The sequence below is a fragment of the Ostrea edulis genome, chromosome 6 (genome assembly GCF_947568905.1).
Source record: "Ostrea edulis chromosome 6, xbOstEdul1.1, whole genome shotgun sequence".
Lineage (NCBI taxonomy): Eukaryota > Metazoa > Mollusca > Bivalvia > Ostreida > Ostreidae > Ostrea > Ostrea edulis.
This window is the reverse complement of record NC_079169.1, coordinates 10,321,934-10,394,022: the sequence shown is the minus strand read 5'-3', so window position 1 is coordinate 10,394,022 and position 72,089 is coordinate 10,321,934. Positions and strand designations below refer to the sequence as shown.

Sequence of the window (72,089 nt, the reverse complement as noted above, 5' to 3'; positions counted from 1 at the left end):
GGCTGAGTGCACCCCCCCCCCCCCCCTTAAATTCACCACCGTTATCCTAAACCATAGCAATAAGCATTATCCTAAACCATAGCAATAAGCATTATCCTAAACCATAGCAATAAGCATTATCCTAAACCATAGCAATAAGCATTATCCTAAACCATAGCAATAAGCATTATCCTAAACCATAGCAATAAGCATTATCCTATACCATAGCAATAAGCATTATCCTAAACCATAGCAATAAGCATTATCCTAAACCATAGCAATAAGCATTATCCTATACCATAGCAATAAGCATTATCCTAAACCATAGCAATAAGCATTATCCTAAACCATAGCAATAAGCATTATCCTATACCATAGCAATAAGCATTATCCTAAACCATAGCAATAAGCATTATCCTAAACCATAGCAATAAGCATTATCCTAAACCATAGCAATAAGCATTATCCTAAACCATAGCAATAAGCATTATCCTAAACCATAGCAATAAGCATTATCCTAAACCATAGCAATAAGCATTATCCTATATCATGGTTTACTTACTGGAGCTTGCAAATTTTGCAGAGCATTCTATTTCCTCAATTTGAAACCAATTATATTGAAATTTCGTTTTTTAATTATACTGTATAGTCAAAACCTTTCAGAAAATATCATTTATTTATCTTCTGCTTCTGCCTGATAATGGCCGCCATCAACAGCTTATTTGTCCTACTATGAATTGGGTGCACATGAAGATTGAAAGGTTAAAAACTGGCTAAAACAGAGAGTCCTAATTTTGGAGTTTAGTCACTGAGGCTTTGACGGCCCTTAGTCGACATTGTGGATGCAATCGCTACTGTGAAAGAGAATTCCATGATTTTAAATGGACAGAAGGAATGTTTCTGACAGCAAAACCTTTTCCAGCAAACTCATATCTGGGTTTTACAAGATGTCTCTCCTAACAGATCACAATCTTTCTTGTTTTCTCAACTGTCCCCTCTCCTCTAGATGTGATCTCCTTCTCAGATGTTGTAATATACACTCAATCAATTTCCCTGCCCGTTGGCAACATATCTTGCAGCTTGTCACTGGAAGTTTGGAACATCACCAGTCTCTCAATTTCATTCTGACAGTGTTCAAAATTGGTTTAAAACAAGATAACATAGACCTCATCGAATTGACATAAACCGCAACATTGAAAAAAAAAATCCAAAAAAAAAAACCCAAACCCATTTTCATTTACTTCTAATATACATCGAAAGCATATTTTCCTCCTTTCCTCATAACATTTATCAGACTTTTACTGACCATGTAAGGGATAACTTTATTGCTTTAAATCTAGAAAATATGCATAGACAATTTGGTCTATCTCAATTACAATTGGCATAGACCAGTGTCATTTGACAGACTCGGTTTATGGTTATAATTTCGAACACTGTTCTGATGGATCTCAGACTGCACTTGAGTATTCTACAAAGACCTTATATATGCTTTCTCCTTGAAAGATGCTGATGTTAAGGTTGCATTTCACAGTCAATGGCCTTGCTACAGATGTTATTTACATGTGATGCTCACTCCAACATGATTCTGAAGTAAAGGTGCATCCAAAGTATTCATCTCTATTCCCTGATGTTTAGGTGTGTCCCTGCTGTGTGTATTATATTGTTATCGGCTTGGTCATACTGCTCATTACACTAAGACTTATAATTTTATGACACCATATCACAAGATGGCGATTCTGATTCAAATACTTTGTTAAATTATTTGTTCCAATCGATTTGTTTGTCTATGATGATACTACCATGGTAGCTCAGTGAGTAAAGTATATTGGGTTAGTGACCAGCAGATGCTAAGTTCAAATCCTCCAGAATCTTTTCCTTCAAATTAACTAATACAAATTTTTGAAAATCATTTTTTGAAAATCCAAAATTGCATATTTTCTGTCTTTTCGACCATGTCGACATATGTACTTATTGCATATGATATATGCTTATTATCATATCTTTGATATTAAATAAATCATTTTGTGCTGATCTGAGAAAGTCTTTCAAGATATAGTGAGCCACTTTAACACATTGCATTTCTCTTGGTCAAAGGACATTTTCCAGGTGGTTTTCCAAGCAGCTAGGCTTTCAATTTTCAAAGTTTTTTTTTTGAAGGTTGTCAGAGTCTGATGAGATAGAAAAAAATGTTACTGTTTCATCTGTGAATAGACAGACAGTGGACTTAATTTCTGCAGACATTTTCATTGATGTAGGATAAGAACAATGATGGTCCTACTGCACATCCTTGGACTCTGACCCTATGTCAATGAAGGATGATCTCTTCCCATCCACTACAACTGACTGTGATTGATCTAGCCTTCTACTAATAAATTGATCTTTCCTGTGATAGTGTAGTGCTCTAAATTTCTATTACAAGGTTATGACTGACTTTGTCAAGGGCTAGAGGTACATTTATAACAGCACTGTGATTTTCCTCGGATAGCCTTAACTGAGCTGCGGACCTGGACCTGCTTGTGGAGTATCGTGGCTTTAACTCTGCAGCTTTGAGTGGAGAATGTTGTCACATTAAAAGGGTGCTGTCTGTTTGTTTGTGTTTCACATATTTGCCCAGACACATTTCATTCCACTCTGTTGACCTGTTTTCCTCTCTTGATGTGACAATGCTCTTCACATACTTCCATTAAGTTTGTCTTAGTTCTCTCTGTACCGTCTCAGGGATCGAAATTAACTTTTTTCACTACTAGCAAATTTTAGCAAGTAGATTATTTTCCAACTAGCAAAATTGAGCTTTTACTAGCATTTTTCAATCGATTGCTGTTTTACATGAATTAAGAAAACATGCATGTCTCTTTATTAAAATATAGGGAAAATCATTAAAAATCTCCTTTAAAGTGCAATAAGAAAAATAAGATTGTGAATTCTTTCATTTAAAATTTAATGAATTATCATACAACATACATGGTGCATGGTGAGGGTCATAGGGTACACTTGTGCGACGTACTCGCTGTCCAGAGATCTACCACCTATTTACAACATCATGTGGATTGAAATCTTGAAGACTGTTTGTGCCAATTCAAACTATATGTTCAAAACTTTTGGAAATTTCATCTAAAAAATTCTAGTAGAAAAGAAAACCCCGCGAACTCAGAAGTGTTTGACTATAGAATACAGAAGGACACCGCGTGAAACGGTGACACACTGTCATGTGTTGTTTCATGTAGACACGGACGAGATCAACATGCTTGCTATTTAAATCAGACGTCACTGAGACACCCGAAGTGTTCTTGAAGTAGGCCATCTTCGACATCACTGACTGAGATGACCTTGGCCTTAGTTATTTATTCGATCCACGTTTACTTTTTCAATACTTGTATATTGATTCTGTAAAGCGTTTCTATGCACAAGACAAAATTATTGTAAACTTCAAAGTACAGCCAATAAACCGAGGAAATCCGGGAAAAGATCGTTTTTTCTTCACTCGCAAAAAGTTGCGATTACTTGTGATTTTTTACTCGCAATTTCAATTTTTAACTCGCATTTAGCGAGTATTTCCCCTTAATTTCGTTGCCTGCGGCGTCTGTTTTAATTCTTTGAATTAAAAAATCAGCATCTGCAGATTTCATCTAGTAGACTAGTACAATCTATAGAGCCTATCCCAGCTTCATATCAGTCAGCAAATCTGACTAAGAGAGGGCTTGAAACTAACTTTTTATGTCAACAATCCAGTCGGACTGATAGGGTTTAATTTTAACCAGTCCACAGATAAATTTACCAGTCCACCAGGGTTTTCCAAAAATAATTAAACATAGTTTGTTTATGTTATTGAAATAAATGGGGTTTAACTCGATATGCCTCGCACAATATTGCAACGCTAATCAGGTTCATCTGATATCTCCAGAGGAATGCCAAAGGTTTGATAAGTTTTCCAAAATGACATTTTAGAATATTGACCAGTCCCATCGGACTAACTAAAAGAAATGTCAGTCAGTCCGCCGAGACTTTCAACCAGTCACGGACTGACTGGCATATAGATGTTAATTTTGAGCCCTGTAAGATATAGGGGTTATCTTTGCATTCCCCTTTATTTTTATTTCAGCTACTGCTTTACTATGCATAATAATCAGATTTTAGAGTAATTTGATGGATACAGTCATAAGCCATAATTATCACACACCTGCAAAATTTCCATCAAAAGACTCGCGCCATATTTACATCACAGAGCATAAACATGTACACCCGGTAATATGTACCTAGAGAGCAATTATCAGATTATTGCCTTAACGGTAGCACTGTCAACATATTCATACACTCAGCATCAATAAGCCCCTTTTTTCACATGTGAGGCGTTCGTGACCATTTTCTTTAAATATTTCGCGCTTTTGCAAGTCCATGCAAGTGTCATATTTGACTTATACTCCAAGTGTGAAGGATTTGTTCAGTATACGCATTCTGTTTATATGCAATTTTGCAGAAAATTAAAAGCATTCTAATCACACAATGCATTTTTTAAAAACTTATCAGAGTAAATTTTCAAAATCTTAAAGCTAGGCCTAATTTACCTTTCTTGACGTCGGACTGTCGGCCATATTGTTTACATATCTATGAGATATTAATTCGTACGTATAAAGACTGTATGCTTGTATTTGCATTTCAGATCAATTTTTTTATATAGTAGCACAGATATGTCTATCATAGTAGTAAGGGGACTTAGAACTTTGATTTTTTTAAAAATAGCTAAAAAATAAACATTATAGATAAGAGGAAAAATATCTAATATACGTACGAGGTAATTCCTACTTTCGTTTCCGTTTCGCCAGGACCCGTATTTTGTGTAAGTGTTGCCCAGCAGCGTATTTTGGGTTTATTTACACTCTATTTTTATTATCTATCATGAATCTTATTTTACAAATGAACAATACCTGACTTTAATGTATCTTAGGCACTAATGAAAAATGATTTTTAACTGACCCATCTGCATCAGGCCAAATAAAAATATGAATTATGTAGAAACTTGGACTTAAATCTGAGGTTTTACTCAAATTATGATTACTCAGATAAAAGAAAACTCAAACTTATGTATGAGATTTTGTTAAGAAATCCAAACCAGATTGTTCTGATAAATTGTTTGTTGCAGTTTACAATACAAACAAAATTGGTCTGAGTTTTGTTAATATACTACAAGCAAAATGTCTATTGTCTGTTTGTTGGGTGTAAACTATTCGCATTTTCATTTTCTCAAGAACCACTGGAGTAATATTTTAACAAATCTTCCTGCATTCATGTATATTTAAAATAATCCTCGAGTAGACAGGCTAGGAACACTAGAGAGGGATGATGACGTGAGAAGATCTCGCTATAGGGGAAGTGTTCCCAACCTGGTAAAGGATTATTTGTCCTTCATAACTACCCTTGTAAGACAGGATTCTGCCATGTGTGAAAGCTTATCTCACATAGTTTCAACCTCATCTATTATGACATCATAAATATTGACAAGTAAACATGGTAATAATGTCTCTATATGATCTTTATTAACATGTTTCAATTTATGACTGTGTATTAATTATACTGATTTAATTCATACCCATGGGATAATGGAAATTTCACCCTCAGGATTGATTCGAATGTTGTGGTTGGTCAAGACTTGTTCCTCTGAATATTCAACCCTGAGGATGAGATTTCTGTAATCCCATGGATGATGGATAATCATGAAGGATTCTGATATTTTTCAAAGACAGGTCTTAGAAAAAGTGAAATAGGTGTTTAGAAAATCCCATTACCTTCTCCCTCTCGGTGTTCAAATATTAAACAATTATACTTTAATAATAACATGAAAAGTGTTTATAAGAATGCTGCTTGCTAGAACATTCATTTTATTCACATCCACATGTGACACAATAGTATAACACACCTTTCTTAATCAGTGACATAATCCACGTAAACCTGCAATAAAGCATAGTGTGCACACCTTTGAACTACATGTATGTGACACTGTACTTATTGTCCTAGTGAGCAGTAGAATGTTTCAAACAGCACAGGCTGCCTAATTATACGATCTAACAGCACAGGCTGCCTAATTATACGACCTACCCACATGGCTGCCTAATTATACGACCTACCCACATGGCTGCCTAATTATACGACCTAACAGCAAAGGCTGTCTAATTATATGACCTAACAGCACAGACTGCCTAATTATACGACCTAACAGCACAGGCTGCCTAATTATACGACCTAACAGCACAGGCTGCCTAATAATAGACCTAACAGCACAGGCTGCCTAATTATATGACCTAACAGCACAGGCTTCCTAATTATACGACCTAACAGCTCAGGCTGCCTAATTATACGATCTAACAGCACAGGCTGCCTAATCATAGACCTAACGGCACAGGCTGCCTAATTTCAGTTTTTTGTTGAAGTGTTTTACACATCGTGGGTCTCTTTACTATCCTCAACAGTTTCCACAAAATCAAATTGTCGAATATATTTTCTGCGGCATTTTGCTCATGGCCACCTCCATCTTCTTCAATTAAACTCCCACTCTTCTCTGCATTTATTCCCATGCATGCATACGTTAAATACCAAGGATGTTGCGATACCAAGCTAAATTTTCATGTTATCGAAAGACGTCATTTCATTCACGGTCATGTGTGAAAGGTTAAATAACATGACCTCAAATGCAATGCTGTCAGATCCTTTTCCAGTGTAATGGTTAGAAAAGATCTGATTTTAATTAGATTGGAAATTTCTTTGAAAATCTAAAGATTTGAATCATAAGTGCATATTATAATTATTAAAATTGAAATACAATCCTGAAGTCTGCTTATTTACATGAAGACCCCAGGGGTCATTGTGGGGTTTTAATGGAAATTTTAAGTTTTATATTGAAAAGATAACTGCTTGAACCTGCAGGCCTCCTCTTAATTTACTTTGATTGGTGATTGCAGTTACAGAGTAGCAGTGGCCTCAGTTGTTTTGTGTTAATTAGGAAAGGATAGGTAGAACTCTAATCACATGATTGAAGTACACTAAGACAGAGACTCCTCTTCATGTCGGGTGCATTGTGATGAGGTTCACAGTGATTGGAATCGCAAACCAGAGTATAATAGAAAATCACTACAACACGATTTTTTTCTGTTTTCCTTGTATTTCAATCTCCGCTAATTCATTTTTGATTGTGATGAAACATTCATTCAAAATTTGATTTGTGTATTAAGTAGTTCTTTTGAATTTTAAAATATTTTAAAATGTCTTGAGCTTTGAAGGTACTGTTTTATTATATGAGTATTATGATGCCTATAGATAAAATGTGGTTCTAGCAGTAAGAGTACACAAAGTTCATTGTCACCTAGTTCAATATTGAGGTCAGCTTCTGTATTTCATATAGCCATTATCATTCTTAAAAGTACATAGAAATATTTTATCTAATTTTGAAAAATATTCATTTACACATTCTTTCATAAATCAAAAACTGATAAATGTGTCTACACATGTAACAATAGTGAAAATATTAAATAGGGTTTTACTTTTTAAATTTTTTATGTATCATTGACTTTATTTTTGTTTAAATCACAAAACCTGAAAAACGTTTAATGGGGGACCATGCTTTAATGTTAATTTCAGGGAATGTAACTCATCTAGGATCATGACTCCTCACCTCACATGATCAATTTGTATTGGGGGGTTTCCTGTACCAAGATTTGACTAAGGATGAGAACAATCCATTGACAAATATTTTTTTTTTATGCTGGTGTTCATCCCGACCTTAAGTAATGCATAACAGATATATGAATATATATATATTTCAATACTGTGGAATCATTAGAATTCGTGGTTGCTCAATTTTCGTGAATTTTGTGGGTACCCCTCACCCACGAATTTACATCAACGAATAAAGACAAAGCAAACATTCCAGATTTATCTTTCTTACAAATATATAAATTGACGAAATTACGTCCCCACGAACCCATAAAAATTCAGCGATCCATGAAAATTGGCCCATGAATTTAAATGATTTTACAGTAACTGAATATTTTATAAGATGACATACTACACACACACACACACACACACACACACACACACACACACACATATATATATATGTCTGATACAAAAATGGAAATTATTGATTGCAGAAAGGTGTGTAAAACTGCCAGGTATATGATATTAGTGTAGCAATGTGTTAATGATGATGATGTAAGCACCTATTTGTCTGTGTGTGGTATACAAAACAAGCTCTTTCTTGTCAATAACATTATATGACTGCGATGCAGTGTTAAACTTATTTGGATAAGGCTTTGGAAAGGTAATCACTTCATGTACAATTTTGAAAATATTCTTATTCCCATTAGTATACACACTAACATCTGTTCAGATTGTTATATCTTATTCTACATTTGTTTCTTCATAGGAGTGATAATGTCTAATGACATTGTAGCCACTTGGCAGGTGGCCTTACCTGACGGTGTTCATAACATTGAGTTTGAACATGGGACAACATCTGGCAAAAGAATCATAAGAGTTGATGGCAAAGTAAGAAATCTTCATCTGTATCATCTTGTATGTAATACTGTGTAGCGGGTTTCTTGGTGATAGATTTGGCTTGTTTTAGCGGTTAGGTACTAAGCTGACAAATTTCACTTGCCAATTATGCACCCCATTGCGACTTCATTATTTGCAAGAGAGATAACTCTTCATTGTCCGCTAAAATTCATCCCGCTAAAATTGTTAGTTTTCTTTTAATTGAGCCAGGAAATCGCCAAATTGTAGACCCTTGGAAATAACTCGCTATACGGTTTTATGAAACCTTTAGCTGGAAAACAGTATGCAATTAATATTCAAACTAAGAATGTCCGAGTTGAAATAAAAATATCACAATAATTCAAATCATTGGATATTTTATATGCTTTGTTTGTTATTTTGAACTCGATGATGCCGAGAAAAAACTTTTAAATATCCAGGGGTTCAAGATATTGAGGTTAAAATACTAAAGAAAATTGAAGTTGGGACTTTAATTGATCCATCTGACTTCGACATATCCATGGTATTCGAGATATCGATGTTCGAGATACCAAAGTTTGACTATATATAATTGTGGATCATGGCATATTTTCTGTTATGTTCAAATAATGGGTGAATAAAGTATTTTTGATATTTTAAAGACATATTTATTAAAATTAAAAAAACCCACCTGTTTAGTGGTAGTAGTGAATACTGTGTATTTGAATATCATGTATGATTCCAGGAAATCTTCCGGGTAGACTGGATGTTTAAGTTGGTTGGCAAAGAACATTTTCAGATAGGACACAGCAAGGCCAAATGTACAATCACAATAGATGCAGTCAGCGGCTTTGCATATGAGTACACTTTGGAAGTCAATGGGAAAAGTTTGAACAAGTTTCGGGAAAATCAGAGTAAAGTCCAGAAAGCATGGGTGCTCACCATCGCAGGGAATCCCATCCGAGTGTGTCTGGGTAAGTTCAAGGATGGAATGACACATGTCATTTTTTTTATTCTCAAAAAGTATTATCATCATAGCCTTGTCATGTCTGCCCACTCTCAGTATGGTGATCATGTGGACTACCCCTATCAATTGAATATAGTATACACAATCCAAGCATTTTGTGACAGTGCATGTGATCCAAGCATTTTGTGACAGTGCATGTGATCCAAGCATTTTGTGACAGTGCATGTGGTCCAAGCATTTTGTGACAGTGCATGTGATCCAAGCATTTTGTGACAGTGCATGTGATCCAAGCATTTTGTGACAGTGCATGTGATCCAAGTGTTTTGTGACAGTGCATGTGATCCAAGTGTTTTCGACAGAATACCGGGATCAGGGACATCAAGTGCTTATGAATATTATAACCAAAACTTTGTTTCAAGGGTTAAAAAATCCTTAGTTCACCTATTACTGTGCATCAGTACATGCCCTTCTGTAAAAATAAGAAAATAATCATGTGCATCTTTTACAGAAAAAGATACTTTGGATGTTTGGGTCAATGGAGACAAAAAGGATACCTTTGTGAGTACTTCTTCCTGTATTTAGGTTTTTATTTGTTTGTTTGGGCACTAATTTATCATCAATTAAGATTATATTAAATGCCTTGATTTATATGGAAGTCAGCAAATCATGGAATGATAGCAATCATTTAGAGAATAAAATTGTGAGCAGTGAAAAAGAATGATTGTAGCAGTGTTTGATGTGTATGTGAATTTTTGAGAGTAATAAGTGATGTTTCACATTTGGGAATTTCAGGGGGAGTTTGGTGAGGAAGGAACGGAGACTCATTTTGAAATTGGCGCTCACTCTGCTCACATAACGGCCATCAGTAGCGGAAGGAGAAGAGACGGAATCCTACATAAACTTTTCGTGGATGACACAGAAATCCCAGAATGCAATGAATGACCTCTCCCTCTGGATGTGATATAGCTGTGTATTTATACTTTCATTCCACACTCTTTTCGTCTCTTGAAGCAGATCTTGTTTTGAGTATACTTTGCCTTATGATTTAATTACAAAATGTTTGTCCGTCCATCTGTAGCTGTATTAGTTTGTGTTATTATAATTTCAATACAGTCTACAAGTAAATAAAATTTGTGTCTCAATAATTTTTTTGTGTGTAAATGAAATGTGTTTTAACTTCTTTAAAGTATATTACATGTTCTGTTTTGAATTTAAAAAAAAATGGAATTACATGTACATTTTAAAGCAATTTTTTTCTTAATTATTGAATTATTGAATGGATATATTATATATATTTAATTTTTTAATTGATTTGGTTGATGTGTGAAGAAATTACTCTGATAGTAAACAGGAAGATATGAAAATGTAATTTTTCATGCTTTATTGTTTTTTACTTTGATATTTGCTCAGTCAGTCAGAAGGTGTCATAATATGATAAATACACTGCAATTTTTAGCAATGTCTGAAAACTCACAAAATGTACTGCCTCAAAATCATGTAAACCATTACAAATGGCAAAGTGTTTCTGCCATGGAAGACAATGTTGGCTTTTTTATCAAGTCACAATATTTGACTCTAGATTCTAGCTGTTGCCATTTTCAATCATCTTTCTTGAAAAAAGGAGATGGGGGAAAAAAAACCCAAAACACAGTAATCAGTAGATTTCTGATTTATTTGAGGGGGGAAAAAAAATGAAAATGAACATGTTTCGATGATACAGATGATGCAATACAGTAGATTTTCCCTGTACACTACAATTTCCTCAAATCATATGCAGTTGTACATGTATTGGGTTGTTTTTGCTCGTTGGAAATGTTGGCATTTTGGTGGATGGAAATTTGCTAAAAAATGATAGTGCCAAAATTTCCATTCATATAAATGATACACTTTCAAAATGAAATCGTGGCAAGTAATAGAGCACCAAAATGTCAATGTACTTTTTCGGCAAAAAATCTCCCAAATTTTCCCGACGTCAAAATTATCTAATATATGGTATATTGTGACAAACCCAGTGTTGATGTTTTTTTACCCTATGTACCTACGTTGTGAAACTTACGTAAGCCAAATGAAGCACTCTGACAGGAATACTTAATACCTCATAATTCTGCTTGTTTGAGTTTTTAATATGGCTCTGTTATCATGCTTTGGTGTTTATTCTGTATTGACATAATCAGATTCACTTTGAACAGTATTGCTAATTCCAATATCCCTATTCCCTAGATATCACCAACAAAAATTGGGAAATGCAGATTTCAATATCCCTATTCCCTAGATATCACCAACAAAAATTGGGAAATGCAGATTTCAATATCCCTCATTTGCAAATTTTGAATTTCAGATAAATTCAAGTAAACGGGGAGGGGGAAAACACAAATGAGAATTGAGAACTACCATCGTACAATGATATAGTACTGGGATATTTTAAGATTTTGAAAAAAGGAATTTCATTTATAGTGTGTACTTTCAAAAAGTTGAAGAAGAAAAAGGTGTATGTTTGAAAAATTTGTGTAAAAAGCAATGAGATTTGCAAAAGAAACCCTGGGATGAATAGCTAGTGTTAATGGTTGCAGAAATGCCATCTATTTATTAAAAAGATATCCCACTTTGAATGCTATAAATTTCTCAGGAGAAAGCTGTACAACAGTAGTATCATTAGTGTAGTAGATCTAGATGTATAAATAATCCTGTATTCAACACTTTGTAAATCAATAATCATTCCCTTCATCTTCTTTAGCAGTATGTGCCATATTGTATGAAGGTCCTTCTTTATTATAAATTACGAGAGTGTATTTGCAATACTATGTTTAAGAAGATTGCTTTATTACTTCAAGTTCCCTCTTGGAATGCTTATCTCGTAACATATAAATTATGACAGGAAATGAACTTACACTTTCAAATGTTTTCTATATCCGTATTCTTTGAACTTAGAAATTTATTCTGTCTCTTTTATAAAAATTATTGTGTAATTAAATATTGTTAGAGAGATTACATTCAAAATCAGGCACTGCCAATAGCAAAGATAACACATGAAATGTCAGTTTTCTTGCTCTGGAGATTTGTACGATTACAATGTATTTCAGCAGTGGTAATGATGTGTTCCTGTCATAAATGTATTGGTTGTAATTTTGTAAACATTCCAACAAATTTTAGAACAATAACAAGAGTTATCTGCACTTTAAAACGATCATTAAAATCATCAAATTGGTCCTGTTTAACAATCAGTTATATATCATTTATATGTAGATAATTCCAAGTATTGCTGATCTTGAAAATTTCTTCCCCATTATTTATTGGGCAGTCTCACAAGAACAAATGGAAATGCTGAAAGTAAGAGTTCTCCCCCTTGCACAGTCCCTGACTCTTGTTTTTACTGTGAAATCGCGTAACAGATAAGGAAACTGAGCAGAAACTTGAATATACAACTGTTTAGATGTAGTTGATTGTTTTGAGTGTATTTTTTCTAAATAAAATGAATTCTTCAATTCCTTTCTCGTTTCCGGATTTGTTATCAGAATTATGAATTCACCTCTGCTCGTGTTGAGCTGTCAACTTTTGAAGTTGTTTGTATATCACTTAAATTTTGCAGTACTTTATTTCCGTGATCTTGCTCTGTTGTATATTTCTTTATGAGCATTTAATTTTTTTAGCTAGCATACTTGATTTTGATAAAATCCCAAATGAATCGAACCATGCTGGGTGTACCCTGCGATGTGCTAAGAATCGAGTAACCCAGCTATAGTAGTGATAAATATGTTGACTGCCTATTGTATAGACATATATTTATTTGGCATATAAAAAGGCCAACACTTTTACAAATCATGTTTAATTCATCAGCGTTTCTGAATGAAAAGCATTGTCTTTGAATAAGCTACTCTCAATACTACCGTCTCCAAGGACACCGTCATAATCACGTGTGTCATCGGTCATCGCCGGTTTACCCCAAGTGCAATGGATCATTAGAATCATGTATGCTATATCACTCAACATTGTATAGTTTATGCCTGCTGTAATCTTATTACTGACTTAAGGTGATTGAATTTTAGTGCATATAAATTTTTCTCGCGTAGAGAAATAATCGCAATTAGAAATTATCTAAATCAAGACATGGAACTCATCTAATTTTTGATAATGATCAATAACACAAATTTGAAGAAGAGTTGCTAAAATATTTAATCATGCGAAACATGTAAATGCAGTTTATACAATACATCAAAGAAAGGAGATTCACTTCCGAATCAAGACAGAATATTACAAAACAATGTCGCACACACTACAGTGAAACTTCCTAGTCCAACAACCATGCAATCCATTTCAATGGGCATTCTGTTTCATTCTCAATTTCATTGTTTTTATACTGTTTTATCAGACACAATGTATTACAATAAAACATTTGTCTCCCAATACTTGTCAGATTTCCCTCCACACTGTATAAATCTGTATATCAATATCATTAACTGCCAACCTTTTTAGTTCTACCATTTGGCCATTTGTTAGTGGACTACAAATGAAGTATGATTTAATAGTACATCAATGCTTGTCTTTGTTGTTATTTTGAGCAATATTTTTATGTCTCACCATGAAATGACACTATATACATGTAGTGTTGCCCCATTAAGATTCAGTTTCCATTCATTATCTTTCCTACAAGTACACATACATGTATTCTACTAAAATTTTGTATACATATATTCATCACGAGAATATCCAGGTCAAGTTTTCTTATTTGCTTTTGGTTGATTATATAAATGTACAATAATAATTTTTGACAAGAGTTGTGCCCCTTGGACTTTTCGCTTAGTATTTCAGTCATACATGGACATTTTGAATTGAAATTTAGGATACATGTCACAACAATACACCAAGTTCATATTTGGTTCAGGTCAAAAACAATTTATCTGGCAGAGTTATGCCCCTTGGACTTGGAAAATTTCAAACAATTTACAGTTTCTACTCATGATCTCAGTCATACAGACATTTTGAATTGAAATTTGGGATACGGATATATCATGAGAATACACAGGCAAAATAGTCATTTGAGTATGGTCGTACAACTCTTCACAGAGTTATGGCCCTTGTACAGGGGCATTCATATCACCCCAACACATCTAGTTTGAACTCTTTCTCTCCCCCACTCTCTCTTTCCCTGTACAGCCTACAGATTTTGTACCACGACATCAGCACACTGATAGAAGGAAGGTGGTGCTCCAGGGTTATTGGTGTTATATGTTACCTTCAAGTAAAACAAAACCGTGATCAAATGCAGGGCAAGGTAAAAAACATTCACGCTTTTATAATGTATACATGCACTAGTCTTGATTATATTCAATTCTTAAAAAAAATACTTACTTGAATTGCATAGTTTCCTTTCACAAGTCTAACATAAAAATAAGAAAGAAATAGAATTAATTAAACATAGCATGTTTAAAATAAATGGGAGTTTAAAACCAGATAAAATGAATCTGACAAAAATGTGAAGGTGTGACAGTCTGCACTTACGGAATTTTCACCACCGCTGTGTAGAGAGTCAGTGACTTCTCCCCCTGGTCTGGTATGGTGGTCAGCAGCTGGAACTTCCCATCAGAGACACTCCCAAAGGCGACAGTAAAGTTTCCCTATAAAACCAGTACAAAGTTATCATTCGATCATCATTAAGCAATACTTCGAACTGTAATTTTATTCTTGAATATAAATTTTTGTGTCCAAAATCCAGTGGTCAACTAAGTCAATTATTTTTCATACTGAAGGAGGAACATGGAATAGCTTTCCATGAAATCAACAATCAACGAAACTATTGGTTTTTTCTTTCTTTTTTAATAACTTATGAAATTTGATACCCCTGAAAATTTACTATATAAACTCATTTTATACCAAACAATATAACATACATTTAAAATTCAAGGGAGCATTGTGATAAAATATTTACTAGGTACTTATTAAAAATATTTTTAAAAATCAAATAAAATTTGAAGTACAGGATTTTCCCCTCTCCCAACATTAGTCCTGGAATTTCTGGGGTCTTAGGAAAACCCAGAGCCCTAGGCATAATGTAACCACAGTAACCCCCCCCCCCCCTCCAGAAATCCCTAGCTACCAACCTTTCTTCTATTACCTCAATACAATGTCACTGTCTATTCTAACAGTAAACTTACTGGAGAAGAACCCAAGAAATGATCCAAATTCTTCTGAAAGGTAACACTTAATGTCTGGCCTGGTCTGTGGAAAATAAAATAAAAAACTTTTATACAATAATAAAGTTTCCTGTTCCACTAGCTCTGAAGTTTGGACTAGTTTATATTTAAAAGTGATGGGCTTAAAAGCCTGTTTTAAACCTATATTCTCATATACAACAGAAAAATATGACATCACAATGCCAATTAATACATATGGGGTGCATTACTGTAAAAGTGCTTATTTACCCTGGGGGTTATGTACGTGTTTTTCCATGTCCAACATTACGTGTGGGGGAAAATACGTGGTAACTGCATATATATTATATCAAATGTTTATAACTATACGCGTGGGGGGAATTTACGTGCGTATTACGTGATTGCTTATTGGCACGTAATTAGCGTAAATTCCCCCCACATGTAAATAACCACCTTTACAGTACTCTTTTGTACCTAATGATAACAGTCTTTACTTGGAGGAGTTGTGTATCAATCAGACAACTAATGACATCATAGAACTGATACAATCAGACACTGTCATAACTAATGACATCATTGAACTGATACAATCAGACACTGTCATAACTAATGACATCATTGAACTGATACAATCAGACACTGTCATAACTAATGACATCATTGAACTGATACAATCAGATCCACCTAATGATAGTATACTATAATAATAATAACACCGTCTTTACTGTGAGTACTGAGATCATTAGACACTCTGGTATCTGATAAGAACATACCTAATAATAACGCCGTCTTTACTGTGAGGAATACTGAGATCATTAGACACTCTGGTATCTGATAAGAACATACCTAATAATAACGACGTCTTTACTGTGAGAAATACCGAGATCATTAGACACTCTGGTATCTGATAATAACATACCTAATAATAACGACGTCTTTACTGTGAGAAATACCGAGATCATTAGACACTCTGGTATCTGATAAGAACATACCTAATAATAACGCTGTCTTTACTGTGAGTAATACTGAGATCATTAGACACTCTGGTATCTGATAATAACATACCTAATAATAACGACGTCTTTACTGTGAGCACTGAGATCATTAGATACTCTGGTATCTGATAATAACATACCTAATAATAACGACGTCTTTACTGTGAGTAATACTGAGATCATTAGATACTCTGGTATCTGATAATAACATACCTAATAATAACGACGTCTTTACTGTGAGTACTGAGATCATTAGACACTCTGGTATCTGATAATAACATACCTAATAATAACGACGTCTTTACTGTGAGTACTGAGATCATTAGACACTCTGGTATCTGATAATAACATACCTAATAATAACGACGTCTTTACTGTGAGCACTGAGATCATTAGACACTCTGGTATCTGATAATAACATACCTAATAATAACGACGTCTTTACTGTGAGTACTGAGATCATTAGACACTCTGGTATCTGATAATAACATACCTAATAATAACGACGTCTTTACTGTGAGTACTGAGATCATTAGACACTCTGGTATCTGATAATAACATACCTAATAATAACGACGTCTTTACTGTGAGTAATACTGAGATCATTAGACACTCTGGTATCTGATAAGAACATACCTAATAATAATGCCGTCTTTACTGTGAGTAATACTGAGTTCATTAGACACTCTGGTATCTGATAATAACATACCTAATAATAACGGCGTCTTTACTGTGAGTACTGATATCATTAGACACTCTGGTATCTGATAAGAACATACCTAATAATAACGACGTCTTTACTGTGAGTACTGAGATCATTAGACACTCTGGTATCTGATAATAACATACCTAATAATAACGACGTCTTTACTGTGAGTAATACTGAGATCATTAGACACTCTGGTATCTGATAAGAACATACCTAATAATAATGCCGTCTTTACTGTGAGTAATACTGAGATCATTAGACACTCTGGTATCTGATAAGAACATACCTAATAATAACGACGTCTTTACTGTGAGTACTGAGATCATTAGACACTCTGGTATCTGATAATAACATACCTAATAATAACGACGTCTTTACTGTGAGTAATACTGAGATCATTAGACACTCTGGTATCTGATAAGAACATACCTAATAATAATGCCGTCTTTACTGTGAGTAATACTGAGTTCATTAGACACTCTGGTATCTGATAATAACATACCTAATAATAACGGCGTCTTTACTGTGAGTACTGATATCATTAGACACTCTGGTATCTGATAAGAACATACCTAATAATAACGACGTTTTTACTGTGAGTACTGAGATCATTAGACACTCTGGTATCTGATAATAACATACCTAATAATAACGACGTCTTTACTGTGAGTAATACTGAGATCATTAGACACTCTGGTATCTGATAAGAACATACCTAATAATAATGCCGTCTTTACTGTGAGTAATACTGAGATCATTAGACACTCTGGTATCTGATAAGAACATACCTAATAATAACGCCATCTTTACTTGGCGGCATTTTCCCACAGGGTCCTTTCACTTGGAAACAGTTATCATTACCTGAGTGAAAAAAAAAATTAATAAAGTTTTATGAGGAAAACATGAAATCAGCATTTGTCTAGTGTACCTCACTGTTTCTATAATCAACACTAGGCCAAAAAAAATATATGTTGGTTTCCACTTTCACCTAAAAAAAAATTAAAGCAATACATGCTGTAACTGACGGTAAATAAATTGAAAAATAAAAGAACAAATATTTAACATATTTGTGATTAAATACATACAACTTAATGGAATCAGAGTAAATCTGAAGCAATAAACCCATCAGATAAGCAGAAAATGTCGATTCATGAATCATTGTCATCCTGTCAGTAATTCCTGCTCGTAATCTCCGATGTGCATTGACCTCGGAGGTCACCAGTTTGGAAAAAAGCGAAAGGGAGGCACTGAGCGCGTGTTAGATTTGTAAACAAAACATGCCAATTGTATAGAAAATCACAACCAAAATTTCATTTGAGTTGAACATTTGCGTAATTATTACTTTCTTACACTTATAGTACTTCTTGTCATTCATGAAATGATGCAATACTTTAAACAAACGAAATGTGTAGTTATTCACGTCAGTTTCCATCTTTGTATATGACTTCGGTCTCAGCAACCTGATTATGTTCGGCAATCATTGTTCCCATGTCTGCGTACATACGACGCAATGGCGGTTTATACGAAATGCTCATAATGTATGTATGCTCTCAAACAATGTTCCCTTTTTTAGTTTGCTGGATTTTTCTTCAGATCTTGGTGATTATATCAGTTATGCCAATAGGAGTTAATTGATGCATAATTGGATAGTTGAAAAAATGCCGTCAGTTACAGCTCGTATTGCTTTAAGGGTCGGAAGGTAGCTATATTCTTTTTTAGAGGTTGAACTATTTTTTAATGATTTAGTATTCTACTATGCATAAAATATAGTGATTGTCTAGTATTAATCAAATAAAAGTTATATGATGAATCAAAACATTACTTCCACTGTACTGTAAACAAAAACTGTGGTTTGGAATGTGTTAGTGCATAATAAATAGCTTAATAAGTCAATAAATATACTCTTTCTGTAGTGAAGACATTCGCGAAATTTGTGAGAATGGAAAAAAATGTGTTAGGGTCGGCAGAAATGTTTAGAGTTGGTCGGGAAAGTGGAAACCAACATATACATAAATAAATAAATATATATATATATTTGGCCCTATTCAGCTGCCAGCTCTTAGTCCGGTCACTGCACGCGTGACTTTCTCTATATCATCATCCAATCATACCTGCTTTGTTAATTCCTGCAAGAGAGCCTCTTTGTGCAGGGCTTATTAAACAGAGGTGAGCATGACATGTCTCAATTAACACGAATACACTCAAAATGCACAAGGAAACTATTTCTTTCATCGAAAACGGCGCCATTTTGTGTCCCTTACGCAAGAGAAAAGGACAACTCACGTGAGTATCACATGACGTTAAAAGAGTATAGATCCCTGCGGATTCAAGATTTCAGGGCGAGGGGGACTAAACATTTTACCTTTAGGTAGAGGACACGAGGACCACCTTAGAGTTAGATGTGATTTATATTTGTTTTCATTATTATTAATATAATTTTTTTTTTAAATTTTCTGTTTTATAAAACTCGAATGAAAATATTTGGAGTCAAGATTGGTTTGGTTTGAAGATATTTTGATTGATCAATTTCATCAAATCGAAAGGATTGAGAACAACTTCTAACAACTAGTACCTCTCCTAAAATATTATAATATGTCATGCAAGATAATGATTAGGCATACAAGGTAAAATGTACAAAATTTCCAAGTTTCACCCATAAATTTGTGAACAGCTGAGGGACACATTTTCATGTTTGGGTATTATTATTTTTTTGGTGGTACTTCACTTATAGCTGGTGACGTCTCAATATGAATGAAAAATTCTTGACGGGACGTAAAACAAACAAACAATCAATCAACTAATCCGGGGATGAATAGCTGGTTATCTAATCAAACATAATCAAGATGTTCCATTTATTGGACATCATGGTACAAGATACAATGGTGCAGTCTGCAACATTCTTAATGGGAGGATTCAGAAACAGTGGATGCTGCGACCCAAGGGTGTATTTTTTCCGCTCATAAAAGGGAGACGGCAGATCCCAAAATGACCACTTTTTTTTTAGAATATTATACGAAAGGATGTGGCTCACGGCGGGTGTGACCGGTCGACATGGGATGCTTACTTCTCCTAGGTACCTGATCCCACCTCTGGTGTGTCCAGGGGTCCGTGTTTGCTCAATTCTCTATTTTGTATTGCTTATCGGATTTATGAGATTGATCACTGTTCGTTATCTTCACCTTTCATACAAAAGTGTGATCCTGTTGACTATGGTGAGTGGTTGTGCATTTGGTGAGTAATTTGCCCCGATGGTGAGTGATTGTCTCTTTGGTGAGTGATTGTCTCTTTGGCGAGTGATTCTCTCTTTTGTAAGTGATTGTTCCTTTGGTGAGTGATTGTCCAGTCCTTTGGTGAGTGATTGTCTCTTTGGTTAAAAGTGAAGATAACGAACAGTGATCAATCCCACAACTCCCACAAGCAATACAAAATAGATAGTTGGGCAAACACGGACCCCTGGACACAACAGAGGTGGAACCAGGTGCCTAGGAGAAGCAAGCATCCCCTGTCGATCGAGTCCTCTATCCTGATCAGGCAAAACGGAGTTATTCGTAGTCAAAATCAGTGTGCCAAAAATGACCTAACAATCGGTATGAAACATGTCAGCGAGCATTTGACCCAATGATAGGTTGTATTGAAGAGCTAGACCGTTATAACGACCATAGAATTTGCGAAATACTGACTTCAATCGAGACTGTTGAAACCCTTGTACCATCAACTTGTTTGTCAGTAGCTTGTCTCGATTTAAAACCTGACTATACCCAGAACAGGCTGTTGCGTATCGAATCAGTTAAAAGATATAAACACCACATGCAGGTGATAATGGAATATTGTTACATAAATTTGGGAAGTTGACGATTGAGCTGAAATCATCCCGTTTGTCACAGTTGTGTTGTCAGTTTGCCGTTAATGTCTACTTTCAATAAAATATCTAAGTATGGAGCAGAAGTGGACGACTCTGTGGTGTCTTTTATTTCGAGTTCACAAGGATATATCGAATCGACATATGAATGAAAGTTAATGTTAAGGAGGTATGCTACACCAGAGAAATTTGATGTGGATGAAAAGTGGAGGATATGTACAACATTATTTTGAAGTTGAAAATTTTCAAATGTACTTTATTTTGTCAAGAAGTACAGTTTTAGTAGAAAGTAATCTGAAATTTTTTTAAAACCCCTGCTGGACTCGAACCTGCGACCTACAGTTCAGCAGTCGGTATTCTAACCTACTGAGCTACTCGGCTATGTATTTATATTGAAAAGGAAAAGTCAAATATTGCTGATATCGATTTTTTCATCCATGTTTTTAAAGGAAGTCAGCCATTATGACGATGTAGAGTACTACCTTAATAGACAAAACGTCGTCGATATATCTAAATGTCGAATTGAAGGTCACAGCAAAAGATTTTTTCTTCTCACGTAGAAGTTTTTGAATAAATTCTGCTGATATAAACAGGTCAGCTAACAAAGAAGCAGACTTTGTGCCCATGGGAATTCTAACAGAATTTTGGAAGACCTGATCACCAAAAATCATGAATATATTGTCAAAGAGGAACTCTAGCATATTTTTATTTCAACTTCAGAGTACTTGTGCGTGGAATCAGAGTGGTGTTTAACAAAGTTATTTTTTGGATGACTTATCACTAGATATGAATATTTCCGATTTCCATTTTGTTGAAGAATCAACGGTCTATGATTTCAAAAAGGGAAGTCTTCAACTTATAGTGAGGAATGTTTGGTGAGTGATTGTCCAGTCCTTTGGTGAGTGATTGTCTCTTCGGTGAGTGATTGTCCCTTTGGTGAGGGATTGTCTCTTTGGTGAGGGATTGTCTCTTTGGTGAGTGAATGTCCCTTTGGTGAGTGATTGTCTCTTTGGTGAGTGATTGTCTCTTTTGATGAATACTTCTCTCTTTGGTGAGGGACTGTCTCTTTGGTGAGGGATTGTCTTTTTGGTGAGTGATTGTCCCTTTGGTGAGTGATTGTCTCTTTGGTGAGTGATTGTCCCTTTGGTGAGGGGTTGTCTCTTTGGTGAGGGATTGTCTCTTTGGTGAGTGATTGTCCCTTTGGTGAGTGATTGTCTCTTTGGTGAGTGATTGTCTCTTTTGATGAATACTTCTCTCTTTGGTGAGGGATTGTCTCTTTGGTGAGGATTGTCTCTTTGGTGAGGGATTGTCCCTTTGGTGAGGGATTGTCTCTTTGGTGAGTGATTGTCCCTTTGGTGAGGGATTGTCTCTTTTGATGAATACTTCTCTCTTTGTTGAGGGATTGTTTCTTTGGTGAGTGATTGTCCCTTTGGTGAGTGATTGTCTCTTTTGATGAATACTTCTCTCTTTAGTGAGTGATTGTCTCTTTGGTGAGGGATTGTCTCTTTGGTGAGTGATTGTCCCTTTGGTGAGGGATTGTCTCTTTGGTGAGGGATTGTCTCTTTGGTGAGTGATTGTCTCTTTGGTGAGGGATTTTCCTTTTTTTTTGAGTGATTGTCTCTTTGGTGAGGGATTGTCTCTTTGGTGAGGGATTGTCTCTTTGGTGAGAGATTGTCCCTTTGGTGAGATATTATCTCCTTGGTGAGTGATTGTCTCTTTGATGAGGGATTATTCCTTTGGTGAGTGATTGTCCCTTTTGATGAATATTTCTCTCTTTGGTGAGTGATTGTCTCTTTGGTGAGCGCTTTTCCCTTTGGTGAGTGATTGTCTCTTTGGTGAGTGATTGTCTCTTTGGTGAGGGATTATTCCTATGGTGTGTGATTGTTTCTTTGGTGATTGATTGTCTCTTTAGTGAGTGATTTTCCCTTTGGTGAGGGATTGTCTCTTTTGATGAATACTTCTCTCTTTGGTGAGGGATTGTCTCTTTGGTGAGTGATTGTCCCTTTGGTGAGGAATTGTCTCTTTGGTGAGTGATTGTCTCTTTGGTGAGGGATTGTCCCTTTGGTGAGGGATTGTCTCTTTTGATGAATACTTCTCTCTTTGGTGAGGGATTGTCTCTTTGGTGAGTGATTGTCCCTTTGGTGAGGAATTGTCTCTTTGGTGAGGGATTGTCTCTTTGGTGAGGGATTGTCCCTTTGGTGAGGGATTGTCTCTTTTGATGAATACTTCTCTCTTTGGTGAGGGATTGTCTCTTTGGTGAGTAATTTTCCCTTTGATGAGTGATTGTCTCTTTGGTGAGTGATTGTCCCTTCCTTTGGTGAGTGATTGTCTCTTTGGTGAGCGATTTTCCCTTTGGTGAGTGATTTTCCCTTTAGTGAGGGATTGTCTCTTTGGTGAGTGATTGTCTCTTTGGTGAGTGATTTTCCCTTTGATGAGTGATTGTCTCTTTGGTGAGTGATTGTCCCTTCCTTTGGTGAGTGGTTTTCCCTTTGGTGAATGATTTTCCCTTTGATGAGTGATTTTCCCTTTGGTGAGTGATTGTCTCTTTGGTGAGTGATTGTCCCTTCCTTTGGTGAGTAGTTTTCCCTTTGGTGAGTGATTGTCTCTTTGGTGAGTAATTGTCCCTTCCTTTGGTGAGTAGTTTTCCCTTTGGTGAGTGATTGTCTCTTTGGTGAGTGATTGTCTCTTTGGTGAGTGATTTTCCCTTTGGTGAGTGATTTTCCCTTTGGTGAGTGATTGTCTCTTTGGTGAGTGATTGTCTCTTTGGTGAGTGATTGTCCCTTTCGTAAATGGTTGTTCCAGAATGACTCATGATGCCTCGCTGTGGTTACAACAACTGTGTGTAGATGTATTAAGCATCTAAGCATGCCATGACGCTTAGATACCACATACCAATGTCGATTAGGATTAAAGAGGGACAGAAGAGTAATCAGAGTGGAGAGGAGAATGAATTCTTAAGTTCGAACAAGAATAATATACAGAATTATTGTTAGTTCTAGAAAACTAATGCATATAACTTTGACGAAATTCTGCCTAACCTGGCGATACGATTACCATGTATAAATACGGATGTATATTTAATTGCTGTTATAAAATTTAGAAATTCATTTCAAAATTAAGGATTATCTCCCTCATGCATAGCTCTTATCCTTGGACGAATTTGGCTCCACTTTTTTTGGCACGCTGTTTTTGGCTATATTTAGCTCTAAAACTTCATAGTTATTTAGGATTTCAAACATTTTGGTTGAGCATCACTGAAGAGACATTATTTGTCGAAATGCGCATCTGGTGCATCAAAATTGGTACCGTATAAGTTTTACATACATAGGAGAAACAGATAGCAGACAGGACGAAATTGGTGAAGAATATTATAACTGATTGATTGTTTTACGTCCCGTACGGCATTTTGTCACTCACATTGGAACCTCACCAGTTGTAGGCGAAGTATCGTAAATTTAGACCTATGAATTGCCCTTACGAATAGGACTCGAACGTTCGACCTCCTGACCACAAAACGAACGCCTATCACTGAGCTACTGCGCCAAGCCTTATCTATTGTCTTGGTAAAAAGTTGCCAAAATTTAGAACACGTGAATTTAACTACAAGTGAACTTGGACATTCGCCACGTTTCAGACATTTTTTTCTAGAATTGTTTCATCTCGATATGTTGAGTTCTTGAATGATTTCCGAAATAAGTTTGAATTTTATATTATAATATTCACATAGTTTGTATACCGGCCTGGGTAGTTCAGTGGTTAGATCACCTAACTAGTAATGCAAGGGTCCTGGTTCGATACCTAAATGTGCCAAAGGCTTCTCTCCTTCTTTGCTAGAGTAATGTCTATTTATACAACTTCCTGTAAAACATAAGACCCGACGTTATATATTTTCTTGCAATAACCAGGGATTTTCAAAATATGCAAGATCTAAAACATACATGGTAATCTACATCAAGATGTTTTGTAGAAAAGAGGTAGAATGCAAGTGAATTGTACGTGAAGTGTCACAAAATTATATATCATTGAGAAACATCGCGCAAGAGAAAATGGCTTGTATTTTGTGTGGAAGCGAGAAAGCATTAAAGGACAAGAACCAGTGGTAATGACCACGCCCTTCGTAGATTAGGAGAAATTTTGGACAGAGAAAGAAGAAAATTCAGAGCAGATAGTAACAAGATCGAAACTCCAGTACATATTAAGGTATTCAATGTATAATGACCATTATCTCATATCTAATAAATGGATGGTGGAATATTTGTAATCATGGTATCATTTTGAATGGTTCAACAAATAAAAATAATCCACCATAGGAAATTTCTAAATTTTGTTTACTGCTTGATGTATTTCACCTAGAATTTAACATTGAAGTATATGGGAAAAACATGTTTTATTACAATATGTTAAAAACAAATTATATTTTCATACTAATCTCTTGGTAGAAAGTTGCATACACTTTCTTTTTATGAAAATATGAAATTAAATTAATCATTAACCACACACATTTTTAGACAATTAGATTTGTCTTATTTTTACAATGAGCAGACAATTCTTCCAAAAAGTCTTAAGTGCAAAAAGGTCAGCTTCTAATCATTTACCAGTCATGTGAATTTCATCTGCTTCACTTTCATAATAATTTAACAATAAACTTTTATTAGGTCACCTGAATTCATTCAGGTGACCTATTGCTATCTGTTTTTATCCGTCGTCGGTCGTCGTTCGTCGTTCGTCGTGCGTTAACATTTGAACATTTTCAGCTTCTTCTCTGAAACCCCTGAACCAATTTCAACCAATTTTGGCATATAGCATCTGTGGGTGGAGGGGAACAAAAATTGTGAAATTCGTGGTCCCTGCCCGCCTGGGGCCTGAGGGGTGGGGCAAAAACCATCAAAATGAGTAATTTTAAAAAATCTTCTTCTTTACTCCTGGACATCAAGAAGCCAAACTGTGGGTATAATTATAATGAACGTTGAGCCCTCTACCAAAATTGTGAAATTCATGGCCCCTGGGGCAGGGGTTCTTGTGTTAGGGTGGGGCTCTATTGGTCATATAGTGAAAATGTAGAAATTCTTTGAAAATCTTCTCTGTCTCTGGGTATTAAGTAGACAAACTAATAGTATGGTAATGATGAGCAAGGATGCCTCTTTGTACCCCCGCAACAAGTTGTGGTGGGGGGGGGGGAGGTATACTGGAATCGGGTTGTCCGTCTGTCCGTCCATCCGTCCGTCTGTAGACGCAATGGTTTCCGGGCTCTAAAGCATTATCCTTTCCACCTACCGTCACCATATCATATATATGGACTACCCATGGTATGAAGATGTTCCCTATCGATTTTGGAGTCAAAAGGTCAAAGGTCAAGCACACTGGACATCGAAGTAGCAATATGGTTTCCGGACTCTAAAGTGTTATCCTTTCCACCTACAGTCACCATATCATACATATGGACTACCCATAGGATGAAGATGTTCCCTATTGATTTTGGGGTCAAAAGGTCAAAGGTCAAGCGCACTGGACATTGAAGTAGCAATATGGTTTCCGGGCTCTAAAGCGTTATCCTTTCCACCTACAGTCACCATATCATATATATGGACTACCCATGGGATGAAGATGACCCCTATCGATTTGGGGGTCAAAAGGTCAAAGGTCACGCGCACTGGACATTGAAGTAGCAATATGGTTTCCGGGCTCTAAAGCGTTATCCTTTCCACCTACAGTCACTATATCATATATATGGACTACCCATGGGATGAAGATGATCCCTATCGATTTTGGAGTCAAAAGGTCAAAGGTCACGCGCACTGGACATTGAAGTAGCAATATGGTTTCCGGGCTCTAAAGCGTTATCCTTTCCACCTACAGTCACCATATCATACATATGGACTACCCATGGGATGAAAGATGTTCCCTATCGATTTTGGGGTCAAAAGGTCAAAAGCCATGCCCACTGGACATCGAAGTAGCAACACTCAGAAAAGAGGTAGTTTATACCTATTTCCAACACCCTTTGGGAGATTGGGGTAAGCGGGGGGTATTCTTAGTGAGCATTGCTCACAGTACCTCTTGTTAAAAATTGTGAAATTCATGGCCCCTGGATCAGGGGTTCTGGTGCTAGGGTGGGGCTCTATAAGTCATATAGTGAAAATGCATTATTTCTTTGAAAATCTTCTTGTCTGTCCTTGGGTATTAAGTAGACAAACCAATAGCATGGTTATGATGAGCAAGGATGCCTCTTTCAAAATTGTGGAGTTCATGGCCCCTGGGTCAGGGGTTCTGGTATTAGGGTGGGGCCCTATTGATCATATAGTGAAAATGCATTTTATTTCTTTGAAAATCTTCTCCTCTGCTGCTGGGTATTAAGTAGACACACTAATAGTATGATAATGATGATCAAGGATGCTTCTTTCAAAACTGAAATTTATGGCCCCTGGGTCAGGGGTTCTGGTGCAAAGGCGGGGCTGACCACATAGCTATTCAATGTTTCTTCCATCCTAAAGTAAAATTCTTATACTGTATTTAAACACAAACCTAATTCAAACATTGGAAGGTTGTTACATGATACTCAGGTGACCTATAAGGCCCCTAGGCCTCTTGTGTTGATCTAAATCCTTCAAAATTGTTCATCATCCTTTCATTATACATGGAATACCTTAAGTAGAACTAGGGAAAAGCCCAGGATGATTGTAGGACACTTGGTAATTCTCTCATCAGCATGACAGAGGAGATAGTCCACAGAACCATTACAATACTGTACAGCAATGAGCAACACAGAAAACGACAGCGATGTATTAGTTGATGATATTTTGACGAAAGGATGCAGGGAAGGGCAGGAACGAAATAAATTATAATACATTTACCTAGAAATGGGAGAAAATGTCAGGAATGAGAGTGCTATATTTTGTCGTCAATAGCCTAAATGTATCACTCTAAGTACAAAGATTGGACCTCATCTATGTGCACTGAATGAAGATACGATTAGCAAGTAATACAATCATAAAGGTTCCTCAGTCAAATGATATTTTCATTTACTGATCTACACATATATATGCAACCTTTTGACAGATTATGGTGAGCTGAAGGTGTGGTGGTCACGTACTCGCCACCACCTTAATTTAATCCGGTTTACATATTGCCTAAAACTTGAACAGAATCTATATGTTGCTAGCCATATACTGTAGACCAATTTTATTTTTCATTCGCGTGCTAAAATTTTCGCGAGGTTCGAGAGACCTCATTATGGCGAGTGTTTCTCTTCGCGAACCATCTCATCATTGGTAAATCTCGATATAAAGTCATCGTGAATAAAAGTTGGTTTCAAGTACTACGAAAATTTGAAGATAACAGTGATCAATCTCATAACTTCTATAAGGAATACAAAATTAAGAGTTGAGCAAATACTACCAGAGGTGGGATCAAGTGACGAGGAGGAGTAAGCATCCAATGTCACATCCACCGTGAGCTCTATATCTTGATTAGATGAACGGAGTGATCCATAGTCAAAATCAGTGTATCAAGAACGGCTTAACAATTGGTATGAAACACTTCTGTTTTTTATGTATTAATTGAATGTTATAGATTTAAAATTGACTAAACACGTGTCAATTTTACTTTATCTATCAAAAATTATCAGAGAGGTGAATATCAAGACCTTTCACTTGGTTCCTATATAGAGAGATATGATTGTTCCAAAACTTCACATACAGACATGATCCTCGGTGCCTTTGTAGTTTTTCTGACTTTCTCTCTAAGTCATAGTTCACCCGAATTTTCCATTGTCGGAAAGTCAGGGTTGAAGCTGAGTGTATCAGGTAATGGAGAGGATGTTATCCGTCACATACCCGGGTGTTTTATGTTGTCATTGACAACTTTTGAATGACTGATAAAGTTAACTTCTAATTCCAGATGACGACGGTATTTCTCTCGTCATTTTTACCGTGAAGGATCGCAATGGTAAAACCAGGGACTATGTAATAAAGGCAAAGACGGATGGTAAGTCCATTCAAACACCCACGGAAGTATATACTATATAATGATGGTAAGTCCATTCAAACACTTAAAATCACGTCTACTTTGTATAAATTGTTCAAAATTTCATCTCCATTTGAAATTCATTCAGCTTTTTTTTTTTATCACGTATGTCTGTTTGTTTGTCGGTTTTTGTTTACTACTTTTGTGGCGATTTATTAATAGCTTTCGATTTTTCTACTTTTAGAGACGGACACATGGGATTTTGTAGATGAAGAGGCGGACGTCCGTACCGGCGACATGCTGGAATACAAAATGTCCGTCATCCAAAATGAGATGCTGGTGGAATCCGAGTGGAGTAAAGGTTGGTATTAGGACTTCCGGAAAGAATTACGTGTATGTAGGAAGGGATCTATGGCTTCTTTTGGCGTTCTGAACTGTTCAGCCATTATTTAAGATCTGCGGTAAGTATTAACTGCTTATCAGTTGGTTGGTCCTCGTTTACCTTACTTTGGTCATACAACCCTTGTACATGTATATCTTAAGGACGCCTGATACAAACAGATCGAACTAATCTCAGTACAAAATGTGAAAATACAATGTAGCAACATTACAGACTGAACGAAGTCAAGATGATCAAATTTTTAGTGTTTACTGGGTGCTGTATCGTATAGAGCCTCTGTAATCAATTGAACTCTTTTCACACTTTCATTAAAGAATCTCTAGATGCATCATGTTGGTAAATAAGTATCAATAATTACTCTACAGTAAGGAAACTTTCAAACATGCCCAAATTTTGTCCAAAATCTGTATAAAATTAAAAAAATTGGAACTCTTCAAAAGAAGGTAAAAACAATTTTTTAGAACATTAAATACAAAATGGAAGCAAAGGGTGATATATATTTTTTGGCTTAGTTTTGTTATAATAAGTACAAATATGAAAAACCTACAGAATAAGGGACCTGTAATGTTTTTTATGATGTTCGAAAGTTGAAATATATTACCCCCTCCCAAGGTAACTCCACATAAATTTCCCCCGCTGTTTTGGACTTATTGAGGAATCATGAGGATATATCGTATGGTGCATTTTATTCATTTTACTTATGAAAATATGAATGAAGTATTCATTTTCATCATTTATCAAAGTTTTGCTTTGTAGCAAGTGTCGTCGATAGCTCTACAGACTCACGTCGTTATCTCAAATACGTAAGTGGGGGCCCTGACCGCAGGATACCCGAGTCCTTAAAATAGATAGCAACTGTTCCGTTGCCAAGTTTACGACATTATAAGTGAAAATTGCTGCGGATTTTTCGGAGGAATCCCTAAACACCAAGGTTTCATGTGACAGTCGACTTTATCATGATACAGATCCTTCCTCTTTACATTTCCCATAGTCAATGACAAAACAGTGTTCCCGATTTTAGGTTTTATATATTAAAAAATGTTAGTAGAGACATGTCACAGCTCTAAACCCGACTGCCTTCTGACGCAAATTTAAAGAACTAGTTTTACGAATATACTTCGATATAAATATGACTGTAATGTGAAATACATCTATATTAATACAAGAAATGGACCAAATAACCAAAGGTAATTCTGATTTCGGCAATCTTGAATTTACCATGTACGATATCACAAATGTAACACGCGAATTCCCGCCATTTTCTTCCAATCGAGGAAACATCAAATCTCAATTTAAAAACTGATTATGCGACACTTCATCATTGCAAACCACGGGTTATTGTTTCATTCCATTCCACAAACCACGGGTTATTGTTTCATTCCATTCCACAAACGAAACAATAACCCGTGGTTTGTGACGACGGCGACACGTGTGTCATGAAATACGTTATATTTTCAGACAAGACTCTGATCAATACTTTCTGGGTTGATCGATGTATCAATTAAATGATTGGGCGGAAAATTGCATCAATGTGCATTACGCATTGACGAATAAGTTTTCCATTCATTCTTCACTAGATATCCAGATCTACCGAAATCATTGTTACATGTAGTATTTTCTAATAAGTGATTTAAAAAAACCCCAAACAAACTATATTTGTATATACTGTATTTTAATAAACAAAATACGATACAAACTATTCCGAGGGTGCCCCCACCAGTATATTCAAGTTTCAACAAAATACCACCTCCACCCCCATGAAATTGCGCCTGTGGCACTTTACCTAATAGCACTGTTGACTCCGTTAGAAATCAATCAATCCCTGCATTATGAATAACAAATATTACACGACAGTCTGGGAATTTCTATCTTCTTCGTGATACATACCCAGATGACCTAGACTCTGAGTCTCGTTTCCTCCAATACTCCACTCCAAGCTCTGTATATGCCTTTCAGCTGTCTTACTAAAGCGATTCGAACCAGGACAATTTCGCAGTCTTAGACAAACCGTGGTATTCAGAGACGATTTTAATGGCGACTTCGATGCAGCTCGTTACAACACGGAGGTCAGCGCATGGGGAGGAGGGGTGAGACTTTGGATATATATGTTTGAGTTTCACTTTTACATAGAGTTTAAATTGTGTTGCACGGAGTACATAGATTTGTAGTTTTGAAACTAAAAAACAATCTTTGTAGAATGGAGAATTTCAAGTTTATACCCCCGAGAGAGCGAACGTACACACCGCCAATGGCTACTTATATCTTAAACCTGTAAGTATACATCTGGTGTACAAATTAACTTTAGATTTTCGGGAAAAGATAGATTAAAACTAAACACAGTGTACTATATACAGAAGCTTGCACATTTAACTACACTTTCATTGTCGTTCATTACTAAATAAAAGGTGAAGAAATCGTTATCAACGCGAAATGTGAAGAAATCGTTATCACCGCGAAATGTGAAGAAATCGTTATCACCACGAAATGTGAAGAAATCGTTATCACCGCGAAATGTGAAGAAATCATTATCACCGCGAAATGTGAAATGCTTATGATTTGTTCACAATATATTGTTGCAGACATTAACAGTAGACCATCATAGTTTCAATGAAGGAAACCTCTACAATGGTCACATGGATGTGAAAAGTGAGTATACGGTCCTAGATATGTTTAAAGTAATTCCACCGTCCTATGATGTCATCAGATTTTGCAAAATCAACGATTTATTTAGATTTATGCATGATAGGAACATAAATTTTGTTGGAGTCTATTCTTATAGTTATTGTTAAAAACCTTTTTAGAAATAAACTATTTCAAAAGTCTAAGTAATAGGTGAATAATCAATGATATGTTTCAAAATATTAATCCCAAGGGCAATGACTCCATTTAAATCTTATCAAGTTTATTATGCGATAGATTTCCTTTATTTTTTACCGACATTTTGTATATTTTTGTGAAGGAACAATTGTTTTGAATGCTATTATATCGTCATGACCAGTTTTTATGAAATTTTGATAACGCTGCAATTTTCTGACGGTGATATATGATTCTGTTTATGTATATCTCGCATCTTAAAAAGTGCGATGACCTATAATTTTTATTTGATGATTTATTAGTTTTAGCTCTAATAAATGGAAATGAATACACTTTTTAAACTTGTATCAGATAAAACTGCGAGCATGGAGTTACCTTAAGTTCTAATTTCAAATTACTAATTGTCAAAGGTCCTTGATTATCAAACGTTTGCATCACATTTAGACCTATGGCATTCCTGTACAAATAACGTCAACAACGGCTGTTATAAGTCATCTTACGGACAGGAAATCCTTCCACCCATAATGTCCGGAAAAGTAACCACCAACGCTGCTATCACCTACGGAAAGGTCAATGTGAGAGCAAAGGTTCCAAAAGGCGCATGGCTCTGGCCAGGTCAGTTCTGATCTTCATTGAACTGAGATAATATGAAATGATATTTTGTAATATTGCCATCTTATTAGTGTAAAATTGTTCTATGACCATTCAATCCAGCTATATGGTTATTGCCACGTGATAACCACTATGGAGGTTGGCCTCGTTCTGGAGAGATAGATCTTATGGAGACTAAAGGTACGTGTATCCTTAATAGTTTTCGTAATATTAAACAGAACAATCAGTTTTATCTGTGTTTGCCTTTTATATCTTTACCAGTTTTTAATAATAATCATTTCTTCCTGAATTAATCGATGCAGTTGTAAACAATCCGCGTTTGAATCTTCATAAATATAGTATGCCTACTTTAACAGCTAGAAATTTCGACAACAATGAAAGTAAAATGTATATATAAGAAATAAATTAATTTTTTTAAAGTGAAATTTATGCTTTAAATACACGAATCTTGTGTTACATGAAGGGAATGCCTGGACCAATGAATGGGGATCTGATCGTGGGATTCGCTCCATTGCTTCTACACTTCACTGGGGCCCTGATGCCGGACACAACTGTTTCCAGAAGACACATGGTGAAAAGTCAGTTGTAGCCCAAGTGTAGCATTCATAGACAGCTGAGCAAAATATCTCATTAGCTCTAAGTCAAAACAAAAGATAATGTATAAAGCTTTAACAATTAGTCATATATATAATCATTTAAAAACTATTTTTTGCTACGTACATTTTTGTTCTGCGGTATTAATGAATTCCGAACTTTTACAGGTATTTAAACCAACCAGATGGCTGGCACGGGTGGCATACCTACTCTTTGGATTGGAACAAAGATCGTCTTATGTATGTTATCAATTGCAATTATAACGTTATGAACACTTATAGATCGTCTTATGTATGTTATCAATTGCAATTATAACGTTATAAACACTTATAGCTCTTGTAACGCATATCAGGGCAATTATGTCTACGATATTGTTTGATTACTAATGAAATCAAAGAGTCTTTAGTAAAACTTGAAACCTTATAAACCATCTCTTTACCATTAGTTTACTCTTTTAGAGATTAAACAAAGCAAACTGTTTCAGCATCTTGGTTGATGACCAGGAAATCTACAGACTGAGCACTCCATGGAATGGAATGTACAACTATTGTCCCTACCACAATATCGAGGACCCGTGGAGATACGGACCTCATAATGCTCCTTTTGATCAGCCTGTAAAGTATTCACTTAACAACCTGTCAAGTATTCACTTAACAACCTGTCAAGTATTCACTTAACAATCTGTCAAGTATTCACTTAACAACCTGTCAAGTATTTACTTAACAACCTGTCCAGTATTCACTTAACAACCTGTCAAGTATTCACTTAACAACCTGTAAAGTATTCACTTAACAACCTGTAAAGTATTCACTTAATAACCTGTAAAGTATTCACTTAACAACCTGTCAAGTATTCATTTAACAACCTGTAAAGTATTCACTTGATAACCTGTCAAGTATTCACGTAACAACCTGTAAAGTATTAACTTGATAACATGTAAAGTATTCACTTAACAACCTGTAAAGTATTCACTTAACAACCTGTCAAGTATTCACGTAACAACCTGTCAAGCATTCACTTAATAACCTGTAAAGTATTCACTTAACAACCTGTAAAGTATTCACTTAACAACCTGTAAAGTATTCACTTAACAACCTGTCAAGTATTCACTTAACAACCTGTCAAGTATTCACTTAACAACCTGTCAAGTATTCACTTAACAACCTGTCAAGTATTCACTTAACAATCTGTCAAGTATTCACTTAACAACCTGTCAAGTATTCACTTAATAACCTGTCAAGTATTCACTTAACAACCTGTCAAGTATTCACTTAACAACCTGTCAAGTATTCACTTAACAACCTGTCAAGTATTCACTTAACAGCCTGTCAAGTATTCACTTAACAACCTGTCAAGTATTCACTTAACAACCTGTCAAGTATTCACTTAAAAACCTGTCAAGTATTCACTTAACAACCTGTCAAGTATTAATTTAAAATTAAAAATCTGTAAAGTATGTAAATATTCACTTAACAACCTGTAAAGTATTCTCTTAACACCCTGTAAATATCCACTTAATAGCCTGTAAAATATTCACCAAACAATGTGTAAAGTGTTCACTAAACAACATGTAAAGAACATTTATATTCACTATCATGTGTAAACTATTCACGAAATAGTCTATGAAATATTCACTGCACAGCATGTAAAGTACCGTTATTCACGATACAGTTGTAAAATATTCATTAAACAGCGAGTAAAGTATTCACTGAACAATATGTAAAATATTCATTGAACAACTTGTAAAGTATCCATTAAACAGCCAATAATCACCAAAGAACCTGTAAAATATTTATCGGTCAAGTATTCACTCACGTACAGTATCACATTATTGCTGTTATAAAATTTAGAAATTCATTTCAAAATTAAGGATTATCTCCCTCATGCATAGCTCTTATCCTTGGACGAATTTGGCTCCACTTTTTTGGCACGCTGTTTTTGGCTATATTTAGCTCTATTACTTCAGAGTTATTTCGGAATTCAAACATTTCGGTTGAGCATCACTGAAGAGACATTATTTGTCGAAATGCGCATCTGGTGCATCAAAATTGGTACCGTATAAGTTTTACATTATCAAACCATGAGCCTGTAGAATATTTCCTCATCGTTCTCTACAATATCCTCTTACAAACCTGTAGAATATGCTAAGTTAAGTAATATTTTCTCTTCAGTGTTTGATCACATATATCAGAAAACCATTCTCTTGTATGAAGTCCTTAGATATTATCTAAGTCTGTAAATTACCGCTACCTCTCTCTTATTTGTCTCTAAAGTACCAAAATCATCTCATCACTTCGTAATATATATATATATATATATATATATATATATATATATATATATATATATATATATAAATAGATTGATAGATATATACTCTCCTTTCCAGATATTTAGCCAAATGGGGGGATTCATCTTATAGGCATATGTCATTTTTGTTACGAACACCCTCTACAATATTAGATTACATAAAGGACATCACCATTGTTTCATAATATGCTTTGAAGGCTCGAAATTTAATATCAAACGTCATCATTAAACCTAATCATGTGACGTTTCTGTCATAGTTCCATCTCATTCTGAACGTCGCTGTTGGAGGGACTGGTGGGTTCTTCAGTGATGGCCAATTCGACGTACCAAAGCCCTGGCGAAACAATTCTCCACACCCCATGAGGGACTTCTGGGAGCACCGAGGCGATTGGCTGAAAACATGGCATGGCGATGATGTAGCAATGTTAATCGATTATGTGGAGCTCATTCAATACTAACTAAAATAATAAACTGATACAAGATTTTTTTGTGTGTTTCGTGACTGGAGATTTGCTAATTTGTAAACTCTAGGGATTTGTAAAGGTATGCACGGTTCTGAGATAAACAAAACATTCTATTGGTTCTGCCTTACATACAGGTATTTGTATGGACAATTCTGATTTCAAAATTCGACTTCCTTGTCCAACTTTCTCCTTCATAACATCATCACTAATATCGATCTCGCATTTGACGTACTTATTTTCAATTACAAAAAGTGGTTAAGAATGTTGACACTTCAAAGCTAGCTTTGAATTCGAAACTTTGTGATTTCTAATTTCATTATTGGTGTTATTTGTTATCATTACATCGTTAGTCATACCCGTTATCTTTACATTATCATTATTATCTTTACATTGTTAATATTGCTTGTTAATCTCGATAATTACACGTAGAGATTCTCTATTCCGACATTCAAGCTTACAGGATTTGCGTTGACAGGTTCTATATGTTGAGATTTTCTATCCCGATAAAAAGAAGAGAACCTGTAAGAATAACTCTTGAGATAGAGAATCTATAGACTGTTACAACAACAATGAAAACGAAAATATTCATATCTAGTGATCGGTTATCAAAAAACAACACTCTGATTTCACGCACAAGTACTCTGAAGTTGAAATAAAATTATGCTGGAGTTCCTCATTGACAATATCTTCGTAGTATTTGGTCAACAGGGATTCTAACAGTCTGTTGGTTGGTTGATTTATTGATTTGTATTGTTTAACGTTCCGCTCGAGAATATTTCTCTCATATGGAGACGTCACCACTGCCGATGAAGGGTTGCAAAATTAAGGCCTATGCTCGGCGCTTATGGCCATTCATCAGGGAAGGATCTTTATCGTGCCACAACTGCTGTGACACGGGGCCTCGGTTTATAAGATCTCATCCGAAAGACCGCCCCATTTAGTCGCCTCTTACGACAAGCAAGGGCTACCGAGGATCTATTCTAACTCGGATCCCCCTGGGACAACAGTCCGTTGGAATTACCATGGGCACGAATTTATTTTCTTTGTTGGCTGACCAGTTTTTATTCCTATGAAGCAGAATTTATTCAAAAGATTCTACATGAGAAGAAAATATCACTTGCTGTGGCCTTCAACACGACATTTAAATATATCGACGTTTTATTGCTTAACAATAATCATTTTCATTCATATGTTGGTTTGATATATCCCTGTGAACTGGATATAAAAGACACCACAGAGTCCTCCACATCTGCTTCGTACTTAGATGTTTTATTTAAAATGGATATTAACGGCAAACTAACAGCTCAACTTTATAACAAACGGGATGATGTCAGCTTCTCCATCGTCAACTTCCCATATTTATGTAGCAACATTCCATTATCACCTGCATATGGTGTTTAGATCTCTCAACTGATTCGATATGGAAGATCGGTTTTTAAATCGAGACAGGCTAATAATAAACAAGTTCATGTTAAAGGGGATTCAACAGTCGTATTTATAGTCAACATTTCGCAAATTCTATGGTTGTTATAATGGTCTAGTTTGCAAAAATAACCTATCATTGGGTTAAATGTTGTCTGATGACTTTACCTGATTAAGATCTAGGGCTCACGGCGAGTGTGACCGGTCGACAGGGAATGCTTACTTCTTCTAGGCACATGGTCCCACCTTTAGAGTGTCCAGTGGTCCGTGTTTGCCCAGCTCTCTATTTTGTGTTGCTTGTAGGGGTTATGAGATTGATCGCTATTCGTTATCTTCACCTTTGAGATGCAAGATATGATTTTTCTCTTAAAAGAGCAGGAACACGTGTCTGAATTGTTCCCCTCTCTTACGCTCTTGTTATTTAAGTATATAGTATCATCAATTAAGTCTCTGTCAATTTATTTAAGCCGTTAGTTTTAAGAAGGTTAAACAATCCGAGTCAGATTTGTTCCAAACATTTCAACGCCCTCGTGATCGTGAGTAAACAAGCTCGATTTAAACTCTCGCCTGGATTTCTGAGGAAAAAATCTGAGGTCGAAATTTGGACTTAAATCTGGGATTTTAAACAAATTTTGACTGATGAAATAAAATAAATATCAAATCTAAGCCTGAGGAATTTATCAAGAAATCCAAATCTGGTGTCCTGTTCCACTCTCACATTGATACATAGGATCCTAGTGGTTTGTCAGTCAATGTTAGAGCTGATGAAGACTAAATGATTTTAAAACTTGAAATGAGTACAACTTAGGCAATTGCGGAAATCCTAGGTCTGTGCTTCCTTTTATTAATAATTGTTTAAAACGATCGGGGTTTAGGTGAAATTGTAAAGTATGAAATGTGCCTCATGTCTTTACTACGTGTGTAGGCTAGAGATTACTTGAAGCAGAATAGGTAAAGATAGCGTAATATATTGATAACACCAAAAGTGGAGAGCTTCCATTCTTCCATTCTTCAGACGAACATGAAGCTCCTTTCCGTTTTGTTGTTTATTGGTTTCACGTCATGTCACGGTAAGCACACTGTAACTATTTTAAAACTGCTGCATTTCGAACAACATCATAAAGAAATCTTTATGAAAGAGGTAACCAGTTAATGTCAATTTAAAAATAAAATCAATTTAGTTGTATATATTCTAGTTGTATATAAATACATGTATATATTCTATGTGTATATAGATACATGCATATATATATATATATATATATATATATATATATACATATTCTAGTTGTATATTGATACATGCATATATTCTAGTTGTATATAGATACATGTATATATTCAAGTTGTATATCGATACATGTCTATAGTTTAGTTGTATATATCGATACATGCATATATTCTGTTTATTAAACCAACTATATGTTTTTCTTTTGTACCTTCACCTCGTCTAACATTAATATATGATAAATGTTATTTTTACATTGTTTGACGTGTGATACAAATGGACACTCTTAACAAAATTATTCCCGTCATTTCACATCACCATTAAAGTAAAACTCAATTTTCTCATCAAATTTACCAACCAAACCGAATTTAAAACTTTTGTAACATGAAAAACACTTTGTCAGTGAAACTCAGTAGCACCACATAATCAATCAAAAATGAATTAATCATGTATGCAATATAAAATATAAAATATTTCTTTCTTAACTCAAAATGATTTTCCAAAGAATTTTTCGTAGATTTGGAATTAAAAAAACTTTTCTCAATTCAACAACATGAAAACGTACGACTTTTCAACACTTAACACGGCCATTCCTCACGATAAATTAAAGGCTAGACTTTTTGACATCCCACAATAAGAATGGAAAAATGAAATGTTCAGACCTTGTGATCAGTCATTCAAAAATAACTTTGTTAAGCACCGCTATGATTTTTTCCACAAATAAAGTTGATATCAAAAAGATGTTAGAGGTCCTCATTGACAATATCTTCGTAGTCTTTGGTGATCAGGTATTCCAACAGTCTGTTGGAATGCCCATGGGCACGAATTCTGCTCCTTTATTAGCTGACCTTTTTTTTTTTTTTTTTTTTATATTTTTGCAGGGCAAAATTTATTCTAAAGCTTCAACATACTGTGATCTTCAACTCAATATTTTGACATACATATATGGACGACGTTTTATCTAGTAACATTATTCATTTTCATTCACCCATCCATTTGATATATATTTCAGTGAACTCGAAATAAAAGACACAACAGAGTCTTCCACATCTGCTTCATACTTAGATATTCTATAGAACATTGATATCAACGGCAAGCTAACGACTGAAATTTATGTCAAACGGGATGACTTTAGCATGGCCATCTTCAACTTCCCGTATTTATGTAACAATATTTTATTATCACCTGTATATTGTGTTTATGTCTCTCAAATGATGTTACTGGGATTTCAACAGTCTCATTTATAGTCAGCGGGTCGCAATTTGATGGTCATTATAACGATCTAATTTACTAATACAACCTGCCATTGGGTAAAAAGCTGTATGACATGTTTTATAGCAATTGATAGGCCCTTCTTTGCACACATATTTTGACTAAATATTGTTCCGTTTACCTGATCGAGATATAGGGCTTACATCTGGTGTGACAGGGATGCTTACTCCTCCCAGGCACCTGATCCCACCTCTGGTATATCCAGGGGTCCGTGTTTGCCCTACTCATTACATGTACTTTGTTTTCTATATAATAATTGAGATTCATCTTCACCATCAAAACATGTAAATTGACACACATGAGAAATCATATTAACCTCTTTTAGCTGCTCAAGTGCACGGGCACTGTAAAGAAGTTAACAATATGTGGTTTATCACAACATTCCTTAATTAAGCCATCATCTAACAATTCTGAAATTTTGTTTTCAACAAATTCATTATTCAGTAATGCTGAATTGTTATCTTTAGCGGTAAGCTGTAAAAAGGTATTTTATATTCATTCTTGATAGAATTTAAAATATTACCATATCCGCCACCCCCACCCCCAAAGAATTGTGCATATGATCTTAATCTACCTTTAACTTTACCAGAACATGACACGTTACTTTAATATTCACAGTGTACTAATACATACTCATCTTTAACTTTATCAGAACATGACACGTTACTTTGATATTCAGTGTACTAATACATACTCATCTTTAACTTTATCAGAACATGACAGGTTACTTTGATATTCACAGTGTACTCATCTTTAACTTTATCAGAACATGACACGTTATTTTGATATTCACAGTGTACTAATACATACTTATCTTTAACTTTATCAGAACATGACACGTTATCTTAATATTCACAGTGTACTAATACATACTCATCTTTAACTTTATCAGAACATGACACGTTATCTTAATATTCACAGTGTACTAATACATACTCATCTTTAACTTTATCAGAACATGACACGTTATCTTAATATCCACAGTGTACTAATACATACTCATCTTTCACAAACTTTAACTTTATCAAAACATGTTGTCCACCATTATTTCTGCCTCGAACGGCGAGCGGACATTCTCTATGCACGTGGATGAAATCACCTCAGAACGGCGAGCGGACATTCTCTATGCACGTGGATGAAATCACCCCAGACGTAAAGCCCAAGGAAACGAAAGGGAGTTGTCCCCAACTACTGTTCCTAAAGAAAATGTTGCTAACGAGTAGGATAGGAAATCCGAGAGCGGATTTGGGGGACGAATACTTGGTTCTCCCGTTCTACTCGACATCTTCTGCTTCGTAATTGCCCGATTCTCTGCTTTATGGCTTCAGAATCACAAGCTATAAGATTAGAAACATACTGAGTCACTGTATCCGCCTACTTTAACGTCCCGTTTTCAATAGCACAGATAAATATTCAAGATTCACTGCATTTTATTACCCTTTGACTTCCAAACAATTTCATTTTCATTCTTTAATTTCTTCAGTTCCGTACTCACAGAAATATTTGGGCCTTGCATTTCTTGTCTTAAACATGATATTTTAATATTGACGTATTTTTTTCTTCTATGTACTGCTTGAAACTTAAGTCAGGATATCTGCATATTTGCTATGGATGGCTCGTTCTGCATATTTGAGATCACTTGCTACTTTCTCGTGTCGTCCAGAATCGTCGGAATGAATAATATTCGAATGCCCTCTACCTGTCCTCACTATCTAATCCCACCTACCTCATAATTATTCATCATTCCAAAAAAGAAAATAATTTCGGTCTAATTCACCAAGTTAAAACGAAAGAAATTATATTAGTTGCATTACTTAAGGAATGACTTTAATTCTGGGGCATGTTATACGAGTGTAACCTGGTTTGGGTCAGTTTACGCTTTATAATCCGCGACGCGGATTATAAAAAAGCGTAAACTGACCCAAACCAGGTTATACTCGTATAACTTGCCCCAGAATTAAAGTCATTCCTTATAATTTAATGCAAGAGACAAAGATGCTAACCTTCGTTTATCAAAATGTACATAAACTCGGAAAAATACAGGTCAACCAAGCCGCGCAATGATTTACTTAGCAACAGCGACACGAAGCGTCTAGCTGCGAAGCCAAAGGTCGCCATCTTAGTTCTACGGAGCCTAGCCATTTATCAAAATATTGTATCGAAAGTGAAGTTTATCATGATAGAAAATATGTGTAGACTATCCATGTAATGCGTATTTCGCTGCCCTTTAGAGATAGAGATCGACTTTGAAGTCGCTCATCTCCGACAGATTGAGAAAATACGGGAAATTGCATTGTTTAGGCCTACCCAAAATAAATCTTCAAATATCAGAAAATGCAATAATTTACGGCTTTCAATTCTGTGAAAACTTCTACTAAATGAAAACTTACCCTTGTATGCAATGTTGTCGCTAATAGTAAATCCGACACAAGAAAATATGTAAGCAAGTAACAAATAGCGATCCACATGTCAATGTGTCTGACGTCATGTGATAAAATGTGACGTATGAATTTTTGTTTGCTTTGTTGAAAGACGGATCAAGGAATGAAACAACGCACCCCTCTCCTTTTCCCAAGTGAGAAATGTATTTCAAAATGAACAGGGTAATGCTTAATTGGCAAATCATTAATTCGAATATAATATCTTTGTTTTAATCTATTAATAGTATTATTCGACCATACATACAGAGAAAGATGTTTTACAAAAGTGATTTGCGTACAAGTAGGCCTAGATGCTAATATTGACATAGAGAAAACAACATGTGTATCAAACCGAAGTATCTTATTGTGCACGTTGACTTTCTATTCCATTGAACGCTGAAAACAGTGCTGCGATGTAAATGTAGAGAGAGAGAGAGAGAAACAAATAGTTCCGACATCTGGTTTTCAAGGGGGTGTGTCCCCATATCAAACCAGGTTGTACAAAAATAACTTGCGTTCCTCAATTGAACATTGACCAATCAGAGACAAGGATACAATAAGAATTAAATTATTTGTATATATTCTAGTTGTGTATCAATATTGTGTATATATTCTAGATGCATATCAATATCATGTATATATTCTAGTTGTATATCAATATCATGTATATATTCTAGTTGTATATCAATATTATGTATATATTCTAGTTGTATATCAATATTATGTATATATTCTAGTTATATATCAATATTATGTATATATTCTAGTTGTATATAGATATATGTATATGTTTTAGTTGTATATTGTATATTGATATACATTGCTTTGATGATTCTGATTTAGACAGCTAATTCTGCTTGCCATTCTATTACTTTTATTCTCTTGAATAGGATGTAATGTGGGTTGGATACAGTTTCAAGATAAATGTTACTTGTTCAGCCATACATTAGACAGCTGGGCAGATGCTGCCGTAAGTTTTTTTTCCATACTTATATTACAGCATGTTGCAAATTCTATGGTCGTTATAACGATCTACTTCGTCAATACAACCTATCATTGAGTCAAATGCTGTCTGACGTTTTTTTTATATATCGAGTGTTAGGCCGTTCTTGGGACACTGATTTTGAATACGGTATACTCCGTTTACCTGATCAGGATATAGGGCTCACGGCGGGTGTGACCGGTCGACAGGGAATGCTTACTCCTCCTAGTCACCTGATCCCACCTCTAGTGTTTCCAGGGGTCCGTGTTTGTCCAACTCTCTATTTTGTATTGCTTATAGGAGTTATGAGATTGATCACTGTTCCTTATCTTTACCTTTCATTACAAGGAAACAACATAATATTATTAAAACGGGTGTACAATCTAAATAGCTGGTCGCTATATTTTTCGCAGAAAGATAATACATACCCTCAAGTACGTCCCAGGGTCAACTGAAAGTAGTTCTTATATCTTGAAATTAATGCGCCTTATAATAAATATAAGTGAAACTCTTATCTGTTAGAAAAGAGTGAATGTATTTTCTGCATGACTTTGTCATTGTCGAAACATAAATCTTTCGGCAGGTAGACATGCTCCAATTTACATTCTGCTATGAATCCTTTCATTACATGTAGGTCTTTCCACTTCTGTGTTTTTCTTAATCTTATTACTATTATTATAATTCTACATTTCTTTTCCTGACTGATTGACAGTTTTGTTTCGATGCTTACAGATCAATAAACTTCACCATTATATAGAACCTTAAAATGCTTTAGAGGAATAACATCGATATAGGGAAAATGTTTCCAACCTGTTTATTAATGGTTCTACAAAGGTTAGCTGTGGTCACTATTATAAAAGGGTTACTTCCGTTCATCCCATAATAAATATCATATAAGGGTTACATCTGGTTACCTATTGTAATTTCACATCATAGAAAAGTGTCCCGAGGTAACCGACATTTCAGTGCATGGATGACCTTAGGTCACCCTTTGTATATTTTTCTACTTCTATTCCAAATAACTGGTAGAGTGACCACATGACCAATCTCCTGTTACGTCCGAAATTCATACTTCCCGTTATCTCTTCAACACATATTACAGACACGCTTTATATACGTTATATTTTCTACTTACAACAATTCCAATGAAGAATTACAGAGTCAATCCATAACATAATTTAGACAAATTACCCATGAACCATCTGAACATAAATTTGGACAACGTTTACTTGAGGTTTGGTGAAAACATGCCCTGTAGATAAAACATTTATAAACGGATAGACAAATGGAAAAAAATGCTCATTTCATGCTTTGGTTCAGGTGAGCTAAACATTTCATCTTGACACTGTTGTACTATGTAGCATCATAAAATATGATGAATAGTAACATAATTGTAATGTTTGAAATCAATAGGTGACCAGAGGTCACCCCGGTGCAACATTATCTTATAATAACTATCTGTAAATAGATTGCAAATAAATAAAAGGATGATATTCCAAGTTGAATAAGCTAGGTTAATATCATTCTTGTATTTGGAAAAATCGGGGGTTGCAGATAACAGTGAATTATCATTTTTGATATTAGACGATTTTTGGCTTAAAATGATGACATGTAAATGATCAATATTGACTTGCTCAATAATCATTTTCCTTTGATATTATACATTGTCTGCATTGTACTTTCACTTTTATGTGGGACTACTTTTACAGCGTAGTAAACTGTGTAGAAAAGAGGGTGACCCGGGGTCATGCTGAAATGGGGTGACCCTGCATATTTTTCTTTGTATTTTTTATATTTCAGGGAGTTTGTAGTGTATTCCATTCCAAGTTGGCCGAACCAAGAACTGCAGCTGAATCCAAGTTTTTAATCAGCCACAGCCAATCCCAAGGTATAAAGGTCGCACCGGTATAAAGGTCACACCGGTATAAAGGTCACACCGGTATAAAGGTCGCACCGATATTCATTTCTTGATTATGATATCCAACTGATTAGGAACATAAACTAAACTAATTTTCCCATTTTGAGCAATATTAAGACATTTTCTTTATAAAATATTGCGTTTTTTGGCTGCGTAACTCTTCACGATATATAGTTCCTGTAAACAACCTGTGTTCGGATTAACGAGGTACTACAATATTTATACGCCAGTAAAGAGAGTATGCATGCCTTGTGATGAACATGGTATGTTTGTTTTTCTGATATTTGTTTGTGGAAACAGGGGGAAATTTCTGGATCGGTATATCTGATATCATTGAGGAAGGAAGATGGGAATATTCTGACCAGACGGTCATCACTGTTAACGATTTTTCCCCTGGTGAACCGGATCAGCATACCACTGGAAACTGTGTGATATTGTGGCAGGCCTACCACGGACGCTGGGGAGACCATATCTGCTCAATTCTATCTAAATTCATCTGTGAAACTGACGTTATGTAAGTTAGTTTCCAGCATGCACTTATTTTTGTGTATTGAATACGATGGCTGATGATTTTGAGATGTGGTAACATGAAGAGGGATATGATACTTAGTATGAACTGCATTTTTGTTTTCAATCATTTATAAATATTTACTTTGTCTGATGTCAAGTCTGCGATGAACCCCTATATTTTGATTATCTACAATACCACATCATTTTGCTATAAAGAAAAAACTTTAAATATTGTTGATTATTTGACCATTAATCACAATGTCGCAAAAAAATAATGTTAACATCATAATGTAAGTTAGGTCGTGATGGAAACTTGCCTGCACACTCGTGTGTTATGAACACAATAGATGTAAAATAAATGAATGAAATTTGTTAACGCTTATATTCACATTTAAACATCTTATTTTTGGAAATACATTATGTACCACTGAAATTATTTATTTTTGAGAACATTCCTGTGCTTAAAAGTCAATAAGTTTAACATCCATAGAATACATGTAGTTCATGTGGCGGGATATTAGTGATTGTAGAAAAACATTCTATAAATTCATTGTTTTATGCCAATTATTTCTGCATTGTAGATTACCTGGTTCACATCTTATTGGATGATTATTCAAATTCAGGAAAAATAAAGGATTACCTATAAGCCAGGAGTCTCTTGTCTTCCTTAAAAAAATGAAAGTATACATTATCAGACATGGTGTGTTTCCAACAATGAGGCACCATAATGTTTCAGAGAACATGCTTTTTAATGGGTATTTTCTGCGGTTGGAAATTTTTGCGATTTAATCTGTAAATGAAAGCAAATTATCTGCGTTTCCAATTTCTGCGCTTGCATTTTTTTAGCATGTATGTGAAAGGTGAAGACAACGAACAACAATCAATCTCATAACTCCCACAAGGAAAACGAAATAGAAAGTTGGGCAAACACGGACCCCTGGATATACCAGAGATGGGATCAGGTGCCTAGGAGGAGTAAGCATCCTTGGCGACCGGTCACACCCGCCTTGAACCCTATATTCTGATCAGGTAAACGGAGTAATCTGTAGTCAAAATCAGTGTGCCAAGAATGGTCTAACAATCGGTATCAAACACATCAGACAGCATTTGACCAAATGATGGGTTGTATTGGCAACATAGATGATTATAACGACCAAACAATGATTTAAAATTTGTGATTGTAAATTTTACGGATTAGTCCTATCCGCAAAAAAGGGCACCGCAGAAAATACTCGTTATACGGTATGATATGTTTCAAATTGTAAACTATCACGATGTTCCAAGGAACTTGGGTTTGTTTATTTTACGCCCCTTCAAGAATTTTTCACTCGCACTGAGATGTCAACAACTGTAGGCGAAGTACCACAAATTAACTCAAAGACACACCTATGCTTAGCACTCAGGGCTGTAGCAATACTGTGTTTCCTTCATCTGCAAGGCAACTGCCTTCCATGGTCGAGCTGAAGCTCAGTTAATATTTCAAGTGTAATTTCAAAGAGACATCTGTTGAAACATTTTCAGATAAGATGAAGTGACCGAGAAAGATGGGTTTAAACCATCAATTTCAACGCTGTAGACCTACTCATGAAACACGAACGAAGTGTTTGAGGTAAGTAAGGGTTTCTGGAATTCGGTGACAAATAAAAATTCTGAGGAAAAAAATCTAAGGTGGAAATTTGGACTTAAGTAGGATTTTAAGCAAATTTTGACTGATGAAATAAAATAAAAATCAAACTTAAGACTGAGGAATTTTTCATGAAATCCAAATCTGGTGTCGTGTTCCACTCTCACATTGAAACAAACCCTATATAGGATACTAGTGGTTTGTCAGTAAATGTTAAAGCTGATGAAGACTAAATGTTTTTAAAAATTGAAATGAGTACAACTTAGGCAATTGCGGAAATCCTAGGTCTGTGCTTCCTTTTATTAATAATTGTTTAAAACGATCGGGGTTTAGGTGAAATTGTAAAGTATGAAATGTGCCTCATGTCTTTACTACGTGTGTAGGCTAGAGATTACTTGAAGCAGAATAGATAAAGATAGCGTAATATATTGATAACAACAAACGTCGAGAACTTCCATTCTTCAGACGAACATGAAACTGCTTTCCGTTTGGTTATTTATTGGTTTCACATCATGTCACGGTAAGCACACTCCATCAATTTTAACACTACTGCATTTCGAACAACATCATAAAGTAATCTTTATGAAAGAGGTAACCAGTTAATGTCAATATAAAAATAGAATCAATTTAGTTGTATATATTCTAGTTGTATATATATACATATTTATATTCTAGTTCTATATAAATACATGTATACATTCTAGTTGTTTATAAATACATGTATATATTCTATGTGTATATAGATATATGCATATATTCTAGTTGTATATATATATATATATATATATATATATATATATACATATTCTAGTTGTATATAGATACATGTATATATTCTAGTTGTATATAGATACATGCATGGGGCTCACGGCGGGTGTGACCGGTCAACAGGGGATGCTTACTCCTCCTAGGCACCTGATCCCACCTCTTGTGTGTCCAGGGGTCCGTGTTTGCCCAACTATCTATTTTGTATTGCTTGTAGGAGTTATGAGATTGATCACTGTTCCTTATCTTCACCTTGCATACTCTAGTTGTATATAGATGCATGTATATATTCTAGTTGTATATAGATACATGTATATATTCTAGTTGTATATAGGTACATGTATATATTCAAGTTGTAAATCGATACATGTATATAGTTTAGTTGTATATATCGATACATAACTCCGTTTACCTGATCAGGATATGGGGCTCACGGCGGGTGTGACCGGTCAACAGGGGATGCTTACTCCTCCTAGCCACCTGATCCCACCTCTGGTGTGTCCAGAAGTCCGTGTTTGCCCAACTATCTATTTTGTATTGCTTTTAGGAGTTATGAGATTGATCACTGTTCGTTATCTTCACCTTGCATGCATATATTCTGTTTATTAAACCAAGTATATGTTTTTCTTTTGTTCCTTCACCTCGTCTAACATTAATATATGATATATGTTATTTTTGCATTGTTTGACGTGTGATACAAATGGACGCTCTTAACAAATAATTCCCGTCATTTCACATCACCATTAAAGTAAAACTCAATTTTCTCATCAAATTTACCAACGAAACCGAATTTAAAACTTTTGTAATATGAAAAACACTTTGTCAGTGAAACTCAGTAGCACCACATAATCAATCAAAAATGAATTAATCATGTATGCAATATAAAATATTTCTTTCTTAAATCAAAATGATTTTCTCGAGTACTCCAAAATTGTCAGAATGAATTCCTTCTAATCGTCTCTGTCTAACCCCGCCTACCTCATGATTATTCATCATTCCAACAAAAGAAAATAATTCAACGAGTTCAAACAAAGAAATTAATACATTTCTTTTATATCTTCGCATTGAATATTATATAAAATTAACACACCAAATATGTGATAAATGTTATTATTTTATGCATGGCATGATATAAGATATTAACTGGTTTGAAGGAGACACTTCAAACGTATTGTACCACGACAAATATGGCTTATAAAAACATTCCAAAGACTTTTCGTAGATTTGGAATAAAAAAAACTTTTCTCAATTCAGCAACATGAAAATGTATGACTTTTCAACACTTGACACGGCCATTCCTCACGATAAATGAAAGACTAGACTTTTTGACATACCACAATAAGAATGGAAAAATGAAATGTTCAGACCTTGTGATCAGTCATTCAAAAATAACTTTGTTAAGCACCGCTATGATTTTTTCCACAAGTAAAGTTGACATCAAAAAGATGTTAGAGGTCCTCATTGACAATATCTTCGTAGTCTTTGGTGATCAGGTATTCCAACAGTCTGTTGGAATGCCCATGGGCACGAATTCTGCTCCTTTAGTAGCTGACCTGTTGTTTGTTTTTTTAAAATATATTTTTGCAGGGCAAAATTTATTCTAAAGCTTCAACATACTGTGATCTTCAACTCAATATTTTGACATACATATATGGATGACGTTTTATCTAGTAACATTATTCATTTTCATTCACCCATCCATTTGATATATATTTCAGTGAACTCGAAATAAAAGTCACAACAGAGTCTTCCACATCTGCTTCATACTTAGATATTCTATAGAACATTGATATCAACGGCAAGCTAACGACTGAAATTTATGTCAAACGGGATGACTTTAGCATGGCCATCTTCAACTTTCCGTATTTATGTAACAATATTTTATTATCACCTGTATATTGTGTTCATGTCTCTCAAATGATGTTACAGGGATTTCAACAGTCTCATTTATAGTCAGCGGGTCGCAATTTGATGGTCATTATAACGATCTAATTTACTAATACAACCTGTCATTGGGTAAAAAGCTGTCTGACATGTTTTATAGCAATTGATAGGCCCTTCTTTGCACACTTATTTTGACTAAATATTGTTCCGTTTACCTGATGGAGATATAGGGCTTACATCTGGTGTGACAGGGGATGCTTACACCTCCCAGGCACCTTATCCCACCTCTGGTATATCCAGGGGTCCGTGTTTGCCCTATTCATTGCATGTACTTTGTTTTCTATATAATAATTGAGATTCATCTTCACCTTCAAAACATGTAAATTGACACACATGAGAAATCATATTAACCTCTTTTAGCTGCTTAAGTGCACGGGCACTGTAAAGAAGTTAACAATATGTGGTTTATCACAACATTCCTCAATTAAGCCATCATCTAACAATTCTGAAATTTTGTTTTCAACAAATTCATTATTCAGTAATGCTGAATTGTTATCTTTAGCGGTAAGCTGTAAAAAGGTATTTTATATTCAATCTTTATAGAATTTAAAATATTATCATATCCGCCCACCCCCCCCCCCCTCCCCAAGCATTGTGCATATGATCTTAATCTACCTTTAACTTTACCAGAACATGACACGTTACTTTGATATTCACAGTGTACTAATACATACTCATCTTTAACTTTATCAGAACATGACACGTCACTTTGATATTCACAGTGTACTAATACATACTCATCTTTAACTTTATCAGAACATGACACGTCACTTTGATATTCAGTGTACTAATACATACTCATCTTTAACTTTATCAGAACATGACAGGTTACTTTGATATTCACAGTGTACTAATACATACTCATCTTTAACTTTATCAGAACATGACACGTTACTTTGATATTCACAGTGTACTAATACATACTCATCTTTAACTTTATCAGAACATGACACGTTACTTTGATATTCACAGTGTACTAATACATACTCATCTTTAACTTTACCAGAACATGACACGTTACTTTGATATTCACAGTGTACTAATACATACTCATCTTTCACAAACTTTAACTTTATCAAAACATGTTGTCCACCATTATTTCTGCCTCGAACGGCGAGCGGACATTCTCTATGCACGTGGATGAAATCACCTCAGAACGGCGAGCGGACATTCTCTATGCACGTGGATGAAATCACCCCAGATGTAAAGCCCAAGGAAACGAAAGGGAGTTGTCCCCAACTACTGTTCCTAAAGAAAATGTTGTTAACGAGTAGGATAGGAAACCGAGAGCGGATTTGGGGGACGAATACTTGGTTCTCCCATTCTACTCGACATCTTCTGCTTCGTAATTGCCCGATTCTCTGCTTGATGGAGTTTGCTCTCATCTTCAGAATCACAAGCTATAAGATTAGAAACATACTGAGTCACTGTATCCGCCTACTTTAACGTCCCGTTTTCAATAGCACAGATAAATATTCAAGATTCACTGCATTTTATTACCCTTTGACTTCCAAACAATTTCATTTTCATTCTTTAATTTCTTCAGTTCCGTACTCACAGAAATATTTGGGCCTTGCATTTCTTGTCTTAAACATGATATTTTAATATTCACGTATTTTTTTCTATGTACTGCTTGAAACTTAAGTCAGGATATCTGCATATTTGCTATGGACGGCTCTTTCTGCATATTTGAGATCACTTGCTACTTTCTCGTATCGTCCAGAATCGTCGGAATGAATAATATTCGAATGCCCTCTACCTGTCATCACTATCAAATCCCACCTACCTCATAATTATTCATCATTCCAAAAAAGAAAATAATTTCGGTCTAATTCACCAAGTTAAAACGAAAGAAATTATATTAGTTGCATTACGACGCGGATTATAAAAAAGCGTAAACTGACCCAAACCAGGTTATACTCGTATAACTTGCCCCAGAATTAAAGTCATTCCTTATAATTTAATGCAAGAGACAAAGATGCTAACCTTCGTTTATCAAAATGTACATAAACTCGGAAAAATACAGGTCAACCAAGCCGCGCAATGATTTACTTAGCAACAGCGACACGAAGCGTCTAGCTGCGAAGCCAAAGGTCGCCATCTTAGTTCTACGGAGCCTAGCCATTTATCAAAATATTGTATCGAAAGTGAAGTTTATCATGATAGAAAATATGTGTAGACTATCCATGTAATGCGTATTTCGCTGCCCTCTAGTTGTATATCAATATTATGTATATATTCTAGTTATGTATCAATATTATGTATATATTCTAGTTATATATCAATATTATGTATATATTCTAATTGTATATAGATATATGTATATGTTTTAGTTGGTTGTATATTGTATATTGATATACATTGCTTTGATGATTCTGATTGAGACTGCTAATTCTACTTGCCATTCTATTACTTTTATTCTCTTGAATAGGATGTAATGTGGGCTGGATACAGTTTCAAGATAAATGTTACTTGTTCAGCCATACACTAGACAGCTGGGCAGATGCTGCCGTAAGTTTTTTTTTTTTTCCATACTTATATTACAGCATGTTGTAAATTCTATGGTCGTTATAACGATCTACTTCGTCAATACAACCTATCATTGAGTCAAATGCTGTCTGACGTTTTTTTATATATCGAGTGTTAGGCCGTTCTTGACACACTGATTTTGAATACGGTTTACCTGATCAGGATATAAGGCTCACGGCGGGTGTTACCGGTCGACAGAGAATGCTTACTCCTCCTAGTCACCTGATCCCACCTCTAGTGTTTCCAGGGGTCCGCGTTTGCCCAACTCTCTATTTTGTATTGCTTATAGGAGTTATGAGATTGATCACTGTTCGTTATCTTTACCTTTCATTACAAGGAAACAACATAATATTATTAAAATGGATGTAAAATCTAAATAGCTGGTCGCTATATTTTTCGCAGAAAGATTATACGTACCCTCAAGTCGGTCCCAGGGTCACCTGAAAGTAGTTCTTATATCTCGAAATTAATGCGCCTTATAATAAATATAAGTGAAACTCTTATCTGTTAGAAAAGAGTGAATATAATTTCTGCATGACTTTGTCATTGTCGAAACAAATGTTTCAGCAGGTAGACATACTCCAATTTACATTCTGCTATGAATCCTTTCATTACATGTAGGTCTTTCCACTTCTGTGTTTTTCTTATGCTTATTACTATTATTATAATTCTACATTTCTTTTCCTGACTAATTGACAGTTTTGTTTCGATGCTTACAGATCAATACACTTCACCATTGTATAGAACCTTAAAATACTTTAGTGGAATCATATCGATATAGAGAAAATGTTTCCAACCTGTTGATTATTGTATCTACAAAGGTTACCCGTGGTCACCATTATAAAAGGGTTACTTCAGTTCATCCCATGATATCATATAAGAGTTACATCTGGTTACCTATTGATGTAATGGTCATATAAGAGTTACATCTGGTTACCTATTGATGTAATGGTCATATAAGGGTTACATCTGGTTACCTATTGATGTAATGGTCATATAAGGGTTACATCTGGTTACCTATTGATGTAATGGTCATATAAGGGTTACATCTGGTTACCCATTGATGTAATGGTCATATAAGGGTTACATCTGGTTACCCATTGATGTAATGGTCATATAAGGGTTACATCTGGTTACCCATTGATGTAAATATCATATAAGGGTTACATCTGGTTACCCATTGATGTAATGGTCATATAAGGGTTACATCTGGTTACCTATTGATGTAATGGTCATATAAGTGTTACATCTGGTTACCCATTGATGTAATGGTCATATAAGGGTTACATCTGGTTACCTATTGATGTAATGGTCATATAAGGGTTACATCTGGTTACCCATTGATGTAATGGTCATATAAGGGTTACATCTGGTTACCTATTGATGTAAATATCATATAAGGGTTACATTTAGTTACCTATTGATGTAATGGTCATATAAGTATTACATCTGGTTACCCATTGATGTAATGGTCATATAAGGGTTACATCTGGGCACTCGTTAATGTAAATATCATATAAGGGTTACATCTGGTTACCTATTGATGTAAATATCATATAAGGGTTACATCTGGGCACTGGTTATGTAAATATCATATAAGGGTTACATCTGGTTACCTATTGATGCATTGGTCATATAAGGGTTATATTTGATTACCTATTGATGTAATGGTCATATAAGGGTTATATCTGGGCACTCGTTAATGTAAATATCATATAAGGGTTACATCTGGTTACCTATTGATGTAAATATCATATAAGGGTTACATCTGGGCACTCGTTAATGTAAATATCATATAAGGGTTACATCTGGTTACCTATTGATGTAAATGGTCATATAAGAGTTACATCTGGGCACTCGTTAATGTAAATATCATATAAGGGTTACATCTGGTTACCTATTGATGTAATGGTCATATAAGAGTTACATCTGGTTACCTATTGATGTAATGGTCATATAAGGGTTACATCTGGTTACCTATTGATGTAATGGTCATATAAGGGTTACATCTGGTTACCTATTGATGTAATGGTCATATAAGGGTTACATCTGGTTACCTAGTGATGTATAATGGTCATATAAGGGTTACATCTGGTTACCTATTGATGTATAGTGGTCATATAAGGTTATATTTGGGCAGTCGTTGATGTAAATATCATATAAGGGTTACTTCTGATCACCTATTATACTTTCAGATCATAGAAAGCTGTCCCGTGGTAACCGACATTTCAGCGTATTGATGATCTTAGGTCACCCTTGTGTATATTTTTCTACTTCTATTTCAAATACATAGCCAGGTAACTGGTAGAGTGACCACATGACCAATCTCCTGTTACGTCCGAAATTCATACTTCCCGTTATCTCTTATCTTACAGACACGCTTTATATACGTTTTATTTTCTACTTACAACAATTCTAATGAACAATTACACAGTCAAATTATAACATAATTTAAACAAATTACCCATAAACCACATGAACATAAATTTGGACAACGTTTACTTAAGGTTGGTGAAAACATGCCCAGTAGATAAAACATTTATAAACGGACAGACAAATGAACAAAAATGCTCATTTTATGCTTTGGCTCAGGTGAGCTAAACATTTCATCTTGACACTGTTGTACTATGTAGCATCATAAAATATGATGCATAGTAACATAATTGTAATGTCTGAAATCAATAGGTGACCAGAGGTCACCCCGGTGCAACATTATCTTATAATAACTATCTGTAAATAGATTGCAAATAAATAAAAGGATGATATTCCAAGTTGAATTTCATTGCGTTGCATTTATTATAAGCTAGGTTAATATAATATTCTTGTATTTGGGAAAATCGGGGGTTGCAGATAACTTGGCTTAAAATGATGACACATAAATGATCAATAATGACCTGCTCAATATTCATTTTCCTTTGGTAGTATGCATTATACATTGTCTGCATTGTACTTTCACTTTTATGTGGAACTATTTTTAAAGCGTAGTGAACTGTAGAAAATAGGGTGGCCCGGGGTGATGCTGAAATGGGGTGACCCTGCATAATTTTCTTTGTATTTTCAATATTTCAGGGAGTTTGTAGTGTATTCCATTCCAAGTTGGCCGAACCAAGAACTGCAGCTGAATCCAAGTTTTTAATCAGCCACAGCCAATCCCAAGGTATAAAGGTCGCACTGGTATTCATTTCTTGATTATGATATCCAACTGAATAGGAACTAATTTTCCCATTTTGAGCAATATTAAGACATTTTCTTTGTAAAATATTGCGTTTTTGGCTGCGTAACTCTTCACGATATATAGTTCCTGTAAACAACCGGTGTTCGGGTTAACGAGGTACCACACTATTTATACGTCAGTAAGTAGAGTATGCATGCCTTGTGGTGAACATGGTATGTTTGTTTTTCTGATATTTTTTTTGGTGGAAACAGGGGGAAATTTCTGGATCGGTATATCTGATATCATTGAGGAAGGAAGATGGGAATATTCTGACCAGACTGTCATCACTGTTAACGATTTTGTCCCTGGTGAACCGGACCAGCATACCACTGGAAACTGTGCGATATTGTGGCAGGGCTACCACGGACGCTGGGGAGACTATTTCTGCTCAATTCCATCTAAATTCATCTGTGAAACTGACGTTATGTAAGTTAGTTTTGCAGCATGCACTTATGTTTGTCTATTGAATACTATGACTGTCGATTCTGAGATGTGGCAACATGAATAGGGATATGATACTTAGTATGAACTGCATTTTTGTTTTCGATGATTTTTAGATATTTTCTTTGGCTGATGTCAAGTCTGCGATGAACCCCTAAATTTTGATTATCTACAATACAACATTATCTTGCTATAAAGAAAAAACTTTAAATGTTATTATTTGACCATTAATCACAATGTCGCACAAAAATATTGTTAACATCATAATGCAATTTACATGTACATGTAACTCGTAATGGAAACTTGCCTGCACGTTTGTGTGTTATGAATACAATAGATGTAAAATAAATGAATGGAATTTTTTTTAGCGCTTATATTCACATTTAAACATGTTATTTTTGGAAATACATTATGCACCACTGAAATGATTTATTTTCGAGAACAATCATGTGCTTCAAAGTCAATAAGTTTAACAGCCATATAATACATGATGGCGGGATATAAGTGATTGTAGAAAAAATGATATAAATTCATTGTTTTATGCCAATTATTTCTGCATTGTAGATTACCTGGTTCAGATCTTATTGGATGATTTAAGTAACAATTATTCAAATTCAGGAAAAATAAAGGATAACCTATAAGCCAGGAGTCTGTTGTCTTCCTAAAAAAAATTTAAGTACACATTATCAGACATGGTGTGTTTCCAAACATGAGGCACCAGAATGTTCCAGGGAACAAGCCATATAACGGGTATTTTCTGCGATTGGAAATTTTTGCGATTTAATCTGTAAATGAAAGCAAATAATCTGCGTTTTCAATTTCGGCGCTTGCATCTTTTAGCAAGTATGTGAAAGGTGAAGACAACAAACAGCAATCAATCTCATAACTCCCACAAGGAAAACGAAATAGAGAGTTGGGGAAACACGGACCCCTGGATATACCAGAGGTGGGATCAGATGCCTAGGAGGAGTAAGCGTCCTTGGCGACCGGTCATACCCGCCTTGAACCCTATATCCTGATCAGGTAAACGGAGTAATCTGTAGTCAAAATCAGTGTGCCAAGAACGGTATTGGTAACTTCCATGATTCACGATAAATTAAAGACTAGACTTTTTGACATCATAGACAGTTGCTTCTTCAACAAAAACGGAAAACGGAAATATTCATATCTAGTGAACAGTCATTCAAAACTTACTTTGTTAAACACCACTCTGATTCCACGCACAAGTACTCTGAAGTTGAAATAAAAAATATATGCTAGAGTTCCTCATTGACAATATCTTCGTGGTCTTTGGTGATCAGGTCTTTCAACAGTCTGTTGGAATTCCCATGGGCACAAACTGTGCTCCTTTGTTAGCTGACCTGTTTTTACATTCATATGAAGCAGAATTTATTCAAAAACTTCTACGTGAGAAGAAAAAATCTCTCGCTGTGACCTTCAATTCGACTTTTAGATATATCGATGACGTTTTGTCTATTAACAATGATAGCTTTCATTCATATGTCGATTTGATATATCCCTGTGAGCTCGAAATAAAGGACACCACAGAGTCGTCCACTTCTGCTTCATACTTAGATATTTTATTGAAAGTAAACATTAACGGCAAAATGACAACTCAACTGTATGACAAACGGGATGATTTCAGCTTCTCCATCGTCAACTTCCCATATTTGTGTAGCAATATTCCATTATCACCTGCATATGGTGTTTATATATCTCAACTGATTCGATATGCAAGAGCTTGTTCTGGATATAGTCAGTTTTTAAATCGAGGTAAGCTACTGACAAACAAGTTGATGGTACAGGGATTTCAACAGTCTCGATTGAAGTCAGCATTTCGCAAATTCTATGGTCGTTATAACGATCTAGTTCGTCAATACAACCTCGCCTTGGGTCAAATGATGTCTGACGTGTTTCATACCGATTGTTAAGCCGTTCTTGGCACATTGATTTTGACTGCGGATAACTCCGTTTACCTGATCAGGATATAGGGCTCACGGCAGGTGTGACCGGTCAACAGGGGATGCTTACTCCTCCTAGGAACCTGATCCCAACTCTGGTGTGTCCAGGGGTCCGTCTTTGCCCAACTATCTACTTTGTATTGCTTGTAGGAGTTATGAGATTGATCACTGTTCGTTATCTTCACCTTGCATTATAACGACCAAATGATACTTTAAAATTTGTGATTGTAATTTTTACGGATTAGTCCTAACCGCAAAAAGGGCAACCGCAGAAAATACTCGTTATACGGTATGATATGTTGCAAATTGTAAACTATCGTGATGTACCAAGGAACTTGGGTTTGTTTATTTTACGCCCCTTCAAGAATTTTTCACTCACACTGAGATGTCAACAACTGTAGGTGAGGTACCACAAAAAAATTCAAATACACACCTATGCTTAGCGCTCAGGGCAGTATCAATGAGGTTTTATCTTCATCTGCAAGGCAACCTCCTTCCATAGGCAAGCTGAAGCTCAGTTAATATTTCAAGTGTAATTTCAAAGAGACATCTGTTAAAACATTTTCAGATAAGATGAAGTGACCGAGAAAGATGGGTTTAAACCATCAATTTCAACGCTGTAGACCTACTCATGAAACACGAACGAAGTGTTTGAGGTAAGTAAGGGTTTCTGAAATTCGGTGACAAATAAAAATTCTCAGGTATAAAAAATCTGAGGTCGAAATTTGGACTTAAGTCTGGGATTTTAAGTAAATTTTGACTGATGAAATAAAATAAATATCAAACTTAAGCATGAGGGATTTTTCAAGAAATCCAAATCTGGTGTCCTGTTCCACTCTCACATTGATACATAGGATCCTAGTGGTTTGTCAGTAAATGTTAGAGCTGATGAAGACTAAATGATTTTAAAAATTGAAATGAGTACAACTTAGGCAATTGCGGAAATCCTAGGTCTGTGCTTCCTTTTATTAATAATTGTTTAAAACGATCGGGGTTTAGGTGAAATTGTAAAGTATGAAATGTGCCTCATGTCTTTACTACGTGTGTAGGCTAGAGATTACTTGAAGCAGAATAGGTAAAGATAGCGTAATATATTGATAACAACAAACGTCGAGAACTTCCATTCTTCAGACGAACATGAAACTGCTTTCCGTTTGGTTATTTATTGGTTTCACATCATGTCACGGTAAGCACACTCCATCAATTTTAACACTACTGCATTTCGAACAACATCATAAAGGAATCTTTATGAAAGAGGTAACCAGTTAATGTCAATTAAAAATAAAATCAATTTAGTTGCATATATTCAAGTTGTATATAGATAGATGTATATATTCTAGGTGTATATAGATAGTATACACCTATTTACTGGCTATGAGGTTAATAACAAGTTTATTGTCCCCCAAGGCAGCAACCATTTCCCATGGCGCAGCCGAGTGTGCAGCCGAGGGAAATAGTTGCTGTCTTGGGGGACAATAAACTTGCTATTGTCCGAATAGTCAGTAAATGTGTTTTATTACACTGAAGTAGACTTTACTTGTGTCAGACATACCAAAGTGAAGTAAACTAACATTCGGCATTAGCCTAGATGGAATCGACCGAGGTGATCCGAGTGGTAAACTAGTTAGAGTTATCAAACTTTGACGTCACAGAAAAGAAAACCCGGGAAAATATAGTATCCGGTAAATAGTTTCGAGACTATTTCCCTAGGGTGAGATAGTTCAGAAACTATTTCACGGCTAAAATAGCAAATTTATTCACCTAACATTTATATAGCAAAAACGTTCTGAGGTATATTAAATGTATATATTCTAGTTGTATATAGATACATGTATATATTCTAGTAGTATAGCGATACATGTATAAATTCTAGTCGTATGTATATATATATATATATATATATATATATATATATATATATATATTCTAGGTGTATATAGATACATGTATATATTATTGGTCTATACAGATACATGTATATATTATAGTTGTATATAGATACATGCATATTTTATAGTTCTATATAAATATATGTTTATATTATAGTTGTGTTCAGATACATGTATATATTCTAGTTATATATACATGCATATATGATAGTTTTATATAGATACCTATATATATTGAGCATCACTGGAGACATTATTTGTCGAAATGCGCATGTTTTGTTTTTTTTGTTTTTTGTTTGTTTGTTTGGTTGTTTTTTTTGTTGTTTTGTTTTTTGTTTGTTTTTTTTTTTTTTTTTTTACATTTTTATATTATAGTTGTTTGTATACATGTATATATTATAGTTGGATATAGATATATGTATACTAGCGGAAAAAAAAGAAACTGCATTATTTAAGAAAAAATAATAAAAAATTAACAATGAACAAATTTTATTTTTTGTAATACTGTTAACAAATGTATTCGTTACAACATTTCATAATCCATTAATGATAACGTCGAATATTTACATTTGCCAATGCACTTCCTTATATGACAGTACTAATGAAATCGATGTTCAATTTCGTATGACATGAATTTGGTCACGTGATCAGTTTGTTCTTGCGTATGAATACAATCACCGCTTCAAAAGTCAGTTCCTGTATTTTCACCTGGCTTGTTGTTTATGCAATGCAGTGGGGAATTTAGACACACACACACCCACAAATTTAAATAATAGAAATAGTGTGAGTAAAATTCGAGATTGGCACCCAAAATGGCTGAGTATTTTGGCTAGTACTTGACTTTAAAACACATACACACCCCTTCGTAAAATCTGGATTCGCCACTGAAATGATATGATAACAGAAACAAACGCAGCAGGATATTTATACAGATTTTATGTTGTAAACAAACAAGAATTTCATCAATTTATAAAAGAGAAACATTAAACATATCATTCTGTTGTTTCATTTTATATAGTTTTAAATACCGTCTTCAACTTCTGCATGGCGATTTTATAAAGTTCTATGATATTGGAAGCGAAGACATGTAGACAGAGTTATAAGCCTATTTACTTTATGATGATAAGTTAATCTGTTGTTTCCTGACAACTTCCATCACGGCTATGACTCGGCATGATCATAAGCGAGGCTGGTTTCGAGGCTCGAAAAATTTAGATGTTCATGTCAGGGTACCGGTGCGAGTCTTCATTAAATTCCTACAACAGAAATTTCTCAAGTGAACAAAAACTCCGTCAGTTCGTTTTTATTTTCTTTTACACACACTGAATGTAAATAAAAGAAGCAACCTACCTGCACTTTGTCTAAATCTGTCCTACTGTCTTGAATCGCGCGTATCGTCTCCTGCATGGCTACGTTTACCACGAGTCCTAACGATGAACATACCGTTGTTTCTTTTCAAAAACCTGACTAAGAGCTTAACGTTAACTTGACCCATCATATCCACCATCAATTCTCTCAGATTCTTTGAATTTCTGTCAAAATTTGTGATCAACAAGCGTTTTCAACTTAGTAAGCTAGCCCGACACGACACCAGTTTCTCCATCGCTGATCGCGACCAAATCACATCACGGATGTAGTTTACTCCGCTCTTCTTGTCGTCATTTCAGTTAACTTTACGCTCTAAATTACCTTTATTTTACACATGTTTAGTCTTTTTTTTTTTTTTTTAACAATTTCAATTAAATATCCCTATCTTATATTCTCTTTTATATTGTTCCTAATTTTTTATTCGATAAAACTCTAACGAACTATATTTTGTGTTCTACGATCGTTATTTTGGTCATCTGCTACATAATCATGGAAGCTCGGTAAGAACACAAATCAAAATATAAAATATAAATATAAGAAATAAAATATCATTTTTGAATGTTATTGGGAGATGACATGAAGTTGGTACGTGATCAAATCTACTATAACGCCCTTCGGGCGTTATAGGATTTGATCACGTGACCAAATTCATGTCATATCCCAACAACATTAAAAAATGATATCTTATTTCTTAAATAACGTCAATTTCAGCACACTCGAAAGACACTGGTATTCGGACTTGAATTAAGAAAGTTAATAACGCGTGCGACCAACATGTGCATTCACGCATGCTTGACAACGGCGCCTCATTGATGCCACTAAATTGTTCAGAAATGCTTGAGGGATGTTGTTCCAGATGTTAGTTAAAGCCTGGCCTAAATCAGCCAATGTCACTGACTGATTTGGTAAACAGCGTAGACGTCGTTCTATTTCATCTCAGACGTGCTTGATCGGCGATAAATCGGGGAAACAGCTGGCAAAGGCAAGATATCGACATTCTGTTGAACAAAAAAGTCCCTGACTACACGTACAACATGTGGCCTTGCGTTGTCTTACTGCAGAGTGATGTGATTTTGCTGTCTCTGTATGAAGGGTATCACATGGCGCTGAATAATTTCGTCTCGATAGCGTACGCCGCGGTGAGATTTCCATTGACAATTTATAGAGGGGTCCTTCCACGTGCTGTTATTCCACCCCACACCATAACGCTACCTCCACCGAATTGTCGACGTTGCACAACACAAGCGTCCTGGTACCGCTCCCCAACGTGAAGATACACTCTATAATGGCCGTCACTGCTATCCACATGAAATCTGGATTCATCAGTGAACAGAATATTGGCCCAGTCCTGTATTCTCAATCGCAGATGTCGTCTGCACCACGCTATTCTAGCGATACGATGATGTTGTAGCAGTATTGGTCCCACCGCTGGACTTTTGCTCGCGCAAACGATTACGCACATTTCTTGGACTGATTGGTCGAAGTCCAGGAATGCTACAAGCAGTCAAACTTGCCGTCTGGAAAAGATTTCTCAGGTCCACAAGTCTAATGTGGTTGTCCTGTCGACGCGACGTCACACGAGGACGCCCAGAACATGGTCGATCCCGAGTGTTACCAGATTGTTCGAAACGTCTCCATAATGACTGGATGGTATTCTGATGAACTACAAAGTGTCTTGCTACGATATTTTGTGCCATTCCAGCTTGAAGCATCCCAAGAGCACGATCACGCTTGCTTTTCGCTGAATCGTGGCATGACAGAAGAGTAAATATTGTCAAAACTAAAGTGCTTTCCTTAACGAATAGTGTCCAAACAAACCTTTTACACTTCTTACTCCAAACAGTATTGACCAGTAAAACTCGTGCGTACGAACACTTCAATAAACGACATGTGTTCACTAACCATGAAAAAGTCCGTGCGTCTGAGTCGGGTACTATCCGATATTGTTCAAAAACATCACCTTTATCGATTGTTTAGATTTTATAAATATAAACAATATATATAAATAAATTATCCTAAATTTTATAATGCAGTTTCTTTTTCCCGCTAGTATATATATTCTAGTTGTATATTGATATATGTATATGTTTTAGTTGTATATTCATATATTTATATCCTTTTCTGCAAACATTGCTTCGATGATTTTTATTTGGATAGCTAATTCTGCTTGCGATTACATTATTTTCATACTCTTGAATAGGATGTAATGTGGGCTGGATACAGTTTCAAGATAAATGTTACTTGTTCAGTCATACACTAGACAGCTGGGCAGATGCTGCCGTGAGTTTTATCTTATTTTATACTTCTATAACACTGAAACAACATTATATCATCAAAACGGATGTAAATTTTACACAGTGGTTGGTCGCTATGTTTTCCTTTGTATTTTCGATATTTCAGGGCGTTTGTAGTGTATTCCATTCCAAGCTGGCCGAACCAAGAACTGCAGCTGAATCCAAGTTTTTAATGAGCCACAGCCAATCCCAAGGTATAAAGGTCGCACCGGTATAAAGGTCACACCGGTATAAAGGTCACACCGATATTCATGTTTTGATTATGATGTCCAACTGATTGGGAACACAGACTAGGGCTAATTTCCACATAGTAAGCACATAAGCAGTGGTTGAGCTATTTAATATATGTTGAGCCATTCTCTTTATAAAATGTTGCGTTTTTGGCTGATTATTAACTCTGCACAAATATATAGTTCCTGTAAACAACCGGTGTTTGGATTAACAAGGCACCACTATATTTAAGTTAAAGTATGCATGCCTTGTGATGAACATGGTCTTTGTTTAGTTTTTCTGATACCTTTTTGTGGAAACAGGGGGCAATTTCTGGATCGGTATATCTGATATCATTGAGGAAGGAAGATGGGAATATTCTGACCAGACTGAAATCACTTTTAACGATTTTTTCCCTGGTGAACCTAACCAGCATACCACTGGAAACTGTGTGCTGTTGTGGCAGGCCTACCACGGACGCTGGGGAGACTATACCTGCTCAATTCCATCTAAATTCATCTGTGAAACTGACGTTATGTAAGTTAGTTTTGAAAACCTGCAGCAATTATTTTTTTCTTTGTATTGAACACAATGACTGACGAGTCTTACCTGCAGTAACATCAAGAGTGATGACATGGTGAAGATAACGAAGAGATCAATTCCTGATCAGGTAAACGGAGTAAAACGTAGTCAAAATCAGTGTCTAAAGGGCGGTCTTACTATTGGTATGAAACACATCAGACAACATTTGACCCAATGACATGTTGTATTGACAAACTAAATTTAGATCGTTATAACGATTTACAATGCTGGTTATAAGCAGAACAAGCTCTAGTGTATCGAGTCAGTTCAGATATGCACATCCATATGCAGGTGATAGTGGAATATTGCTACATAATTAAATATGGGAAGTTGACGATAGAGAAGCTGTTCAAAGTCATCCCGTCTGTCTTAAAGTTGAGTTGTTAGTTTGCCTGTAATATTCATGTTTAATAATATGTTTAAGTAGGAAGCAGTTGTGGACGACTCATATCGAGTCCACTGGGGCATATCGAATCGACATATGGATGATTTGAAAAGTTAATAGGTAACACGTCGTCGATTTATTTAAATGTTGAGTTAAAGGCCACAGCAAGAGATTTAATTTTGCCATGTAGAAGGTTTTGAATAAATTCTGCCCCGTAAGAATATAAGAACAGGTCATGAAATAAAGGAGCAGAATTAATGCCCATGGGACATGCTCACTAAATACTACAAATATGTTGTCAATGAGGAACTTCACCAATTTTTAATATCAACTTGATAGTACTTGTGTGTAGAATATATAGTCTTTGCTTCATCGTAAGGAGTGGTCGTATATGATAGGATGATGAACTGCAATTTTATTTGGATTATTTATAGATATTTGCTTTGGTTGATGCGATAAACCCTTAAATTTGAACATCTACATCACAACATTATTTTATTAAGAAAAACTTTGAAAGTGGTGGTTCATTTTATCGTAAATCATATTGTTACACTAAACCCAATGTTAACGTCACAGTGAGTGATAACCCGTGATGAGAAATTGTCTGCACTCTCCTGTCTGTCATCAAATCAATAAATGTAAAACAAATGAAGATTTACTGCTTACATTAACATTAAATATACATGTGAGGTTTGGGAACATGACTGTAATATTTTCTTTTCTAGAACTTTTCGTGCTTGTTAGTTAATTCAAGTTTAACAGCCATAGAAACCTCATGATGACGGAATACTAAAGCGATTATATACAAAAATATTCATAAAAATTTAATGTTTTATGCCAATTATTTCTGCATTGTAGATCACCGGATTCAGATCTTATTGGATGATGTGTCTTGGATTTCACAATAAAATGACTCCAAAGGAAAAATAAAGGATTACCCACAGACCAGGAGTCCGTTGTGTTTCTGCAAAAATGAAAATATACATACTTATCAGACATTATGTGTTTCGAAAATGAGACATCAGAATGTTCCAAAGAATATAGGATAAAAGTTAAACTCCGCCGCGATGATAAAAGTTTAACTCCGCCGTGATGATAAAAGTTTAACTCCGCCGTGATGATAAAAGTTGAACTCCGCCGTGATGATAAAAGTTTAACTCCGCCGCGATGGTCTTGAGGTAATTCTTTAGCCCTGCATGCGGAAGGTCGGGGTTCGAATCCGGGCCGCGACAGACCCAAGTCATTAAAACAGTTAGTGACAGTACCATAGCCAAACGCTCGGTATCAGGTGTGAATGTCACGGGTCCTTGGAGATGACCTTAAAAATGGATGTCCCGTGTCACAGTAGGTGTGGCACGCTAAAGAACCCTCACTGCTCAATGGCCGTAAGCGCCGAGCATAGACCTAAATTTGAAGCCCTTCACTGGTATTAATGACGTCTCAATATGGCTGAAATATTCTCGAGAGGGGCGTTACACAAGATACAATCAATCAATCAATCAATCAAACTTTAAACTATTACAATGTTCCAAGGAACATATAAGTTTCAAACTTTAAACTATTACAATCTTTCATGGAACATGTAAGTTTCAAACTTTAAACTATGACAATGTTCCATGGAACATGTAAGTTTCAAACTTTAAACTATGACAATGTTCCAAGGAACATATAAGTTTCAAACTTTAAACTATTACAATGTTCCAAGGAATATATAAGTTTCAAACTTTAAACTATTATAATGTTCCAAGGAATATATAAGTTTAAAACTTTAAACTATTATAAAGTTCCAACTTATGTTTGTTTCACGTCCCTTCGAGAATATTTCCATACTCACCCATGCTCGACAAAGTGACTGATTTACATTCATCAAAACAGACATCAGGATTTCTATCTCGATAAAAACACATTGACGGTTTTAGCTGAAGAAGTCCCCGGCGTCTATTGTGTTTTCTAAGCATGAAAATGTTTCAACAGATTGATTGCATATCGTTTAACGTCCTTCTTGAGAATATTTCACTCATATGGAGACGTCACCAATACCGGTGAAGTGCTGCAAAATTTAGACCAATGCTCGGCGCTTATAACCTTTGAGCAGGGAGGGATCTTAATCGTGCCACTCCTGCTGTGACATGGGACCTCGTTTTTTTTGTTTTTTTTTTGCGGTCTCATCCGAAGGACCGCCCCATTTAATCGCCTTTTATGACAAGCAAGGGGGTACTGAGGACCTATTCTAACCCGGATCCCCACGGGACGTCTCTTTTGAAATTACATCTGAAATATTAAGGTAGCTCCCTACACTAAAGCTTATTATATACTCTTTATGTCACTGCGTCACAAGATGGCGGTTTAAATGTTTTGTGAAATTATTTGTATCGATCGATTTGTTTGTTTATCATCGTAGCTTAGTGGTTAAAGCATTTAGCTGGTAAATCGCAGATCTCGAGTTCAAATCCGCCAGAGTCTTTTGTGCATATGTGTTGAAGTAATTTTAAAAAAAATCATGTTTTTATCCAAATTTGCATATTTTCTGCCTTTTTGGCATATATACATATTATATATCATCATATCTTTAATGATTAAATCAATTCGTACTGATTTGAGAAACTATTTCAGGGTGTAGTGAGCCACCTTAAATGAGCTCAAATATGGAAGGGGGTTGGTCTGCAGATGAAGTCAAATCCGACCACTATAATATACAAAATACAGTGAACTATTATGCAAGGTTAATAGTTATATAACAGCACAAACCGTATTGCAATAATTTCATTTTACTTTCCTCTATCTTGGATATCAGGTTGAAAAAATGAGTGATTTGTTTTTAACAGACTCGTTTAAAGTCGGTATTTCGCGAATTGTATCGTCGTCGGGGGGGGGGGGGGGGGGTCTTATTTACAAATACAACCTGTCATTATGTAAAATATTCTCTGACGTGTTTCATACCAATTGTTAGGCCCTTCTCTACATATTTACCGTATAAGCATTTAGTAATTTCCCCATAAGAATGGGTATATTTATTTAGCGATAGCTAATTTTAGCAACTTTATAATTCCAGGAAAGATGCCTGTTACCTCCGATATCGAATAAATTGTTTGTGACATTCAAGTTTAGCGATCTCACCATTCTCGATAATAATGCCAAAATTAAATTCTCGCTAAAATTGGGATTATACGGTATTCATTTTAACTAAGGATTGCTCCGTTTACCTGATCACGATACAGCTAGGGCTCACGGCAGGTATGGCCGGTCAACAAGGGATACTTACTCCTCATTGGCGTCTGATCACCCGTTGTCAAGTAATCTTACCCGTTGCTAGATACTATGACCGCATGGTCTCTGTTTTCAGTGGGTAACAATATGTTTTCCAAATGTTTCTCGACCAATCAGATTCGACTAAATTACATGAAATTATAATAATATAAAAATTATCACATTCGACAAATTTATGCGCTTACAGTTCGCCGTAGATTGTTAGACAACGTAGCCAACGTCGATTGAGCGTACATGTATGTAATAACAGCGAATACCAGCATTGATATACAACACATCGCATGATAGTGATTGATCAAACGTTAACAGACGTCAAGTTTTTCTGCTTTGTTTATTTCATATAACATTCAGTATAATGAAACAAATATTGCATGTAGTTGAAAAATTTCACCCCTCGAGAAACCATTATCAACCTCGGCAACGCCTCAATACCTTCTCAATAATGAAATTATGTAATTTATCCATTGGATAAAAATGATATTTTCACAGCTGTTATGAAAAAAGTGATATTTTCACAGTATGAAGGTAAAGACAGGAAATAATAAATTGCCGGAATATTCATTATTCAGTCGCTACACACACACACACACACACATATATATATATATATATATATATATATATATATATATACATGCGTGCGTGCGTGTGTGTTATAATTAAATTTTTCATGTTTCACTAATCAAATTAATATACAATTTTATTGTTTTGATGTCTTTATCATTTGGCTTATGGTACAATGAATTTGTGTAATGTCAACAATGAGACGGCTAAAAGAAAATACGACATAATGTAATAAACAGAAAATTCAATGGTTCGTTCTTGGCTATAGACAGGCTCTCTTTGATAATGGTATTTTTGAAACGTAAATATTTTCTTGTAAAGTAAGGGAGTGGGTGACTGGATGAGGGTTATATACAATGTCCACAGGCACCTATGGCATGCATAAAGAAAACATTCGTAATATTCAAGTGTAAAGAGTTAATCTATGTTATGCATTGCGTCTGTTTGAGCCCGAAGTAGATAACGTCCGCGCACGATTTACACACAGCTTATCTTTCAGATAGTGAAAGACAGAATGTTTCGGAAATATTTAGTCATCTGTGTTTTCATTCTTGTACCAAGTGTTAATTGTATGTTTTTGATGAACTTATGTTAGTCTTAAATTCAATATGATTGTATTCACGTTCGACGCAACCCACGTCTTTATCAAGAGATATATTACATAACCAAATATCTCATACAACACACCACGAAAAAAAGACAAATATTAATACTCTACATTGTCAACAAAAAGACACACTGATCGACTGAATTAAGGAATAAACAATCAGCAACTGTAAAGACCAAATATTTTAGTTAAATTTTTATTACATAATTTTTTTTAATGAAACAAATATATATTTTCTCAAAGTAAATACACCTCGAAGGGATGCAGTTTAGAGTAGGCCCTCAGTATCCTTACTTGTTCTAGGGGGCGGTCCTTTAGGTCCTCGGTATCCCCTTACGCGTCGTGAGAGGCGACCATAGGCGTAGCTTGGATTCGAATATTACCGAGGCAGGGGGGGGGGGGGGGGGGCGCAGCCCCCAGAAGCTATCGACATTTTAACAACGTAAAAGGTGTTGTTGACTCAATGGAAGCTACGCCACTGGCGACTGAATGAGGCGGTCCTTCGGATGAGATGGGGAACACCGAGGTCCCATGTCATAGCAGGTGTGGCACGATAAAGATCTCTGCCTGCTCAAAGGCTGTGAGCGCCGAACATAGGTCTAAATTTCTCCATATGAGTGAAATATTCCCGAGCGGGACGTAAAACCAATATTATAGCGCCGTCTAGCATCATGCAATCAATCAAACAATCCCGATAACGCTTGTGGGACTTTTCCTACACTGTACGAATCTTAACAGAACGGTTTAATAAATGCTGTTTGTAACTGTTGATTCGTCCAATGCTTTTTTATTTGAAAATTCAAAATGAAATTAACCAGCACTGCCTCTGAACGTGATTTACGAAAAGGGCAAAGTAAATGCTATGCAACCTAAATCTACGTCTGCTGATACAGGCATTGAAGACGTAATGGAAGCACCCTCAAACACCCCATCTCAAGCAGCTCGGAAATCACAAATGAAGGCGTCTCTGACAAAATATCAGAGAATTTCAAAATACCAGCGTCTAAGTCAATTCAGACACGCTGTCTAGACATTGCATATCACAAGTCAAACGTTGATGACAAACAAAACTTATTCCTATTGAAAAATTAATGATACCCCACATCGTTTGTTTTCCCTCTTACGTGGCAAGAAAAGGGGCTTCAACCGATCATGGCTAGAAAAATACCATTGGCTTAGATATTCAGAGTCGGAGAATGAGGTGTATTGTTTGATTTTATGTTGAGAATAGAAAAAGAAAAGGAAAAGAAATTGTTTAAAACATCAAAGATGGCTGTGATTCTATGATTTATACAACTTGTACTGTACATTGGCAATATGAGCATGCAGGTAAAAACTATCAACAGCATGAAAAGATCTTATCACCGTAAACGTAAAATGTCCTCAGCTACCGCCCCCAGACCCCCTGCTTACAAATATTTCAAACCTAGCTACACCACTGGACTACTGGCCATGTGATATTCACATTCCACGTAATGAGGGTCAATATCGGACAGGGGATATTACACTGGAGCGTGTTGTATATTTCCGACACGGAATTAACTGCTTAGTATTAGCGTACCCTTTTACTTTGTCTGCCCCTACTCAATATAACATCATTTAAAGGGACTGGGAAACGTTTTTTGTTTCGATATTTTATGTTGAACATTAAAGATATAATCCATTTAAAGCTGACAACTAAGACTTTGGACCTTCTTAATGCAAGAAGAAGGGGGTGCCTGTAAAGTGCGAAACGAAACGAAATCTACCGAAACGAAACACGTAAGACATTAGATTTTGATAATTAAAAGTGAAAACGAAATTTGGGGGAACATTGTGAATCAGTCCGTCACTATGTACCTGCAGTGATTATTCCCATGGACGACTTCTAGCACGACGAAACAATAGAATTACATAATAACATTTATTCATTCATTCTTTATTTCCTCATTTCGAGATTATTGAACAAATCATACAAAATCATACAGAATTAGAAATAAATAAATAAAGAAAATGGAATATGTAACTAAGTAAAGAGTCCATACATTCAATAAGAAGGGCACTAGACATGAGCTGGCAATTAGTTGCCCCCCACCCTCCCCACTGACATATGTTGATGCATGAAGCGGTAGTTGAATGGGCAGAAACATACCGTAAAAGTTGTTAGTTTCTAAATTTGAGAACTTCAACATCATACGCTTCTATCTTTGTTCTTGGAGAGCGATCGAACAGGAAAATATAAAGAAAATATAAATATCCTCATCGGTTCAGCAACAGTTCGATGCAGAAATTTTTATCTATGCCATTCCACCATTTCTTACACAAGAACAGGCAACATGAATGAACAGGTTTCGCCACAGAGGCAACAGATATCCATGAAGTTTTTCGGACGATCAGA

General features: G+C 35.4%; 8 protein-coding genes across 10 annotated transcripts in view; 5 read left to right on the top strand and 3 right to left on the bottom strand.

The window, feature by feature from the left end:
- The window catches only part of LOC125645990 (centrosomal protein of 70 kDa-like), a 48,244-nt gene extending 43,657 nt beyond the window's left edge, over positions 1-4,587 (bottom strand). Inside the window, exon 1 of one of the 2 annotated variants that reach the window (XM_048872073.2) lies at positions 4,542-4,587. In XM_048872073.2, coding sequence (XP_048728030.2) covers positions 4,542-4,568 — 27 coding nt within the window. In that variant the 5' untranslated portion in view covers positions 4,569-4,587. The remainder of the gene's footprint in view (positions 1-4,541) is intronic. The other variant, XM_056141524.1, reaches the window with a different exon arrangement.
- A 192-nt stretch (positions 4,588-4,779) lies between these two features.
- Positions 4,780-12,937, top strand: LOC125646120 (fas apoptotic inhibitory molecule 1-like). Of its 2 annotated transcripts, none has more exons than XM_048872275.2 (5): positions 4,780-4,813; positions 8,396-8,517; positions 9,230-9,458; positions 9,960-10,009; positions 10,244-12,937. In XM_048872275.2, the coding sequence occupies exons 2-5, from the start codon at positions 8,404-8,406 to the stop codon at positions 10,391-10,393; spliced, it is 543 nt and encodes a 180-aa protein (XP_048728232.1). In that variant the 5' UTR covers positions 4,780-4,813; positions 8,396-8,403; the 3' UTR covers positions 10,394-12,937. The 2 variants fall into 2 exon arrangements, with proteins under 2 accessions (XP_048728232.1, XP_048728233.1); XM_048872276.2 differs by lacking the exon at positions 4,780-4,813 and adding an exon at positions 5,227-5,360.
- Positions 12,938-13,603: 666 nt separating this feature from the next.
- LOC125646122 (uncharacterized) lies at positions 13,604-19,591 on the bottom strand. Its single transcript, XM_048872277.2, has 6 exons — positions 19,413-19,591; positions 18,090-18,162; positions 15,601-15,664; positions 14,948-15,063; positions 14,798-14,825; positions 13,604-14,681 (listed from the first exon to the last, which is right to left on the bottom strand). Exons 1-6 carry the CDS (start codon positions 19,546-19,548, stop codon positions 14,604-14,606), a joined length of 495 nt encoding a protein of 164 aa, XP_048728234.1. The 5' UTR covers positions 19,549-19,591; the 3' UTR covers positions 13,604-14,603.
- Positions 19,592-21,979: 2,388 nt separating this feature from the next.
- Positions 21,980-24,217, bottom strand: LOC130047193 (TRIO and F-actin-binding protein-like). The gene is made up of 3 exons (XM_056141792.1): positions 24,199-24,217; positions 23,119-23,940; positions 21,980-22,875 (listed from the first exon to the last, which is right to left on the bottom strand). Exons 1-3 carry the CDS (start codon positions 24,215-24,217, stop codon positions 21,980-21,982), a joined length of 1,737 nt encoding a protein of 578 aa, XP_055997767.1.
- A 4,583-nt stretch (positions 24,218-28,800) lies between these two features.
- LOC125648136 (beta-1,3-glucan-binding protein-like) lies at positions 28,801-36,336 on the top strand. Its single transcript, XM_048875065.2, has 12 exons — positions 28,801-28,962; positions 29,057-29,143; positions 29,367-29,483; positions 31,479-31,609; positions 31,719-31,793; positions 32,102-32,168; positions 32,781-32,951; positions 33,051-33,128; positions 33,412-33,526; positions 33,710-33,781; positions 34,027-34,156; positions 36,110-36,336. Exons 1-12 carry the CDS (start codon positions 28,860-28,862, stop codon positions 36,308-36,310), a joined length of 1,347 nt encoding a protein of 448 aa, XP_048731022.2. The 5' UTR covers positions 28,801-28,859; the 3' UTR covers positions 36,311-36,336.
- A 2,365-nt stretch (positions 36,337-38,701) lies between these two features.
- LOC125646735 (low affinity immunoglobulin epsilon Fc receptor-like) lies at positions 38,702-46,714 on the top strand. Its single transcript, XM_048873252.2, has 5 exons — positions 38,702-38,808; positions 43,549-43,628; positions 45,441-45,528; positions 45,859-46,072; positions 46,650-46,714. Exons 1-5 carry the CDS (start codon positions 38,760-38,762, stop codon positions 46,675-46,677), a joined length of 459 nt encoding a protein of 152 aa, XP_048729209.2. The 5' UTR covers positions 38,702-38,759; the 3' UTR covers positions 46,678-46,714.
- Positions 46,715-48,083: 1,369 nt separating this feature from the next.
- On the top strand, positions 48,084-57,290 carry LOC130047126 (perlucin-like). Its single transcript, XM_056141517.1, has 5 exons — positions 48,084-48,212; positions 52,833-52,912; positions 56,000-56,087; positions 56,357-56,570; positions 57,150-57,290. Exons 1-5 carry the CDS (start codon positions 48,164-48,166, stop codon positions 57,175-57,177), a joined length of 459 nt encoding a protein of 152 aa, XP_055997492.1. The 5' UTR covers positions 48,084-48,163; the 3' UTR covers positions 57,178-57,290.
- A 2,262-nt stretch (positions 57,291-59,552) lies between these two features.
- LOC130046277 (perlucin-like) lies at positions 59,553-66,219 on the top strand. Its single transcript, XM_048873250.2, has 5 exons — positions 59,553-59,732; positions 64,004-64,083; positions 64,204-64,291; positions 64,631-64,844; positions 66,133-66,219. The coding sequence occupies exons 1-5, from the start codon at positions 59,684-59,686 to the stop codon at positions 66,158-66,160; spliced, it is 459 nt and encodes a 152-aa protein (XP_048729207.1). The 5' UTR covers positions 59,553-59,683; the 3' UTR covers positions 66,161-66,219.
- The last annotated feature ends 5,870 nt before the right edge of the window (positions 66,220-72,089 follow it).

Bases quoted from the DNA above. Each gene is read 5' to 3' on its own strand.
- LOC125646120 (XM_048872275.2), top strand. From the start codon at position 8,404: ATGTCTAATGACATTGTAGCCACTTGGCAGGTGGCCTTACCTGACGGT. The intron at 8,518-9,229 runs GTAAGAAATCTT...GTATGATTCCAG, and splicing joins TCATAAGAGTTGATGGCAAA to GAAATCTTCCGGGTAGACTG. The intron at 9,459-9,959 runs GTAAGTTCAAGG...CATCTTTTACAG, and splicing joins TCCCATCCGAGTGTGTCTGG to AAAAAGATACTTTGGATGTT.
- LOC130047126 (XM_056141517.1), top strand. From the start codon at position 48,164: ATGAAACTGCTTTCCGTTTGGTTATTTATTGGTTTCACATCATGTCAC. The intron at 48,213-52,832 runs GTAAGCACACTC...TCTCTTGAATAG, and splicing joins TGGTTTCACATCATGTCACG to GATGTAATGTGGGCTGGATA. The intron at 56,088-56,356 runs GTATAAAGGTCG...TGGTGGAAACAG, and splicing joins CAGCCACAGCCAATCCCAAG to GGGGAAATTTCTGGATCGGT.
- LOC130046277 (XM_048873250.2), top strand. From the start codon at position 59,684: ATGAAACTGCTTTCCGTTTGGTTATTTATTGGTTTCACATCATGTCAC. The intron at 59,733-64,003 runs GTAAGCACACTC...ACTCTTGAATAG, and splicing joins TGGTTTCACATCATGTCACG to GATGTAATGTGGGCTGGATA. The intron at 64,845-66,132 runs GTAAGTTAGTTT...TCTGCATTGTAG, and splicing joins ATCTGTGAAACTGACGTTAT to ATCACCGGATTCAGATCTTA.
- LOC125646735 (XM_048873252.2), top strand. From the start codon at position 38,760: ATGAAGCTCCTTTCCGTTTTGTTGTTTATTGGTTTCACGTCATGTCAC. The intron at 43,629-45,440 runs GTAAGTTTTTTT...TTTATATTTCAG, and splicing joins ACAGCTGGGCAGATGCTGCC to GGAGTTTGTAGTGTATTCCA. The intron at 46,073-46,649 runs GTAAGTTAGTTT...TCTGCATTGTAG, and splicing joins ATCTGTGAAACTGACGTTAT to ATTACCTGGTTCACATCTTA.
- LOC125646122 (XM_048872277.2), bottom strand. From the start codon at position 19,548: ATGGCGCCGTTTTCGATGAAAGAAATAGTTTCCTTGTGCATTTTGAGT. The intron at 18,163-19,412 runs GTATGATTGGAT...TTTTTCACTCAG, and splicing joins TGCAGGAATTAACAAAGCAG to GTAATGATAACTGTTTCCAA. The intron at 15,665-18,089 runs GTATGTTCTTAT...TATTTTCCACAG, and splicing joins AAAGATGGCGTTATTATTAG to ACCAGGCCAGACATTAAGTG.
- LOC130047193 (XM_056141792.1), bottom strand. The intron at 22,876-23,118 runs GTATTCATCAAA...CCCTCATCAAAG, and splicing joins ATCCCTCACCAAAGAGAGAA to AGACAATCACTCACCAAGGA.
- LOC125648136 (XM_048875065.2), top strand. From the start codon at position 28,860: ATGATCCTCGGTGCCTTTGTAGTTTTTCTGACTTTCTCTCTAAGTCAT. The intron at 32,952-33,050 runs GTCAGTTCTGAT...CATTCAATCCAG, and splicing joins AGGCGCATGGCTCTGGCCAG to CTATATGGTTATTGCCACGT. The intron at 34,157-36,109 runs GTAAAGTATTCA...TTTCTGTCATAG, and splicing joins ATGCTCCTTTTGATCAGCCT to TTCCATCTCATTCTGAACGT.